The 72,089-nt window shown below is 41.4% G+C and overlaps 1 protein-coding gene across 1 annotated transcript; it reads right to left on the bottom strand.

The window, feature by feature from the left end:
• Nucleotides 1–29,091: 29,091 nt before the first annotated feature.
• On the bottom strand, nt 29,092–57,138 carry marco (macrophage receptor with collagenous structure). The gene is made up of 11 exons (XM_080902825.1): nt 56,949–57,138; nt 54,441–54,539; nt 53,624–53,778; nt 50,720–50,837; nt 47,951–48,013; nt 43,266–43,337; nt 38,109–38,177; nt 32,155–32,190; nt 30,806–30,859; nt 30,132–30,296; nt 29,092–29,602 (listed from the first exon to the last, which is right to left on the bottom strand). Exons 1-11 carry the CDS (start codon nt 57,055–57,057, stop codon nt 29,472–29,474), a joined length of 1,071 nt encoding a protein of 356 aa, XP_080758951.1. The 5' UTR covers nt 57,058–57,138; the 3' UTR covers nt 29,092–29,471.
• Nucleotides 57,139–72,089: the final 14,951 nt, after the last annotated feature.

Here is a 72,089-nt window from a genome sequence, read left to right as displayed (position 1 = left end):
TTTCAGGACGACTTCACTATTCACAGAAGTGACCAGATAAGAGACAAAGACACTGTGAAGGTTGTTGGCATCACCCTGGTCATCCTGCCAGTTTTTGGGAGCCCCTCTGATCAACTGTCAACTGACTATGACTCATCATCCAATCCAGTTGTATCCAATGCAGACTCTGCTGCAACCACATCTTCTCAGGACACCATTATTCTCAAAAGGCAGAAGTTCACAGAAAGTTGTGAGCCCTGGCCAAAGCTGTTCCCCATTCCACAGCCTGCATACGAAACTGAAATGTACCTGGAAAGAGCCACAAAGGAGTATAAAAAGAGTTGAAATCTTCTGCCCACCTCCAAAGTACAGACATTCTCGAGAAGTTGGCTGAAACTTTATTTTCAATTAGGCCTATGGCCTATTCTTCCTATTATTTTGGGGCGAGCACTAGTGAAGAATTTCAGTGCATACAACGTAAATTAAGCAGAAAAATGTTATATTATAAATTTTGTATATGTTTTATATTCCACAATAAAAACAATTACTGCTTGAATGTTCTCTTTGTGAAATTGATTCATTTTACTCAGAAAAGAAGTTAAATTAATTTGATTTTCTCTTACTATTCAGTCATTATTTATAAAGTTTAATTGGAACATTATTGAATCCAATTTGAGTTTTACTTAAAAACAAAAAATTTTTTTCTTTGTAATGGATATTTTAGTCATTTTTAACTAAACATTTGCCAGATTGTTAGTAAATTCAAAGTAATTTTTCTCAGAGATTAATTTCAAATGAATTAATTTTTTGTTACAATTAGGCAATTTTAACCTCCAATTTGGGATTTTATCCCTAAATCCAACACATATTTACAATTGAATTTTATTAATATCTACTTTTGTTTTTTGTTGAAATTTAATTAACACTTTATATACATTTTACATAAATCACTTGAAATTAGAATCTACTTAAGTAAATTAAGTGTCACTTTGTTGCCATAGGTTTTTAAAGTAACCTCTAGTCACAGTTTTTGCAGTGCAGGGTTGCCAACCCCTGCCTTAGAATATTTACACTATTGGATAATACAAAGTGTCCAATAAAGCAATATAGTGGGAAACAAATATAATGACTGTCCATGGATAACAAAAGGTCTGCAAAATGCATGTAAAAAGAAAAATGCAATATACATAGATTTCTTAAAGAGAACTGAAGATGCTGAAATTAGATAAATATACTAAGATATAGTAAAAAGGAATACTATAAGAAGCAATTAGATAATAATAGAAAAAATATTAAAAGATTATGGGAAATACTGAACAGTGTTAAAAATGTGGGGCTGGACTAAACACTATCCCAAGCATTTCACTGATAATGACCATGAAGAATAACTACACACCGAGAGTCAGTACGGGTTCAGATCAAGCACATCAACATCACTGGCACTATTAGATTCAACACATCACAAATTCTATAGAGAAAAAGCTTTATGTAGCTGGATTATTCATAGGCTTGAGAGATCATAATATATTAATAAGAAAACTGGAACGTTATGGTGTCAGAGGGCTAACTTTAAATCGAAGCTAGCCCTCTGACACTAAGCTAGTCCAGGACAGTTTGTGAAATTAAATGTTTTTGCTCCTTATGTATGCAGATTGCTTGTGGTGTACCCCAAGGGTCAGTTTTGGGCCCCAAATTCTTCAACTTGTACATTAATGACATTTGTAAAGTGTCCAAACTATTAAAAATGGTTCTCTTTGCTGACGATGCAAAGATTTTTTGCAGCATTTATTAGATGAGATGACAAATGAAATAAGTTAAGTGAAGTTCTGGTTTGATAAAAACTAATTATCATTAAATTTGAATAAAACTAAAATGATGTTATTTGGAAATAGTAATTTAAATATTCAAATAAATGGTGCTGATATTGAAAGAGTCAGTGAAATAAATATATTTCTGGGGGTAATAAGATGAAAAACTATATATTCAGAATCAAAAAGCACTGCAGTCCTAAACAAGGCAAAGCGGGTATTAGACAGGACATCACTTCCTATTCTACTGTTCACTGGTTTCACCTTACTTAAGCTATTGTGCAGACGTGTGGGGCAATAACTATAAAATTACATTACATTCACTTTTTACTCTTCAAAAAAAAGCAGCTCGAATCATCCACAATGCAGCTTACTGACTAAACTCACTATGTTACCGAATGAAATATTAAAATTTGCCGATCTAGTGAAATTCCAAACAGCACAAATTCCTTTTTGCTTTGAGAGAAAAGAAGTTATGATTTTCTCTTCTTTCTTTGCTAAATGAACTTTGATTATTGTTTACATGATTGAAATAAATTAACAACAGTACAGTAACATTAACAGAGTACCCGTGTCAGTCTTGATACTTACATGTCCTGCATCATCCTTCAGTCAAAAACAATCTCCAAACATGTTACGTGATTCTAAATACTGATGCACCTGTCAGGCATAACATTATGATCACTGATAAATGAAGTGAAAAACTCTTCATCAGGGCACCTGCTTGTGGGTGGGATATTATCAGGATTATTAGGAAGTAGGTGAACCTTTTGTCCTCAAAGTTGATGTTTTAGAAGCAGGAAAAATGTTTATTTTAATGCTCTGTGCCATTAACCACCAGGTTAATGATTAAACTTCATCTCTTTTCCTTTTACAACAGTGTCGCATTTGACTATTATTTTCTGTTTTTAGATTTTATAATGTCTCTGTGTGTCATAGGGATCACTTTCTGCCAAAGAAGAGTCATATAAGATGCCCCTTTTAGATTGGTCAGAGTTCTGCCTTCGTGTGATTGGTTATCTTGATTGACAGCGTTAGGGTAAGTCAATCCAGATAATGGAGAGGTATCCTGGGTCTGCTGAACAAGCTTCATAGTGTAGAACAGAGCATGAAGTAGATGCAACGCTCTGGCAGCGACTCTTTTTAGTCTTAAGAAGGCTGCAGATAATGGCTGCTTGCAAAACAGGTGAGTTAATCAGCAGAACGTTTCCAGGTGTGCGTGACCAGTAGGAGGAGGAACAAACTTGCAGGGTAACAATACACACACTCTCACACTGAATGGAGAAAGAATGAGAGGGTGCAAAAAAAAGAGACAGCTAGAAAAGGCAGGTCAGCACAGGAGGACCTGGGGACCAAGTGAAGCAGAGGGCGGAGAGCATTATTAATGATCCATGACTTTTGTTCAACATCTTCCTTCATACAGGGTCTCAGGATCTTTGACCAGCCACCTAAGTGTTCATATGATGTATTTTTTGGAACAGTCCAACAGTTCCTCAAGGATACCAAAACCAAGGTCCTGGAGGGCCCGCACAGAACCCAGACCTCAATCCTATTGAGAATCTGTGGCGAGTGCTCAAAGTGACTCTTCCTGCTCAGAAACTGTGCAATTTGGACAAGCTAGAACAAGTTGCAATGGAGGAATGTCCCAAATCCCTCAGGAGACCTGTGCCAACCTGGTAAAGACCTACTCTAAGAGACTGTTGTCAGTTGTGGCTCAGAAAGGGTGAAGTATTGACTATTAATGGCCATGGGGCTAATCATTTTGGATGTCTCATTTTTGCCCTTTCTTGTTCCAACTTGGTGTATCAATAAAATATCCTAATTAAACTTAGTGGACATTGTTATTTTGGAAACAGATATTCATACTGAAATCAATTTCATAAGGGTTAAAAATTTTGGCCTCAACTGTGAGTACGACTACAGCAGACTACAAGGTAAGTGGCTTACATGGATAAAATCTAATGTTAACATCAAAAAAATAACCATGTGATAGTTGCACTGGCTAATGAATACTTAACATGGTGGTGTCCAGCTCCTTTAACAATCTAATATTAACACAATGAAAAATAAATGGGCAACATATAAGCTGCTTTCTGTATTATCTCAGAAGCTATGACAAATCAAGCTATGATGTTCTTACAGAATGAGGAAAAAAGTCACAAAACATTTCAACTGCCAAACATACAAAGAGCTGGAAACCGGAACGCTGGTGTCATATTTCTGCTTTGTTTAGCGCGGACCTTTGAATTCCTGTGACAATGGCATTCATTAAAGAGTAAATTATTTATCAAAACCCTGGTTTTAGTTGGCCTATCAATACAATATAAAAACTGGTATATAGCTTGAAGTCCACACTTTGAAGACAAGTTGAAACAGAGACTTGACACAGCTGCATGCTACGCTACATCTTAAGGCCGTGTGATTTGGACACACCGGCACGACTCCAGAGGGTTAAAGTACATGACCAAGGGTCCGTTCTTCGTACCTCGCTAAGTAAGTTAGCTGGATTTGATTGTTGACGATTTTGCGTGATCTTTGATCGTTCGGTTCTCCAAAGCTCATCCGGGACTTGCTGTCATAGCAACAGATCCGTAAGCGTAAACCTGCTGGGGAGCAGGCTTACTTTATGTAAACAGGATTAGATCGCGGCCACTCAGGTATGTCCGCTTCACTTATACGAAAGCAACAGCGATATTTTACCACTGTTTTACCATAAATAAATATTATCAATGTAACTAAAGTTAATGCAGTATTTGATCCTTTTATTGATTTCATACAGATACATACAGGTCATTTCCTAAAAAAAGGGAAATGTAGGGGAGACCGGGGATAGTTGTAACATTTTTGACATTTCTGTCTGTAAATTGGAGCTCGTTTAAGGTAGTGGATTCAAAATGTAATGCAAAGTATTTACATGTCTCTGCTATTAAATAGTGCAGCTATTTTCTCTGCAGTACAATTACCCATTGCATGGTATGGCCTCAAACACAAAGAGTGAAATGTTACAATTAACCCCATAGTCTGGGTTAGTTGTAACATATCCTGGGGTGAAATGTAACACAATGAAATAAGGGTACTAACGAAACATTAACATGTAATCTTTGTTTATTCAACACATGAATGCACTTAGAGCCATTTATGTAGCTGTGTGTGTGTGTGACAGAATGCAGACATCTAGCTTTTGAACATATTCCAACCCCCCAAAAAAGACAAATTATGGAATTTTCTGCAACTGAATATTTCATTAATTTTGGTTGGTCTTCCTTGAGTTTGGCCTCATTGGCTCAGTGGGCATTATAACCTACAGCTCTTGCACCAATTTTGAACATAACAATGAAGCTGAAAAAATGTAGTTGTTCACCAGCATCGCAATTCCATTACTTTTTATCATGGCTTACCTTGGTGTGGTTTGCAAAGTGCTTCAGAAAGATGAGGAAATCTGTTTCTTGCACCCATCCTGATTTATTTCCACTACCAATACTTCCTACTGGTCCATCTCTGACACAGTGGTCTGCATAATGTATGTGTGGGAACACAAACAGTGGAGGAATTGTGTTGCCAATGGCATTAACCGCATATACAAAAGCGACCAGTGAACCTCTCTCTGCTGATGTCGTTGCCCCAACTTGTTTAATATAAGTTAAAGTAATAGTGTGGTAAGTTGCAACATCTGCATTATTGTTACAACTAACCCAGACTGTTGCTGTTACAACTGACCCAGACTCCTATAGCCATGAACTAGCTAACATTACAGCCAACGGCTAAAGCATTAGCACTAAAGACCTGCGCAGAATATATCCCCATAGACATACAAATAACATAATTTAAATTTGATGGGTTTAACTGCAAAGCAGATAATGCTATTAAACATTGAAATAAAGTAGAAAAACTTACTTTTTGGCATACAAATTACTTTTTTTCATGTTAAATTGTCTGTGTTTGACAAAATGTGCTGATTTTTCACATGTGATAGCAGAACTGAATTGGGCATGCACAGGATGAGTCACATCATTTGAAACTTAGCCCTGATTGGAGAAATTGGAAGTGTTACAACTGACCCACGTTACAACTATCCCCGGTCTCCCCTACTATTAATCATTCTATTTCATGTATTTGATTATTTCAGATGTAATTCATATTTTAGAGTAGTAATTGTAAATTACTTCGTGTAATCAAGATGAGAGACCACGGCTATAAAAGCGAAGGTGGATTTGGGAAGTCTGTCGCAGCCATGTCCTGTCCGTATACGCGAGCCACCCATTGCGGAAGGTGCAAGATTGATAAGGAGAGTTTTCAGAATTCAGCGTATATTGCGGGACAGACAGGATCCTTTAGCTCAGCGCGACAGTGTGCTCATAGAGAGATATCGATTTTCCCGTGAGGATATTATTTACTTAACCAACTTGTTGACAAGGGGCGTGCAGGACCACCACCTGTCTTTGTTTGCTCTGCCCTTTTCTTGGTTGCTGTTATAAACAAACAGATTATTTCAGGGTCTCTTTCCAAGAGACTAAAAGCAATATAAGTGATAAATATTACCATTCTGTAGAATATTCTTATATTTCACTTTTACTTGTTCCCATGTTCTAGTGGGTCCTGTCGTGGCTCTAATGTGAAAGAGGATATAATATAATATAATATAATATAATATAATATAATATAATATAGTGTAATATAATAAATTTACCCTACCGCCTACTGGTGTTGGCCAGAGGGGCCGATGGCGCAATATGGCAGCCTCGCTTCTGTCAGTCTGCCGCAGGGCAGCTGTGGCTACAACCGTAGCTGCCTCCACCAGTGTGTGAATGTGAGAGTGAATGAATAGTGGCATTGTAAAGCGCTTTGGGTGCCTTGAAAAGCGCTATATAAATCCAATCTATTATTATTATTATTATTAAATTACTTACGAGTTTAATTTGTCAGCAACTTTCTGCCAGCCCTCTCTCCTTGCTTTTGCAGCCTTTGCAGTGTTCCCTTGCGTTTTAATTAAACTCTGAAACTCCTGAAATCCCTCAATCAAGAGTTCTTGCTCTGCTGCCAAAAAATACAGAGCGCGCTCCTTCGACATTTTCGCCGACCAATCAAAGGGTTGCCGATCAATGTTTCTACTATCGATGCGTAGCCCCTGTTGGGCCACCCAGTGATCTCACATTACTTCATCCAGCTATACTAATCGTCAACAACAGGTGTGTTCGGAGAACCGGAATAGCGAGCTCAAAGTTAGCGCGATGATTTGATCTTGGATGTGTCATTTGATCTTGGATGTAGTAAGCGAGGTACGAAGAACGGACCCCAAGTCTTCAAACAGCTGAGACCTGAGTAACTCCTGCACAAGCTCTTCGTGCCTCGTGGTTATTGCTTGATTGTTTCACAGCTCTTGATTAGCATGACCTTCTTTTCTTCCTTCTGAATGAAAATTAGAATGACAAATTTCCAACATATTCCTGTAGCATGCGCCGACCACATCTTTTTCCTCACTTTTTTGTAGTGAAATCTGTCCCCGAAGCTTTCTATTCACTCTATAGTCCCTTTATTTTCTCTCTGAGATAAACCTATTTTAAACTGTTGCCTCTTGTCAGAAAAAGTTAGCGTGCAATGGCCAATGCTCGCCAGCAGCACCATCCACCTCCCCTGTTTGTTTCTCAGTGACAAACACTGACAGCGAGCGTCTTCTTGTTTTATTAGTGCCGGTGCAGAGGGAATGGAGCATCTATGTCAGAGCCCCTGCTCAGGTGTCAATCAGACACATAAAGCACACACCTGCCTGCACCCAAGCTCTTCTGAAGCAGCCTAAATGAGAAAGGCAGAAAAGGAACAAATCGAGTGTTTTATACCAGCTACTGTGGTGCATCGTTTGTAAATTTTTGTGCATAGCTATAAAAACCTGTTGCCTCTCATTTAGCAGAAGGTCTTGTGAGACAGAAATGGGGGTGATGGGAAACCAGTATATCTTATGAAATGTGACAGCTGTCAACAGGCAGAGACCTTCTGCCACAGTGGCTCACGCAGGGTTTACTTTGGATTCAGAGCTCTGATTTGTATGAATTGTGAAACATTTACCATAAAAAGCCATTTACCTCACAGAGTGAAGTGCCTCTTAAAGGGAAAACATTTCTTATTTGTTTTCACCAGTCTTCTTTTCTAGATAGTCTGCAGCTATACAGTCACATCATTTTTAATAATATAACATACAAAGACGGTGGCACGGTGGTCAGCACTGCTGCCGCACAGCAAGAAGGTCCTGAGTTCAATTCTCCCCGCATGTTCTCTCCGTGTTTGCGTGGGTTCCCTCCGGGTACTCCGGCTTGCTCCCACCGTCCAAAGACATGCAGCTTGTGGGGATAGGTTAATTGGATAATCCAAATTGCCCATAGGTGTGAATGTGAGTGCGAATGGTTGTCTGTCCCTGTGTGTTGGCCCTGCGACAGACTGGTGATTTGTCCAGGGTGTACCCCGCCTCTCGCCCTATGACAGCTGGGATAGGCTCCAACGCCCCCCGCGACCCTGAAAAGGAGAAGCAGAAGCGAATGGATGGATGGATGGAACATACAAAGAGCAGAGTGGGCTATGATTGCTCTTCGATATGTTCTGTGAAATCTGAAATTCTATAAAAAAAGGAGATTTCTTGTTATAATAATTGACCATGAATACAAATGAGTAAAAAAAAAAAAAGAAACTGTCTAAATATCATGTCAAATAAACTGAAAGAAAAAATGTCAGTAGCTGATAAGACCTGACTGACCAACCCGTGCATCACCTGGAATGCAGAACTCTACAAGATCAAAATGACCCTATGAGCATTCATCAGAAATCAGGTGGGGATGTGGAGAACAACACTAGAGGCCAACTTCAAGCCAAAGTGCACAAGTAACCGTCAAGTGCAAGATTTACCAAAGAGATGCTCTGTCCCCACTGCTGTTCTGCATATGCATCCTCTCAGCTAGATCATCAACAAGACTGGCTACGATTAATGATTACAGAATAGAGCAAATGTCAGCCTCCTCCTGCAAATGGATGACATCAAGCTGTATGACAGGAGTGGATCAGACACTGGGACCTACACCACTGACATCAGAACTTAATTTGCAATAGAGAAGTATAGTTGGTTGGTATCTAAGAGAGGGAAGGTGGTCAGAACTGAGAGGAAGGCAGCACAGATCATTCCCTCACCTGATCTGTTCATTAACTTGACCGACCATCGACTCTATAAAACTCTGAGGAACAAACTGAAAGATAAGGTTGCAACCTAATAAAATACCTTTTAAAGGCACAATTCAAATAACTAAGCACAAGGTGTTTTATTTTATTTTGTAAAGGCCCAGGTTGTAATCTCTGTTATGAAGCGGTTACCTGTTGAAAACTAAAGTCACAGTTTACTGAAACTCCTGTGTGTTATGATTATTCGCACTCATATCCAGCTCCTGCCGAACCGAGAGTGAGGTGTACTTACCCAGGAGAGGGTTACACCTCCAACCTTGTCTACCACAGACACAGGGTTGAGGTTGGAGCTGAGAAGACGATGTTCTGGGTAGGCTGCTAACCTCTCCACAGGATCCTCAACCTGAGTCTACAATTTGGGGTGGGTGCTGGCGGGTGATGTACTTGAGGCTGAGTGATGATGGGATTGTAAAAATAAGATCGTTAGGCTGTGTCTCCTTACACAAAAGTAACTTTAACATTAGCTGGCAAACAACAGTTACTTGATGTGGTTCATGAGATTAAAGTCATCTCACTTTGGTCAAATAATGTAAATACAATATGACCAACATTAAATTTATTGGATTATTATGAAAGAAATTTCATTCAAAAATTACAGCAGTGAAATTTAACTCAGTTTCAGTAAAAAATTCAAGGAGCTCTGAGTTCGTATCACTTTCCCATCTCAAACAAAGGCAGGAAAATAACCTTGCTAACATTAACATTAGCGTAATGAATGGGAGGGCAGACCTCGAAGGATACATCTGACCCATCTATCAAATCCGGGGAAAAGGAGGCCACATTTGGAAGACGCTTCAAATTAGAACACCCTTCGGCACTTTGCTGTAACCTAACTGACCTTAAAATATGGCCTTCGAAGGATGCAGACACGGAAAATGGACCCAACGGTGAAGTCCACTTTGAATCGAATAAAAACACATTTTATTGTCACTGTGCATATACACTGAAATTGTAGGTGCTCCACAGTAACTGTGCATGGTGTAATAATATAAATAGTACGACAGCAAGAATAAGTAATAGAAAAGAGGAGTGTATACAACAGGAGAAATACATACAAAACAGGAGGAAGGCATATAATAGAAAGACACACAGAGGAAAGGTTGCAAAGTGCTTGAAAGTAGTGCAAGTATTTGTTTGGGGGGTCCTAAAGTCTACCGTCATCTCCACAGTCAGTGATCCACTGAGGTGGGCACAGTGAGCTGGGTAAGCTTCTGGTGGAGGAAGTCTAGTATTAGTGTTGAAGGGCGAGCTGAAGTCCACAAACAAGATCCTGGCATACGTTGGTCAAGGTGATGCAGGGTGTAGTGCAGTCCTGTGTTCACTGCATCCTTGGCCGACCTGTTTGCAAACTGTAAGCTGCAGACTGCAGGGGGTTCAGCAGGGGCTCTGTGATGTTCTTCAGGTGGCTCAGTACTAGTCTTTCATGACATTCAGACATGCCTGTAGTCATTTAATTATGTGATGGTGGACTTTAGGACCGGGAGGTCCTGGAGCGCTTCAAGCAGGAGGGCACTTCACACAGCTCAGAGGGAGAATCTGGCCATCTGTTCATGACCTCAAGCTGAAGTGCAGAACGGTTCTGCAGCAGGACAATGGTCCAAAACGCATCAGCATGTCCACCTCTGAATTGCTTAAGATAAAATAGGGACCTGAATCTGATTGGGATGCTGTGGCAAGACCTTAAAAAAGTGGTTCATCTTCAAATTATGGCTGAATTCTACAAAGACGCGTAAAATTACTAGTTATCGCAAACACTTGATTGCAGTTGTTGTTTGACACCACTCTATGACCTCAGATTTCACATTGCCCCCAGCAATAATAAATAATAATGAACCATAATAAAATAAATACCTTTAAAAGGAAAGGAGGGCTGAGCAACAATGGTGAAAAACCTGCAGATTAGCTTGGAGCTGATGTACTCTGGATATAAGGGAGCTAGAATATATCCCATTTTCACTCCTTGGACCAAGATGCTAGCACTGCAAGAAGAAACCCAGTCACACACTCTGCCCTGGCTCAGCATTGCATTTATGACCAATTTAGCCCAGCAGTAATTATTCAGAATGTATTCACCAGTATTTCTCAGAGTTTAAATTGATCGCCCACCCTCCAGATTCGCAATTAGAGACACAGCACCTTCAAAGATAAACACTTTAAAACAAGGCTGTAGCTCACCATCTTGAGACTTTTCCCCACATAGCACACAGGTCTGGGCCAGACCTGGTATCAAGCTGGCACTGCTGGCTGACTTCTGGCGTGATAAGACGTATGTCATCCAGATATGGGCCAGGCCTTTCATAGATGGCACTGTCTATGCGATGGCATGCCACATCTGGCCCAATTGTGGTTTGGTGTATGTGGCCCAGGCTCATAGAAAACAGGTCTTCCCTGGATCCGGCATCAAGCTGGCACTTCTGACTGACCGTTGTCATGGCAGGGTGTGTGTCAACCAGATGCGGGCCAGGTCTGGCAATAACGGCACTATTTATGTTCCTATTTTCCTATTTTAGTTAGAAGACCCAAATGCCATGTTGCAATGCTATACTGCTATGGTAGCCAACGTTTCAAATGCAGGTTTGACAGGTTTGTGAGTTTACATTATATCTAAAACCTAGTGACAGTTTATTCATACTGTAGTGGCTGTAGCTCAGGTGGTAGAGCAGGTCACCTACTGATTGGAAGATTAGTGGTTCGATCCCTCGCTCCTCCAGTTTGCATGTCAAGAGTATGAATGTAGTTAGGAAGCACTCAGTTTAGAGAAAATGGGTGTATGTGGCACTTTGAGTAACCTGGGAGAGTAGAAAAGCGCTACATAAGATTCAGTCCATTCACTGTCTGAACAGGGTTTTGTCATGTTATTTTTGCACTATCATATTCTGGCACATGATGTTATTACATGGCTTGATTAAGGTACACATTAGGCTGACATCTGGGGCCAGAGCTGAAACTGTTCTGGGCCAGCACAGGGCCAGCTGTGTGTCTGCAACTGGAGGTTCACACAGCTGCATTCTCACCTGAAAATATCTTAAAAGTTTATTTTGTGACCCAGAAAGAGTAATAAGAGTGATATTAAAGCTAAGTAGTAGTCGCCATTGTTAGAAACTGGAATTGGCTAGGCCATGCTATGAATTCTGGGCCATCGGTTCCATGAAGGACAGTGTCATCCACACCATGCAACATGCAGGGCAAATGGGCTGCATTGGAGTACATTTGCAATTGGTGAAAAACTGTCTCCATACACTTACCAAGGGGAATCTACACAAATCAACACATCTATAGCATGAGTCACTGCCATGCTGCATAAGGGGAGCTAAGAGTTCTGTGGTGCTGTGTCATCTGCACAGTTACTCCAGCTCCATCTCTAACAACATTCAAATTCATAAGCAAAGACTAGTATAGAGATACTTGAGCTTGAATAAAATGTCATCACTTTCTACTTTAGATTACAAGATATTTAACTTGCCTTCCCATCTGTGGTGACTTCTATCCTCACAGTTTGCCATAAAAAGTGGGATGTCTGTAAGAGCTGCAGTAATAGCTGCTGTTGTTAGATTGGCATGTCACAGATAAAGGCATTTTCTTCTCAAGGCACTGCAGCTGAGCCCACAACAGCCATCTGTAGACCTCAGGATAAATTTATATTTAAACACTGCAGATGCTGATAGTGTGCACCAGCTGATATCACACCATTGTCATCCTCAGTGTTACTCTTACCCACCCTCACCCAGTTTTTACAAAAGAACTTCACATATCAAAATCATATGCTCATCTACTTCCTCATTATTCAACAATCCAACACATGTCAAGAACAAAACAAAGCAATACTAAGAATACGTTTAACATTTTACACGTGTATGGTAAGCATCATCATCAAACGTAACTGTATCGTTTTAGCTAGTCCTCTTTTTTCCTCGTACCAACAACTTTCATTGAAATCAACCGGAGCAAATATCCAGCTCACTGGACTGTCTGTGCCTGCTTCAGGCTTTGGTTCCTCTCTGTCTCCCGCTCCTTTCTCTATTCTTGTGTGTCTGTATCTATGTTCATGGGTGGAACTCATCACGGGTTCCCGGCTCTGGCTGAACACACCTGCAGCAATCACCCACCTGCTCCAGATCTCATCAGCAGGCCAATGCTGAGCCAGATTATTTGAAACTGTGAACAGAAGTAAAGTTTTCTGGTCGTCAGTCCAGCTGTTTCTTTTTCAGCCTGGATCAAAGTGGTGGATGACTGACAACCAGTGTTAGATTTAAGCGTTCCAAACTAACATGTTAACAAAGTAAAACATTACTGCAATACTGTAAAATATGATATTTCACAGTATTATAATTTGGGGAATGTTTTACACGTTTATTTCTTAGAATTTCTTAGTATGTATACGCTGCTGGGCCCTCTGTAAGGGCATTGTCATTGTCTTGCCACTTGTCGTTGACTCTTGGTGAGATGGCTTGCCCCCACTTTAAGATAATCAGTTGCTGTTGGTTTAAATTCAACCAGAAGGCGACAAAATGCTCACTGTCCTCTTGTTTTGTGTTAACACATGTTTACATTCAGGCCCATGATCAGCGCATGAGCACTGCACTGTGGTGGTGATGCTGTTGTCCAGACTGTTCACTCATTCTTCAAAAAAACAAACAACAAAAAGAAAAACTTTGGTTTCCTAATCCGGTGACATGAGAGGACATTCATGTCAAAGCAGTTGCTGTGGAAGTGCCTTGTGTGGGCTGGTAGAGGCCGGTTGATGTTGAAGCTTGTTTTTCATGGTCAGAGTTGGGTGGTGGTGAAGGTGGTGTGTCTTGATGTCATCTCAATCATCCCGATAAGTATTTCTGGGGACTGATTGGGGAAACCTGCAGTCAGCTGAGATTGAAGAAGTCCCCCGGGTGAGTGACGAAACGTTTCTCCCACTGAAAAACAGAATCAGCTTTTGGTGAAGGTAGTCTTTGGCTCCTGGATATGCAGTGCTGTGCAAAAGTTTAAGGCAGGTGTGAAAAAAATGCTGTAAACAAAGAATGCTTTCAGAAATATAAATGATGGTTTATTGGCCCCAAATGTATTCTGCAGCAGGACAAAACATACAGCCAAAGTCTTTAAAAACTATCTTCAGCGTGAAGAAGAACAAGAAGTACTGGAAGTGATGGTATGGCTCCCACAGAGGCCATACCATCAACATCATTGAGTGTGTCTGGGATTAGAGACAGAAGGATGTGAGGAAGCCTACAACCACAGAAGATCTGTGATTAGTTCTCCAAGATGTTTGGAACGACCTACCAGCCGCGTTCCTTCAAATACTGTGTGCAAGCGTACGTAGAAGGATTGCTGCTGTTTTGAAGGCAAAGGGTGCCTTCATTCACTGCATTTTGTTGATTGGTGTAAATTGTAATTGTTTTGTTATGCTACTACTTGTTTGACTCTTATAAGTAATACTTACTTTGAGCTGGCTTTATGTTTAGGTATTAGAGCTCTCCATATTAGCTCCTAGTGCTATCCACTCGTCATCTCACAGAGCCAATCTCTAGATTCTCAATGATTCAGTGAATTCAGCACTTATGTAACCCACACTGCTGTTAACCCGCGTCTGCCTGTGGCCATCAGCCCAAACCCATTGTGCTTACAGAACCTTCCTCTGAATGACCCTCTTACCACACACAAAATAATTTCAAATTTCTTAAACCAAATAACTCTCATATACAGTGGGGCAAAAAAGTATTTAGTCAGCCACCGATTGTGCAAGTTCCCCCTCCTAAAATGATGACAGAGGTCAGTAATTTGCACCAGAGGTACACTTCAACTGTGAGAGACAGAATGTGAAAAAAAAAATCCATGAATCCACATGGTAGGATTTGTAAAGAATTTATTGGTAAATCAGGGTGGAAAATAAGTATTTGGTCAATAACAAAAATACAACTCAATACTTTGTAACATAACCTTTGTTGGCAATAACAGAGGTCAAACGTTTACTATAGGTCTTTACCAGGTTTGCACACACAGTAGCTGGTATTTTGGCCCATTCCTCCATGCAGATCTTCTCGAGAGCAGTGATGTTTTGGGGCTGTCGCCGAGCAACACGGACTTTCAACTCCCGCCACAGATTTTCTATGGGGTTGAGGTCTGGAGACTGGCTAGGCCACTCCAGGACTTTCAAATGCTTCTTACGGAGCCACTCCTTTGTTGCCCGGGCGGTGTGTTTTGGATCATTGTCATGTTGGAAGACCCAGCCTCGTTTCATCTTCAAAGTTCTCACTGATGGAAGGAGGTTTTGGCTCAAAATCTCACGATACATGGCCCCATTCATTCTGTCCTTAACACGGATCAGTCGTCCTGTCCCCTTGGCAGAAAAACAGCCCCATAGCATGATGTTTCCACCCCCATGCTTTACAGTAGGTATGGTGTTCTTGGGATGCAACTCAGTATTCTTCTTCCTCCAAACACGACGAGTTGAGTTTATACCAAAAAGTTCTACTTTGGTTTCATCTGACCACATGACATTCTCCCAATCCTCTGCTGTATCATCCATGTGCTCTCTGGCAAACTTCAGACGGGCCTGGACATGCACTGGCTTCAGCAGCGGAACACGTCTGGCACTGCGGGATTTGATTCCCTGCCGTTGTAGTGTGTTACTGATGGTGACCTTTGTTACTTTGGTCCCAGCTCTCTGCAGGTCATTCACCAGGTCCCCCCGTGTGGTTCTGGGATCTTTGCTCACCGTTCTCATGATCATTTTGACCCCACGGGATGAGATCTTGCGTGGAGCCCCAGATCGAGGGAGATTATCAGTGGTCTTGTATGTCTTCCATTTTCTGATGATTGCTCCCACAGTTGATTTTTTCACACCAAGCTGCTTGCCTATTGTAGATTCACTCTTCCCAGTCTGGTGCAGGTCTACAATACTTTTCCTGGTGTCCTTCGAAAGCTCTTTGGTCTTGGCCATGGCGGAGTTTGGAGTCTGACTGTTTGAGGCTGTGGACAGGTGTCTTTTATACAGATGATGAGTTCAAACAGGTGCCATTCATACAGGTAACGAGTGGGGGACAGAAAAGCTTCTTACAGAAGACGTTACAGGTCTGTGAGAGCCAGAGATTTTCCTTGTTTGAGGTGACCAAATACTTATTTTCCACCCTGATTTACCAATAAATTCTTTACAAATCCTACCATGTGGATTCATGGATTTTTTTTTTCACATTCTGTCTCTCACAGTTGAAGTGTACCTCTGGTGCAAATTACTGACCTCTGTCATCATCTTAAGTGGGGGAACTTGCACAATCGGTGGCTGACTAAATACTTTTTTGCCCCACTGTAAATACGATACAGTCAGAAGTTCAAGTTGATCTCAGCTGCTCTCCAGTCTGCATATCTGGATACTTTCAGCAGTGACTTTGTCTGCTCTCAGTTGTCAGCCGTTTGTCTCCTCAATCAGCTACTCTGAGGAAATTTATCTTTCAGACTCACTGAGTCTACCTGCAGTTTTTTCTAAATCAACATAAAAGCAGAGAAGAAATCATCCGTGTTACTAAGATTGCTGTGTAAAAATACATTGAGCATACTTTAAGTTGCTTTCCCATATGTTTCACAGCACGGCATGAACAACAGCTTCCCATTTTACTGACACACTAGCTCATCTATCTATATTCTGTTATTTAAACTTTAAGTGTACATATTGGATATTTTTCAACTTTTGTCTACCCAGACACGACCTACAATAGTTCCAGATTGTTCTCAGTCTCATTCAAGTTCACAGACACTTTCAATGACAATTATTTTCTTCCTACCTTTTAAATGAGTCAGCAGATCCCTCCGCATCATCCAGTCAGTGGTTCTGGCCTTACGAATATCCAGACCACGCTGTCTTACAGTGGTGGGGTTGAAGGCTTTGTTTTTACAGTCCCTGTGCATGTTCCTCATTTCTGAGAAAAAAGGAAAGTGCTGGGATGTAGGATCCACAGGACCAAAATGTCGGATATATCCAAAGCTAACACCACTTTAATAAAAAACAATGACACTTTTTTTTATATTTTTGCAAGAAGGAAGCTCAGGGGCAGTCCCATCAGCCATCCTGATCTCTACTGTGGGTTTCTTAGTACTTTCAAACACATGGCTTAGATACAAGGTCACATAGAGTTCAGTGATATTTTTCTCCAGAGCAGTCATGATCCTTTTGTCTTCTCTCGTGTCCTATTACACGTTGTTCCTCTTTCTTGAGAGGGTGTGATAACTGAAACAGAGACACTTAAACAATGGTTTACAAGTACACATATTTCTCAAAACCTTCTTAACATACGCTCTTCGAGTTGCTTGGAATAGTCCAGTGGACCGCCTACCGCTACGCTAATGGCTGCTGGTTGAACCTCTGCAGGATTAAGTCAGCTGCAGGCATCATCACTGACCAGAGCAAAGAGCTAGAACGGCTGGGTGAAACACTACCTAGATCAGTATGCTACCCAGAACGTGGTGGCCAATGCTTAAATCTGGGACTCTCCACCATTTGACCTTAGAACTGAAGAAGCTTCTTGGATCAGAGGTGAAATGTCTTCAAACAACTTAAAGAAGTCCAGACGCTTTTCTTTGCAAGCTCCTTTGTCTATTTCCTGCATTATTTACTTACTTATTGTACTTTCATGCTTATTTCATGCAGAGGGTCCCGGTGATGTGGAAGACATCATGCCTCGTCCCTGTACCAAAGACGCCTCGTCCCAGTGGCCCCCAGGATTACAGGCCCGTGGCACTGACCTCCCACATCATGAAGACCCTGGAAAGGCTCATCCTGGACCAGCTGCGACCCATAGTAAGACCACATCTGGATCCCCTTCAGTTCGCTTATCAGCCTCGTCTCGGAACAGAGGACGCCATCATCTACCTGCTCAATCGTGTCTACACCCATCTGGACCAGCCGGCGAGCACTGTGAGGGTCATGTTTTTTGACTTTTCCAGTGCTTTCAACACCATCAGGCCGACCCTCCTGGGTGATAAGTTAGCAGCGATGCAGGTGGATGCTTCTCTGGTGTCCTGGATTGTTGATTACCTGACAGGAAGACCACAATATGTACGTCTCCCACAGTGTGTGTCTGACAAGGTGATCAGCAACACAGGGGCACCACAGGGGACTGTCCTCTCCCCCTTCCTCTTCACCCTCTACACCACAGACTTCAGCCACTGCACAGAGACCTCCATCTTCAGAAGTTTTCTGATGACTCTGCGGTGGTTGGATGCATCAGCAGGGATGATGAGACAGAGTACCGGGCTGTGGTCGACTCCTTTGTCACGTGGTGTGAGCAGAATCATCTGCAGCTCAACGTGGCAAAGACCAAGGAACTGATCGTGGACTTCAGGAAGACCAGGAAACACTTGACCCCTGTTTCAATCCATGGGGTCAGTGTTGACATTGTGGAGGACTATAAATACCTTGGAGTACACATTGACAATAAACTGGACTGGGCTAAAAACACCACAGCACTTTACAGGAAGGGCCAGAGTCGTCTCTATTTTTTGAGGCGACTGAGGTCCTTCAACATCTGCCAGAAAATGCTGAGGATTTTCTATGAGTCTGTGGTGGCCAGTGCGATCCTCTATGCTGTTGCATGCTGGGGGAGCAGGCTGAGGGTCGCAGATGCCAACAGACTTAATGAACTGATCCGTAAGGCCAGCAATGTTGTGGGGATGGAGCTGGACTCCCTCAAGGTGGTGTCGGAGAGGCGGATGCTGTCCAAGATAAAGACAATGTTGGATAACACCTCCCACCCACTCCATGACATGCTGGTCAGTCACAGGAGCTCGTTCAGTGAGAGACTGAGATTACCGAAAAGCACCACTGAACGACACAGGAAATCATTCCTGCCTGTGGCCATCTCCCTGTACAACGCATCCACTTAACACACTGTTTGCTGCTACAACTACACATGTTTCTTTTCCAAATATTTATTTATAAGTGACTTATGTATGTATGTATGTATATATATGTATATATTGTACTATTCTTAGTTAGCGTATTGTCTGTCTTGTCTTAATGTTGGTTTAAAATGGAGCACTGTAACAAAAAATAATTTCCCCCAGGGATCAATAAAGTATTCTGATTCTGATTCTGATTACTCACCAGTCGACTGTTGTGTTCAGTGCTTTCGTCCTCCGACAAGAAAGCCTCATTTCTGCTGTTCAGTACTGAAGAAATGTAAACTTTTACAAAAGATGCCAAAATGCAAAACACTCAGCTGTGTCTGTAATCAAACCTCTGTAACTTTGCTCTGCTTCACTTCAGCAGCATCAGTAATGTTCATATGATGATTCATGGTTTTCTTCAGTTTTTGTTCTACTGCTGAATATTTTTAAGGTTATCTTTTATAAAAAGCCAGGCCAGAAAAAATCGCCTTTATGTTTTTCTGTTTGATCCTCAGTTACTCCAGTCTTTGAAGAACCAAATCCAAGTTTGTGTAGAACTGCAAGTAAAAATCTCCAGTTTACCTGGTTTCTAATGTGTTGATGGAGCAATAATCTGTTATTAGTCTGCATGTATTACTGCTGGATGTCGGCCTATGATAAAACCTGTCGGTCAGGATGTATTATGAATTGAGTGGGTTTTTTTTATCGTCTGGCAAGCTATCGATCATCATTAGCCCACTTCTTAAGCCAGGCAAAGCTGCAACTCTTCCACTCGGCTACTGCCCAGTTTCACTTACAAATGAAAGCAGAGTACATGATAAGTGTGTGACCGTTCTGAAAAAAGGAGGTGCTAATGTAGGACAAACTTCTTTGTAAAACTGCTTGGTCACCTTTTGGACCTGAGCCTTTGGTTGGGAGACGCTGTAGGGCTTTGTGAAATTCAGACATTGGAAGAGATGAATCCAGAACCACAATCTGTTCATCATTTAGTTTGGGTAAATTTATATAGTTAAAAAATATTCAATGACAGCATCAGATGGAAATCTGTGGCATGTATAAAGGTTTATAAAACTTTTTAAAATATTTATTTATTTGTTGTGGATCATGAGTAACGTTTTCAGTCGAATCCTTAATAGAATAAACAGTTGATTTTTTTTTTTAATTTTCTTTCTTTCAGATTTGTTGCCATGGTTAAAGTTCTCCAAGTGCATTCTCTGCACCAGAAATGTTGTTTTCTATTTTTAATAATAATAATAATAATAATAATAATAATAATAATAATAATAATAATAATAATAATTATTATTATTAAATATTTATTTTATTTATTTTATTTATTTTTCTCATGAGAACAATCTCCTCCTATTATAAACGTGGCATCAGAGTGAAGAATGCAGGAAAAGGAGGGGTCAAAATCACCTGATCCTTATATACGAGAAAGACTCTGACCCATATTTTAAATACTTAAATAAAGTATTATAAATCAACCTGCTGGATCTGTAGTAGTGTTGTTAGCGGTGAAATTAATTTTTCTGTTAGTTAACATGGTTACGCCTCTTTGTTTTTAGTTGGAACAGGCTGAGAACGTGTGAGTGTGTTTCGGACATCTGAGTCTCTTGTCTACCTTTGACTGTGTTGGTGTGTGGGACTGGGTCATTATAAACCAGCGTGTTTCAGGTCATTTTATAGAGTAAGAGGAAAGTAATGTTATGAGAAGTGTAATGAATAATTTTCTCCACTGACTAATTAAGTAATGCACTGCATTACATTTAATGAATGTGTTGTTCTGTGAGTAATACATTACTTTTCTTTGAGTAATGGCCCAACACTGATCACAACAAAGAGAGGAAACACATCCAAGATGCACAAACATTTGACCACACAACAAGCAGTTCATTTGTAGAACTGTAATGTCTTTGATACGCTGATTAGTGATGGTGGTAACTCTCGTGTGAAGCCGGTGTGAACACAATGAGCATCAGTAAGAGAACTGATAAGGAATTGAATCGATAAATAATATTAATAATGGAATCGACATCACTCCCATCCCGAGCTATGAAGAAACCTCAAAAGGTGATGGTGCCACCACTATGTTTTACCCTGATGCACCATAAGTCCAATATAGATTTATATGCAAATATAAAAAATAATGTCGACTGTTGGTGCTTTTTACTGCAATAACAGTTACAGCTGCAGGACCAAGATTATTAAATGATTGACTACTTTCTAGTGTCAATTCTCATGTTTTCTCATGGTTAAGGATTCAGTAGATGGCTGACTTTTATCCTACAACAGGATATGTAAAGTTGCATGTGCCAGATATGACTTATTAAATCTGAATAAAAAACCCTGCTGTATGTGTAAAAGCCAGTTGTACACTGCCTTTTAAAACTGGATAAATATCAATGTTGTGACTCATTTTTAGTCAGTGGTTGGCATTGTCTTCACTTGGTTGTTTGCTGGTCATCCAATGCTTACCTGGATACAGGATCCTTCAAGGAGCAAAGCACAAATTTCCTGGATCCATAGATCAGCTGTAGCCTCTACTTTAATGATCATCCCACATATCCTGTGGTTCACTGCCGCTCACACTAGAGTGAATAAGGGATCTGATTCAGCCGGCATATAAAAGAGGCTATTTCATTCAGTGACCATATACAATAACTTCTCTTTTATTCCCTTCCCTTCCCTGCCGACCTCCCAATGCATGTCACCATTGTAGGCCCGGGCAGACATTGTGGCTGAGTTATGTCCACGTTCCCCCGCTTCCTTTAGGTTGATTTAAAGACCAGGTCTTCTGAATCAGACATAATGCATGACAACTGTTTCTCAGATGTGTCACATCTATATTCATGGGAGCAATTTGTAATGAGACAGCAGGGGAGACCTGAGAATCTATCACATAGTATGGCTGCCCTGAGGGCTGGAAATTAAAGTGGACTGCAGACAGTCTACTGCTCATATCAGGAGTTCACCATTATTCTTCAAGAGCGGGTTGCTTACGGCACGCCGCTGCCACTAGGTGATGCCAGCTAATCACTATGCTAAATGGCTGCTGTGAGCTGCTGTCATTCACTGACACTGACAAACTACAGTATCATCACACAGCCTCCCAGCCAAGCCACTCAACATTTAAACAACACTACAGTCTATTTTAAAAGACCATAATATCCTTTAACGTGTCTCAGCCTATTTACTACTCGAAGGTTTTGCATCATTGATTTGCGTTCAACAGTAATGTAACTGTTTGAGCAGAAGAGAGGCTTACAGCTTACAGACATCAAACAGAAGAATTAAGTTTCAAAAAACTAAACTATGGGGTCACGGTCCGAGGTCCTGAGTTTCTGAACTTTTAAATGCTGGTAGATGTTAGCTCTCCTATTTACAGTTGGATTATAAGTTTTCTCCCAGTTTGAACTGATCTGAATGGTATTGAGAGGTCTGGCAGGAGAAGATATGAGGCCTTGTCCCACATGTACAGTAATGAGCAGCTATTAGACATTAGACATCTTTATCTGTCTATGTTGGTATTTTATCCACAGACAGTTTAGTGTCCCTGAAAATTCCCAAATGTTCAGTGTGGATATATACAACCCCAACTCATAAGAAGATATGTTGTATAAAATGTAATTACGAACACAACACAGTTATTTGCAAATCTCATAACCCCGTATTTTATTCACAACAGAACAGAGAAGACAAAACAAATACGATTTTACTATTTCATGAATAAAATATGTTCATTTTGAGTTTAGCTTCAGCATGTCTCAAAAATTTGGGAAGGGGCACCAAAAGGCTGGAAAAGTTAGTAGTACTAAATAAGCTGGACTATAGTAATTTGTTATTATTAGATTTTATTTTAGGTCTTATAGTTGATCCAAAATGCTGCATCTATAAAACAGCATGGCCATAAGGCCACTCTCCTACTTTATAGTAGGAGAGTCCAAAATGCTGTACTGACAAGGATTAGAAACAGAGAGCAGATTTCTCCTATACTGACTTCGCTTCATTGGCTCCTGCTTAAATCCAGAAGGGAATTTAAAATCCTGCTCCTCACATCTGAATCTGGTCTTGAATAATCAGGCGCCATCTTATTGTAATGACCTCACAGGACCGTATCACCCGTTAGATCATCAGACTGCAGGCTTAGGATCAGGTGACGCTGAATACTCACTTACCCTGCATTAAGTCTGGGCTTGTGGTTCCCATGAGTCCCACGATGCATCGAGTCCTATGTGTTTATAAACCATCTGCATTCACGTATTAGTCATTATTAACTAACTGGCTCTCTTCCACAGTATGTCTTTGTCTTTTATCCAGATTGCCGCCCCTCCCTAGCCTGGTTCTGCTGGAGGTTTCTTCCAGGTGAAAGGGAGAGCCCACTGTTGCCTAAGCGTTTGCTCAGGGGATCATGATTGTTGGAGATTTCTCTGTTTTCTTTGTAGTAATGTAGGGTCTTTACCTTGCAATAAAAAAAGTTTGCTTAAAAAAGTGCCTTGACCCAACTCTTGATGTGATTTGGTTCTGTATAAAAACATTAACTGAAGTGGTCAGCAGCTCGACTGGGTGTAAAAGATTATCTTAGAGAGGAAGAGTTTCTCTCTAAGAAAAGAAAGAGTTTTCTTTTCAGCATGTTTGAACAAGACTGCAAAAACTCAAAATCTTACCAAGTATATTTGTCTCATTTCTTGTCAAAACATGTTGCTGGTTCTGTTTATCTATCAACTGTTACCGCCCTGACCTTTATTTCTCTCTCGGACACAAAGAAGGTAAAAACAATTTTATTTATTTGGGCATTTTCTATGAGTGTATAGTGACACGATTTGTATAAATATTTGTTTCATGGAAATGAGAGTAAAAAAGGGAGATGAAAAAGGAGCAGCCCTGGTGAAGTCCAACACGCACTGAGAATGAGTTGGACTGGTTATGGTTACGCAGGGATCAAATGTCTCGTAGCAACAAGCCAGACACCCTCAGTAGTTGGCGCACAGGTGAATCACTTTGGTTCCCCTGCTTAAAGATGAGTGTCACCACCTTAGTCTGCCAGCACAGAGGCACCATCCGAGATCACCACAGAATGTTGTAGAGGCATGCCAACCATTACAGCTCTACAACATCTAGGGCAGGGGTGGGCAATTCCAGGCCTCGAGGGCCGGTGTCCTGCAGGGTTTAGATCTCACCTTGGGTCAACACACCTGAATCACATGATTAGTTCGTTACCAGGCCTCTGGAGAACTGCAGGAGCTAATTTAGCCATTTAAATCAGCTGTGTTGGTTCAAGGACACGTCTAAAACCTGCAGGGACACCGGCCCTCAAGACCTGGAGTTGCCCACCCCTGATCTAAGGCCTTCAGGAATTCAGGGCAAATCTCCTCTAACCCAGAGGCCCAACCACCAAGGAGCTGTTCAACTGCCTCAGTGACCTCGGCCCCAGTGTTGGGCTACTCTGCTTTTTCTATAGAAGACATGTCAGCTGCTTTTACCGCCTTGTTATGTCCTCCTGTCACGGTTCTGGGTCAGTTTTGGCCCAGTATTTTTAGTTCTTATGTTTTGGTTTATTTTTGCATCATGAGTTGCTTTTTGATGCTCTTGTGCTTTGTTGATTATTAAAAGGATTCTATGTTTCTGTTTATTCGTGTTTAAGGATTTGTTGCCTCATGTATAGTTTGAGTTCCATGTGTTATTTTCTGTCTGCCTCTCAGTGATGGTTTCTTGTTTCCTGTTTTATTGTGAAAGTCCGTGTCTTATGTGAGTGTTTTCAGTTTGCCTCCCTTGTCTCCGCACGTTAATTACTTCCAGCTGTGTCCCCCACCTGTGTGTAATCTCCCTGTGTTTCTCTGAGTGTATTTAAGTCTTCTGTTGTTGTAGTCGCTGGTCCATCTGTGTGTCCACCGTGCTTCGTCTGTGTGTTCTCCCTGCTGTCCGTCGTCATTTACCTCTGCCCTTCCTCCTTCATGTTTGAGTTCTGGTTCGTGTTTTGTAGTTTAGTTGTTCTCAGTTTAGACCGTCTGCAGTCCCGTTTGCCGTTTTTCTATTTTGTACTTTGTGTTCAATAAACCACCTTCACGCCTTTACAAGTGGCTGCGATTGGATCCTCCTTCATCATCTCCACACGGCTCATCTCACTCGGCCACCTCCGTTGACATCAGCAGCACTCCACCCTCGTATACACTGAGTTCATTGACTGTTGGCGAGAATCTCATTGAGGCAGACTAAAAGTCTTTTTCCACAGCCTCACCAAACTCATCTCATAGAGGAGTTTTTGCTCTGGCTACCACCCAATAAGATTACAAAATTAATTGTAATTAATCGATCTGAGTCCGAGGGCATAGTGCCAACTCCTTATGTTTGTACAATCAGTTGGTGTGGACAAATTGATATTTGCACAGCATTCCAATAAGAAAACACGGCTTGGATCCAGATCAGGCAGGCCATTTTTTCCAGTTACTGCCCTCCAGGTCTTGCTGTGCCCACGTGAGTTTTGAAGTCTCCCAGTAGGATGACTGAGTCACCAGTTGGAGCACCATGTGACTCCAAGAAGGCCAAGTACTGTAACTAGTGCATAAGTGCAAAAGACATTCAGGACCCATTTGCCCACCCAAAGGAACAGGGGAAAAAACCCTCTTGCCCGTTGGCAAAACCCCTAATGATTGTGAAGTCAAAATCAGATAAGGGAAGCATGAGAGATATTTACTTTGATTACACAAATATTATGGAGGAGTAGTAATGGCTTATAAATAACTGGATGTGAATAACTTGCAGTTATTACATATAATACTATACTACAGTGAATTTTTAACTAAGAGGGTCCTTTACTCTCACAACAATACTTATGTATTGGAGTCATTGTTTAAACCCAAACAACCATCTCCTTCATGCGGCTGCCCAAGGCTGACACTGGCTAGAAGAACAATTCTCCTTGATAACAGGACTGTGTTTGGACCATCTGCTCCTTCAAGGTCACCTACATCAGCTGGAGGAATGCTGACTTTTGCTCAACCGGGTGAAAGGACATTCTCTCTCAAGATGAACACAGGAAAACACACCCACGCAAATCTCGTGTGTACACTGACACAGACACGCACTCACCCCCCTCCCTCCTCCCAACGCCTCCCAACGCTTACACCCACCCGACGTATGCAGGCGGATGTAAGATGTGAAGATTTATGTGCTTTCTGTGCTGAGGTGTTTTTTTCTGTTCTCGACTGCTCTCCCCTAGGAGCTCAGTCTGGGAGGAGTTTTTTTTCTCCTCCTCTTTTCTCATGTAATGTGTATTTGCATAGTTTTTTCGTACCTCTCTGTCTTCCCAATGATATGTCTGTGTATTCTACGTATGGTAGGAAGGGGTGCTCATGATGGCATCGTATTCTCTGGCAGCCTTTAAAACAATTTCCCTCGAAATATCAATCAATCAATCAATTACCACACAGACAAGGGTCCTCAATCATGAGGGATGCTCTCTGCAACATCTGGACATAGCCAGTGGCTGTTTTACGGCCCCCACATAGAAAACACCTCAGGTGGGATCTGTTTGTCATGCTGGTAACGTTGGAAACCATCAGGACCATCAAGTTACATTTCATCTCATCAGAGAATAAAACTTTCTTCCACCTTTCAGTGTCCCATGTTTGGTGCTCTCTTGCAAAGTCCAAATGGTCAGTCTTGTGGCGTTCAAGGAGACGCGGCCTTTGAAGACATTTTTTTTAAGCTCTTCAGTCTCAGATGCCGTCTGATGGTTATGGGGCTGCAGTCGGTACAGGTAACAGCCTTAATTTGGGTCGAGGATTGCCCAGTATCTTGACGGACAGCCAACTGGATCCTCCGGCTCAATACTGGTAAAATTTTTTTGACCATTTCTGCTGTCACAGAGTAATTCCAGCACATATTTAAGTAGGTATGACGGTGTGCCACTTAACTTTGCCCGTCACAGTATGCTTGTAGCTCATATTCATAAAGCCAGGACGGTTTGCCACTTCATTTTACCCGTTAAAGTATGCTTGTAGGTAACATTCAAAAAGGTAGCCTGGTTTGGCACTTAATTTTACCTGTCAGAGTATGTTTCTAGCTCTTATTAACAAAGGCAGGATGATTTGCCACTTAAATTTAGCTGAAAAAGTATGCTTGTAGGTCACATTCACAAAGGTAGGATGGTTTGGCACTTAATTTTACCTGTCAGAGTATTTTCTAGCTAATATTCACAAAGGTAGGACAGTTCGCCATTTAATTTCGTGTTGTGCGCATGTGCAGAAACATCGGGTAGGATGGTTTGTCAGGTAGGATGGATTCCCAGAACACCTGGCAAGAACAGGGGACTCCCGGCAAGTCCAGACTCGCCGAGAACGCGAGTACGGACTCGCGTACTGATGCAAGTGCTGCAAAGTTAAAAACAGTCCCTCTGTCCAATGACACTGTTGCCAGACGTATAAAGGACATTGCTAACATTAGATAAACTCAAAGACAAACGTTTTGCCTTACAATTTGATGACGCAATTGACAGCAACAAAGACTGTTTGTTTATTACTTATGTACGATTTGACATGACTAACCCTGTGTCAGGACCTGCTTTTTTGTAAAAAGGTCAGAGACAGAGCCACAGCTGAAGGATGATTCAAAATGCTGGACTGCTTCCTGGCTGAGAATGGGCTAAAGTGGGAGAACTGCATTGGTATTTGCAGTGATGGTGCACAAAACATGGCAGGGGTGAGAAAAGGACTCACCTAAAACTGAGTGGACACACTGTATTATACACACAGAAGCACTGGCATCAACCTCTGAATTAAGTGAAGTTATGACTGAAATTATAGGTGTAGACAATTTTATAAAGACCAGACCAATAAAAACAAGCGTGTTCTCTGCTGTCTGTGAGGAGATGGGAGCCGAACATCAAGCTGTGCTGTTTCACAGTGAAGCAAGGCAGCTGTCACCAGGAAAAGTCTTGTCCCGACTTTTTGAGCTCAGAGAGCAGATAAGAATGTTTTTGGAGCAGGAGCACAAGTGCAAAGTTGCAGAAAAATTTAGTGATGAGACCTTCTTGGCAAAACTGGCTGGCCTGAGTGGAAAGTTAAATGAACTAAATCTACAGCTTCAAGGGAAAGATAAAAACCTCCAAGGGACAAGATCAACTCTTTCACTCGAAAGCTTGCAACGCGAGGCAGGCGAGTTGATGAAGGAAACACAGATTCATTGAGAACCTGCATGAATTTGTTGAAACTACTGACTATGATGCCGCCTCAGTCACTCCATATATTAAGCAGCATATTCCATCATTGATGGGATACTTTAAAGAGTACTTCCATGAAAACAGTTCCCAGTATGACTGGGCGAGAGATCCTTTCAAAGCACCAGCTTCAACTGGTTTCAGCTTTGCAGAGGAGAACCAGTTCATTGACATGACATCTGACTCCACACTGAGACTGCAGTTCACATCACAGACACTGAGTGAATTCTGGTAGAGAAGCAGTATCCACTCTGAGGGCAGAAGGCTGTGGGCGTTCTTCTTACTTTTGCAACGTCTTTGTGAGACTGGCTTCTCTGCTGTTGCTGCACTGAAGACAGGTCCCAGCTAAACACTGAGCAGGAGGTGAGAGCTGCAGGATCCTGCTTCAAACCCGCTTAGAAAAGATGTGCACTGCAAAACCTGCTCATTGTAGCCATTAATCCTGACTTTTGTTTTATTCATTTTTGTTTTTTGTAGGTTAAAGTGTTTAATATATTGTGCTCCTGATTTAATGTTGCTGATCAGTTTGAATTCATTATTATTATTATTATTTATTGAGTTTGATCAATTTTATTTTTCAAGTCGGTCAAAAAATGTTCAAAGTTTAAGTAAGGATTTAATTTCTTTTTTTATTTCAGGCAAATTGTTGCAATTTTTTCTCTTACAGACTAAAAAACAATGTTAATAAAGTTATTTTTTGTTGTAAGTTGATCTACAGTGTATTTCTTTCTTTTTTGTGTCTTTAATGTAAATAAGGATAAAGTGTTAAAGCGAGGTGTACATATAACAATTTTATAGACAAATGATACTATTTATAGTTGTGGGGGGCGCAAAATGTTTTTTTCTTCCCGGGGGGGCATAAGAGAAGTCAGTAAGAAGCATTGGTTTAAGCTAATATGTTAAATATTGACATTAAAATGAAATGAATAAAATATATTGTGTGAATATATAATTAGACTGAGATGTGAACACCATTAGTCTCAGTACTGCTCCCAGGTCAGTGAGCTGTGTATCGATGTGTTTGACAGTGGTGTGAGTATCCAGAGCCACCTCACAGTACAAAGTGCAGTATTTAGTGGGGTGTAGCTGCAAGGTCACAGATTGCAAGCAATTACAAACACCAGTCTGAGTTAATTTATCAGGAATATTTTATAGTGATCTACAAGGAAAATTACTGTTACGTCATTAATGTGCAGGCTTTTGTATAGTACTGAATCACAAGCTCATAACAGGTTTTTAAAGCTCAATCATTAAAGTCAGTTTTGAGCAAAACAGTGAAGTAAAATGTGTAATATTTCCTGTGATATATACTGAACACTGAGTTTCTGAAAACATTTTGTTGCTCTTGATTCCACGAGAGCAGCGATTCCGTCTTCAGTCTACAGACAGTGTAACCCAGCGTCTTCATTGTGGTTGCAGTCATTAACACCGATTTTACCTTGAGGGCAATCAAAGATATTGTCCTCGGCTCCTGTGCACCGCAGCTCGTCCAGCCAGATCTCGCCAGACCCTACAGAAGGAAAGAAGTGTTAGAGCAGACTGGTGTTGTGCTGTTTTTCTCTGACCCAGTGTTTTAGGCTTATGAACTATGAGTTTTTGTGAGTGGGCTCTTTTTTATTTGACAGATTTTTATCAGCCAAAATAAAGGCTTACTTTCGTTTTCTTCACTTTGTCTCTGTGCATCTTCATAAAGGTTCTTTATCTTGTGATACTATGACATAAACCACCTGCTTGCATTGACAGTCCCTATGTTTACTTTTTTAATATACTTTTAGTTCCTATAAATTCTGTGCTACACTTACAACCTGTGCACACATTTTACATTCACCTGGAATTAGATGTGGCTTTATGAATTTATGTTATATTTTATGAGATTTCCTACTATTTGACCATAAAAAGTCAACATCTTATTATTTAATTTCTTTGAAATTTGGGAATAGCATTTTAAATAAATTACATAAATAAATAAATAAATAAAATAAGGTTCTAGCAGTAAGATTGAGATTCATTGAAAACAGATGACAGAGTGGGCTTGGTACCTGGGGCGGCAATAAAGGTGGAATGGACAGTCTGGAAGCCCAGCATCTTACAGATCACCAAGCCATCCACACGGTCAAATCTGTCATCACACACAGTGCCCCAGATATTGTTGTGCTTCACTTCCACTCGTCCTTGGTTTTTTCCTGGCACAAGACGCACAGTCACTGTGGTGGACAAAGTTGAGGTGACAAGATTAACAGTGGGTTTTTGTTGTTACTGGAATCATTGTTGTTATGAAAGAGATCAGGATGGTTAACAATGGTAAAAATGTCCCTGTGAGACATTTAGTTGGTTTGCATTTCATAAATGACAAATCTGGAAATGCTAACTGACAAACACGCTGCATTTTCTGTGACTACTTCACAAAAAGCCAACTTGTGTTCTGGCGATTAAATATTTCTGCTGTGAGATTTACTTACCTGGATGACTGAGCATGCATCAAGATATTTCTGCTGTGATATAGCAGCCATACTTGTTGAATCACTATGTGCTGCATGCTATTTTCATCAGTACAAATCTAATAACAAAACACTCTAAGGCTTTTATTTTCTCTCTGTCAAAAATGGTTAATGTCCCTTTAGACATTAGAATACCTTTAATACATTTTTTAATGTTTAACATCTGAGGTTTCTGAAGCTATCGCTGCTCTCAGGTCAGCATGAAGTGCACTTACACTCTGTTCCCATCTCTCCCTTCTCTCCTTTGGTACCTGGTGGCCCAGGAAGACCTGTGGAGAAAAGATTAAAGCTGACATATGAAATTACAGTAGGCCCATCATTTATTAGACAAAGACATATTTCTCCCAGTTTTGCTTTTGTACACCACTACAATAGATTTTATATCACGATGAATATTTGACTGCAGTGCAGACTTGCAACTTAAATTCAAAAGGTTTTACAAATCTTTGCATTATACACTGTCCCCTACAGAAAACAGCTGAAGTGCATGATGACAGAAAACAAACATCTACAACATCTAAGTCAACAAGGTGTCAGTCATGGACCCAAATGTATCTATCACAAACAGACTGAAGCTTATACATAATTTTATTAAGGAAGATCTACAATCAAACATCTGTCTGCTTCCTGGGCGCTTGGCGCCTAATTTGTGCTTTCATCACTTCCACTTTCCCACACTTTCAAGCTCATTGCTGACATCACAGCTCTAGTTCAGTCATATTTCTGCCTGCCTTCTTCAAGCCAATCAGCCTCCAATCTGCTTACTGGTCATCTGTCATTATGTTCAATTCATTATAAAGATCTTTGTTTACTGAACTGGCTCTCACATTAAACTTCCCTGTATGAGATATCTCTTATAGATGTTGCCTAGTGGAACTTTTCTAACAAAACCAGCTCTTTTTGTGGAATATGTAACCCCCAGAAAAAGTAAGGAAAAACTAAGCTTCCAGTGTGTGAGAGAAACAAGACTCCAAGTCATATTTTCTCCATCTTTTATGGAAGCCCGTTTCCACTACAAAAAAAAATAATAACACGTATCCATAACTCAAAATTTTGAGCTACTTTCTTTAAATTTCGACTTATTAACTTGAAATTTCAAGAAACATAGCTCGAAATTTCAAGTTACTTTTCTCAAAACTTTGAGTTAGCTCTGCCAATCAGTAATCAACGTGAATGAGGTCACTTTCTTGTTACCCGGAAGCATATGGTGCAGACTAACGCGCAAAACCGGATCGCAACAAATTGGCGCTTTAGCGAGTGCGTTTGCTGATAGTAACACCATGTGATTCAGCCAATAACACAAGGATTTTATCATTTTTGAAGCCAAGCTGAAAATACTCAGCAATCTGTGCATTCATGACTGGATGTAATACCGGTAGCTTACCTGAGGGCTTCAGCTTCCGGGTAACAAGGAAATGACGTCATTCACGTAGATTACTGATTGGCAGCGCTAACTCGAAATTTTGAGTTAACAAGTCGAAATTTTGAGAAAATAAGTCGAAGTTTTGAGTTATGGATCCTTTTTTTAGTCGTGGAAACGGGCTTGTTGATTAAATGTGCTTACCTTGTGTTCCATTGTAACCACTTGGCCCTCTAGGACCTGTCGTGAAAATGACAAAATGAAATCTCATGAAAGAGAAAAACACAAACAGCACAAACATATAAGAATATGGATTGGTATGGGTTTAACAAATACTGTTTTAAAACACTGTTTCACATTAGTCACACTGTACACACACGGTATTCACAGCACTTCACTTGTTCCACATTGTGTCATGTCAGAGACTTTTTCCAAAATAGCGTGAATTCATTTTTCGCCTGATCATTCTTCACAGTTTCCCACAATGACAAAGTTTTAAAAAAGTCTGAAAGTTTCAAATTCTCACAAATTTATTAAAAATAAAGACATAACAAAACATATGTATTAACGCTGAAAACTGACCTCAGGTGCATCCTGTTTCCCCTGATAATTTGTCAGCTGTTACAACTTGAAAGTTTTAAATTTAGTTGGTTGGACATGATTGGGAAAAGTACATGTCTGTCTAAGGTCCCACAGTTGACAGTGCAGGTTAGAGTGCAAACCAAGCCATGAAGTCCAAGCACTTGTCTGTAGACCTCTGAGACAGGATTGTGTCGAGGCACAGATCTGGGAACGAGTACGGAAGAATTTCTGCACCACGGAAGGTCCCAGTGAGAACAGTGGTCTCGATCATCCATAAAGACTTTTGCAACCACCATGACTCTTCTCAGAGCTGGAATCCTGATCAGTCTGAGTAATTGGGATTGGTGGGCCTTAGTCAGGGACAACACAATGGCCAAGAAGCCAATGATCACTTTACCAAACATCATGTGATGGTATTTCTGCAGCAGGAACTGGGACACTAGTCATGGTCAAGGGAAAGATGAATGCAGTGATGGACACATTCATGATGAAAACCAGCTTCAGTGCACTCTGGACCTTGACTTAGTCAAAGGTCTCCCAACAAAACAACGGCCTCCACACGGCCAAGATAACAAAGGAGTGGCTTCAGGACCACCTGTGAACGTCCTTGAGTGACTCAGCCAGAGCCCAGACTTGAACCCACTGAATATCTCTGGAGAGATCTGATAATAGCTGTGCACTAACACTTCCCATCATGCCCAGTAGAGCCCGAGAGGATCTACTAAGAAGACTGGGAGAAACTGCCCAAAAAAGTGTGCCAAGCATGAAGCATTATACTTAAAAGACTTGCGACAGTTCTGCCAAAGTTACACCAGAAAATGTATTCAGCAAAGGCTGTGAATGTTTATGCACGTGTTATATTTTTGTTTTTTATTTTTAATAAATTTGCAAGAATTGCAAGAAAACTTTTGTCACTTTGTCTTATTGGGTATTGAGTGTAGAACTTTGAGGTGAAAATGAATTTAATTCATTATGGAATAAGGCAATAACTTGTCAAAATACAGCACAAGTGACACGCTGTGATTATTTTTTTGATACTTTGATTAGTTGATTAGAATGGTTTATTTGAAGAGTTTCAGTCAGGTTTCAGAGCTCATCACAGCACAGAAACAGCTTTAGTGAAGGTTACAAATGATCTTCTTATGGCCTCTGACAGTGGACTCATCTCTGTGCTTGTCCTGCTAGACCTCAGTGCAGCGTTCGATACTGTCGACCATAATATCCTATTAGAGCGATTAGAACATGCTGTAGGTATTACAGGTACTGCACTGCAGTGGTTTGTATCATATCTATCTAATAGACTCCAGTTTGTAAGATAAGATAAGATAAGATAAGATAAGATAAGATAAGATAACCTTTATTAGTCCCACACGTGGGAAATTTGTTTTGTCACAGCAGGAAGTGGACAGTGCAAAAGTTATGAGGCAAAAATTAGAATACAATAAGAATAAATACAGTACACAACTGTACAGAATAGAATAAAATAAAATACTATATACAGTAGAATAAAATAAAATAAATATACAATAAGATAAAATAGAATACAAATACAAATACTATATACAACTGAGTAAAAATACAACGATGACAGAAAGGATTATTGCACTTAGTATTATTGCATATGCATGGATGTGTGTGCTTGATCAGTTAAAGTCTTTATTATGGAGTCTGACAGCAGTGGGGAGGAAAGACCTGCGAAATCTCTCCGTCCCACACCGTGGGTGCCGCAGTCTCCCACTGAAGGAGCTGCTCAGTGCTGTCACAGTCTGCTGCATGGGGTGGGAGATGTTGTCCAACAGGGATGACAGCTTAGCCGCCGTTCTCCTGTCACTCACCACCTCCACTGGGTCCAGAGGGCATCCTAGAACAGAGCTGGCCCTTCGGATCACCCTGTTCAGTCTCTTCCTGTCCCCAGCAGAGATGCTGCCGCCCCAGCAGACCACGCCATAAAAGATAGCAGAAGCCACAACAGAGTCATAGAATTTCTTCAGGAGTGGGCCCTCCACTCCAAACGACCTGAGTCTCCGCAGCAGGTACAGCCTGCTCTGCCCTTTCCTGTAGAGGGCGTCTGAGTTATGAGTCCAGTCCAGTCTATTGTTCAGATGAACACCAAGGTACCTGTAGCTGTCCACAGCCTCAATGTCCATACCTTGGATGTTCAGTGGTTGCAGTGGAGAATGCTTGTGCCTGCGGAAGTCTACCACCAGTTCCTTGGTTTTACTGGTGTTGATCTGGAGGTAGTTCAGCTGGCACCAGTCCACAAAGTCTTGGGTCAGACCTCTGTACTCCTTGTCGTCCCCATCAGTGATGAGGCCGACTATTGCAGAGTCATCAGAGAACTTCTGCAGGAAGCACTGGGTGGAATTGTGGGAGAAGTCTGCAGTGTAGATGGTGAAGAGGAACGGAGCCAGAACCGTTCCCTGTGGGGCCCCCGTACTGCAGACGACCCTGTCCGACACACAGCCCTGAGTCCTCACATACTGTGGTCGGTCGGTGAGGTAGTCCAGGATCCAGGTAGTGAGGTGATGGTCCACTCCAGAGTTCTCCAGCTTGTCCTTCAGAACCGAGGGAAGAATGGTGTTGAAGGCACTGGAGAAATCAAAGAACATGATTCTCACAGTGCTTCCAGCGGTCTCCAGGTGTGCATGTAAATGGAGAGTCCTCTTCACACACTGAGGTTAATTATGGAGTTCCACAGGGTTCAGTGCTAGGACCAATTCTGTTTACATTATACATGCTTCCCTTAGGCAGCATCATTAGAAGACATAACATACATTTACACTGCTGTGCAGATGACACCCAGCTCTATCTGTCCATGAAGCCAGATAACACACACCAATTAGTTAAACTGCAGGAACGTCTTAAAGACATAAAGACCTGGATGGCCGCTAACTTTCTGCTTCTTAATTCAGATCAAACTGAGGTTATTGTACTCGGCCCTGAAAATCTTAGAAATATGGTATCTAACCAGATTCTTCCTCTGGATGGCATTACCTTGGCCTCCAGTAACACTGTGAGGAACCTTGGAGTCATTTTTGACCAGGACATGTCCTTCAAAGCACATATTAAACAAATATGTAAGACTGCTTTCTTCCATTTGCGCAACATCTCTAAAATTAGAAATATCCTGTCTCAGAGTGACGCTGAAAAACTAGTTCATGCATTTATTACTTCCAGGCTGGACGACTGTAATTCATTATTATCAGGAAGTCCTAGAAACTCCCTGAAAAGCCTTCAGCTGATCCAAAATGCTGCAGCAAGAGTCCTGACAGGGACTAGAAAGGGAGAGCATATTTCCCCTGTTTTGGCTTCCTGTTAAATCCAGAATTGAATTCAAAATCCTGCTGCTCACATACAAGGTCTTAAATAATCAGGCCCCATCTTATCTTAATGACCTTGTAGTACCATATCACCCTATTAGAGCACTTCGCTCTCGCTCTGCAGGCCTACTTGTTGTTCCTAGAGTATTTAAAAGTAGAATGGGAGGGAGAGCCTTCAGTTTTCAGGCCCCTCTTCTGTGGAACCAGCTTCCAGTTTGGATTCGGGAGACAGACACTATCTCTACTTTCAAGATTAGGCTTCAAACTTTCCTTTTTGCTAAAGCATATAGTTAGGGCTGGACCAGGTGATCCTGAATCCTCCCTTAGTTATGCTGCAATAGACGTAGGCTGCCGGGGGATTCCCATGATGCATTGAGTTTTTCCTTTCCAGCCACCTTTCTCACTCACTATGTGTTAACAGACCTCTCTGCATTGAATCATATCTGTTATTAACCTCTGTCTCTCTTCCACAGCATGTCTTTATCCTGTCTTCCTTCTCTCACCCGAACCGGTCGCAGCAGATGGCCCCGCCCCTCCCTGAGCCTGGTTCTGCCGGAGGTTTCTTCCTGTTAAAAGGGAGTTTTTCCTTCCCACTGTCGCCAAAGTGCTTGCTCATTGGGGGTCATATGATTGTTGGGTTTTTCTCTGTATCTATGAAGCGCCTTGAGGCGACTTTTGTTGCGATTTGGCGCTATATAAATAAAATTGAATTGAATTGAATTGAATAGTCAGTAAGACTAAAACAATGACGTATACAGTAAATGCAAAGTATTTCCATTTTCAAATAAGGTTTGCTGTGACCTACAAAGAAAAGAAGAGGGATGAAGTCCAAATTGCCCTCAGTGTATCCACCAGTGTTCTGAGTGCTCAGTTAGGCTAGAAAAGCCTTAAATAATTTTCAGTCCGTTTATTTCTGGATTTGTGTACACATTCAGTTTTGTGTACACATTCAGTTTTGTGTATACATTCAGTTTTGTGTACACATTCAGTTTTGTGTACACATTCAGTTTTGTGTACACATTCAGTTTTGTGTATACGTTCAAGACAATATATTTCTGAAGGTGGTATTGACATAAAATTCTCACCAGAGAATCAGTAACAACAGTAACAACCCATCCTATCCATACATGCACAGAAATCAAACCATATGTGTCCATAAATTATGTGTAATAATGAGAATTGACACAGGGAGAAAGTATTGAACGGATTAACAAAGGGAGGTGCATAAAGGCATGTAAAGTCATAACGGACATCTTGCAAAACTGCAGGATTGATCACTCTGCGAGCCAAATTCACCAAATCAGCTCCATCTCTGTGTGCTTCAGGACCAGTTTCCCATCAAAAATCTCTATTATCTGCCTTATTTACTTGTTTATTACGCACCAGTTGTGTACAGTGCTGCTGGCTGCTGTTTTTCTGTTTTCCTAAAATGACTTCTGACAAGAAAGCCTCATTCCTGCTATTCACTACAAAAAAATTTAACCTTTTATTGGTAGTGAATTATGCCAAATTGCTAAACGCATAGCTATGTTTCTAATAAAACCTCTGTAACTTTGTGAAAAACAAGGTTTCTGATTTTCACTTTCTAATATAAATATTTATTTTGTTTCTTTTTCTTTATCATGTAGAAAAACTGTTAAATATGAAACTTCTTTACACTGACAGAAAGGGGAGATTCACCGGTCCGACCGCTTAGATGGGTCGTACGTGGCCTGCAATGTAAAATGAGTTCGACAGCCCTGGCCTAGGCGGTGGCACCATAACTGCCATTAGTGATTGGGATGAAAACCAGGGATCCATTGTCAGCCCCTACGCTGGTGCAGTCGGTCACCCAGGACCGGAATATATCTAGGGACAATGCTGGAATATCTAGGAAGCATATCCTCGGCTTGTGGCCTTCATCAGGACCCTGATGAAGGCCACAAGCCGAAACATCTATTATTAAAGTTGTTCATCTTCCCTCAAGTGTTGCTGGAGTTTCTGCTTTGTGAATTCTTTTATCCTCTCCATGCACCTTGGAAGCAGGTGAAGTTGTGCCAGAAAATTCTTTTTGCCTTAAAGAAAACTTTGACATATTTAAACGATGCCTTCTCTGTGCGGTTAATGAATGGTGAAATAAAAAATGTCATATAGTCTTTTACAAGTCAACAAGTGCAGAGAAAGAGGATGATTGGTCGCCCTAGTGTATAATCTGCTTCAGTTTGAGTTTGAGTGAATCCTCAACACGGCTGCAATGAATTTAACCAAAAACCTTACCTGGACTGCCAGGGTCACCTTTCTCTCCCTTTGCACCTGGTCCTTGATCCCCAGGTGGACCCCTAGGACCTGCATTTGTAAAGACAACAATGGTGATTTTAAAATGTCTGTTTAACTTTTATGGGAGCAAATTTTAACTCGTAAATGTAAATTAACAAAAGACAGACATCCCAACCAGTTTCCTCTTATCTAAGGGTGACATTTGTAGTCACCTTTCAGAAGAACACCAAAGCCGTGAAACATCCAAATAACACAAACTTACATACATTGTTTCAGCTGACGATCTTAGCAGCTGCTCACAATGAATAGCCTTTCTGCAGGACAGGTTTATGGCCAGATGAGACAAAAACTGAACCATCTGGCCTCTGTTACATGCAATGGGGATGTGCAGGTGAGGTGCTGTTTCTCTTCCTCTGCTGCTCATTTTTCCCAGCCTGCACCTGGACTCACTGAGCAGTTAGCCATAAAACATTATAAAGTCTGTTTGAGGTCCACTTGCAATTTTCTCTGCTCTCTAGAGTCTGAGATTCTGCTGAGCAGAATGGAAAGACACAGTCGTTTTGACAGTTTCGGGAACAGTGTAGATGTTTTTTTGCTGCTACTAGTGAAGGCTGGCCGGCCACAGAAGTGCGTCTGGTTGTTGGTTGTGTTGTTTTTTCCTTTAGACAGGTTAGTTTGTGTTGTGACTTTTCTCTTTCTGTTCTCTTATTGATATAATGATCTTGTCTGCATTCAGGGTCCAATCCCGCCCTGACTGTTCATGACAGTTAGGGCTTTTAAAATGAAGCATATTATTTATACCTTGATGATGGTGATAACATCTGGCTCTGGAGCTGTTTGGCTGCCAGTGGTACCGGTACATTGCACAAAGTTGTTAGAATAATGAAGAACGACAATGATTTCCAAATTCTTCAACATAACCTCCAATCTAAGCTAGACGGTTAAAACTTGTTGTGTTTTCCGGCACATTTGCATAATGACTGAAGCTGGTACCACTGACTAACAATGGATGTCAGTTTCAAGTACCTTGGTGTCACAGAGGGAAACCAAACTGCTCGGAAAGTCTCAACCACAAAATACCTGCAGAGCGTAAGAAACATCCTGAGGAGTCAGCTGAATCGGAAGAACAAGTAGAGGAAGAAGGCTGTAGGGATCGATGTAGTGATACCAAGTGGTAGCAACACCAGGAAGAAGGAATGTGAGAAGCTCGAGGAATACCGAGAGCTCACAGAGGAGCCAGAGAAGAAGTGGAAGGTGAAGGCTGCCTTCCAGTCGAGAAAGGTTGGACTGAGAGAATGAAGCCCTCCCTGCTCGCCTCTTATTAAGTCTGAGAGGGTAAAAAGACATCTGGCCTTTTAAGTTTAAAGTGATACAGAGTGCTAAACAAAGTTCATGTGTGCAAATTGAAGCTATAGTCAAAGATATAAGGAAGAGGAAGGAAGGCTCTTTTTATTATAAATTGTTTGAAGTGAGTTTGACTCTGGCCGTCGTTTTAGAGAACCTGTGAGGAAGAACAAGAGACTCCAGGTTTCTTTTATCCCAACTGCAACCCGTCTCCTTAATGGCAAATAACTGTCTTGTGGCTTTTTATCATTGTTTTGTTTATTCTTATTGCTTCCCCTTGTGGGACAATAAAGTATTGAATTGAATATGTCTAATTAACATGCTGAATGAGATATGCAGTTTGAGTAATAAAAATAATTCTAATGTCTAGACTTTGTGTGTGTGTAGACATGCTGTTGCTCTCCTTGTGTCTCATCGTTTGCCTCCCTGTGTCATGGTCCTGGGTCATTTTGACCCAGTGTTCTTAGTTTTCCTGTGGTTTTGTATTTTGTTCCTTATGTTCATTGGATTGTTTGGTTTGGTATTTGGATCCCCCCTGTGTCCATGCTGTTATTGTGGTGTTTGTTCTGGTACCGTGTTCCCGTCCTTTGTGTTCTGTGTTCTCCTCATCCCCTCGTGTATTCATCCTTGTTCTCTGCCTCTCTCTCTGTGCCCATCTCTGTGTACTGTGTTGTGTTCAAGGTCCACATCTTGGTGTCAGTATTTTCAGGTTCGTGTCCTCCCCGCTCTGTCACGAGTAATTGTCCTCAGCTGCGTTCCCCGTGTGTTCCCACTTCCCTCATTACCTTCTGTGTATTTATGTCAAAGTGTCCCTTTGTTCCGTGTTGCGTCGTCCCTCTAGGTTGTGTGCATTTACCGTGTCTTCCCAGCGCCTCAGCTTTAGTTGCTCCCAGTATAGTTGACTTCTTATGTTCCTGTTAATAAACACCTGCCTTTGAGTTCATCCCCGTGTGTCTAGAGCCGTGCATTTTGGGTCCTCTCTTGCCTTCACACAGCCGCCGCATGACACCCTGCTTGTTTATCTCCATTGCTGTATCCGGCTGTACAGTGGGCCAAAAAAGTATTTAGTCAGCCACCGATTGTGCAAGTTCCCCCACTTAAAATGATGACAGAGGTCAGTAATTTGCACCAGAGGTACACTTCAACTGTGAGAGACAGAATGTGAAAAAAAAATCCATGAATTCACATGGTAGGATTTGTAAAGAATTTATTCGTAAATTAGGGTGGAAAATAAGTATTTGGTCACCTCAAACCAGGAAAATCTCTGGCTCTCACAGACCTGTAACGTCTTCTGTAAGAAGCTTTTCTGTCCCCCACTCGTTACCTGTATGGATGGCACCTGTTTGAACTCATCATCTGTATAAAAGACACCTGTCCACAGCCTCAAACAGTCAGACTCCAAACTCTGCCATGGCCAAGACCAAAGAGCTTTCGAAGGACACCAGGAAAAGTATTGTAGACCTGCACCAGACTGGGAAGAGTGAATCTACAATAGGCAAGCAGCTTGGTGTGAAAAAATCAACTGTGGGAGCAATCATCAGAAAATGGAAGACATACAAGACCACTGATAATCTCCCTCGATCTGGGGCTCCACGCAAGATCTCATCCCGTGGGGTCAAAATGATCATGAGAACGGTGAGCAAAGATCCCAGAACCACACGGGGGGACCTGGTGAATGACCTGCAGAGAGCTGGGACCAAAGTAACAAAGGTCACCATCAGTAACACACTACAACGGCAGGGAATCAAATCCCGCAGTGCCAGACGTGTTCCGCTGCTGAAGCCAGTGCATGTCCAGGCCCGTCTGAAGTTTGCCAGAGAGCACATGGATGATACAGCAGAGGATTGGGAGAATGTCATGTGGTCAGATGAAACCAAAGTAGAACTTTTTGGTATAAACTCAACTCGTCGTGTTTGGAGGAAGAAGAATACTGAGTTGCATCCCAAGAACACCATACCTACTGTGAAGCATGGGGGTGGAAACATCATGCTATGGGGCTGTTTTTCTGCCAAGGGGACAGGACGACTGATCCGTGTTAAGGACAGAATGAATGGGGCCATGTATCGTGAGATTTTGAGCCAAAACCTCCTTCCATCAGTGAGAACTTTGAAGATGAAACGAGGCTGGGTCTTCCAACATGACAATGATCCAAAACACACCGCCCGGGCAACAAAGGAGTGGCTCCGTAAGAAGCATTTGAAAGTCCTGGAGTGGCCTAGCCAGTCTCCAGACCTCAACCCCATAGAAAATCTGTGGCGGGAGTTTAAAGTCCGTGTTGCTCGGCGACAGCCCCAAAACATCACTGCTCTCGAGAAGATCTGCATGGAGGAATGGGCCAAAATACCAGCTACTGTGTGTGCAAACCTGGTAAAGACCTATAGTAAACGTTTGACCTCTGTTATTGCCAACAAAGGTTATGTTACAAAGTATTGAGTTGTATTTTTGTTATTGACCAAATACTTATTTTCCACCCTGATTTACCAATAAATTCTTTACAAATCCTACCATGTGGATTCATGGATTTTTTTTTCCACATTCTGTCTCTCACAGTTGAAGTGTACCTCTGGTGCAAATTACTGACCTCTGTCATCATTTTAGGTGGGGGAACTTGCACAATCGGTGGCTGACTAAATACTTTTTTGCCCCACTGTATGTCTTAAGTCTCAGTGTTTCCTGTTCATTCTCTCGTCCTGTGTTCAGTGTGCTAAGTTTTGCTTCCCCTGTCTCATCACATCTTGTTCACTCCAGCTGTTTCCACTTCCCTCGTCATCCCTCAGCGTATTTATTGTCTCTCCCTCAGTCTGTAAATCTTCTGTCCTCCCTCGTGTCTCCATGTCCTCTCATTCTTTCCATGTGTTTCAGGTATTTTGTATTTAGTTTTTTTATGGTTGGCTCTTCGTTTAATTTTGTTTCTCTGTTTTGTTCTTGTTCATTATCAGCCACAATAAACGGCTCGTTTTTTTCCAGAAGCTCAAACATACATTTGTGCTTCTGAACTGGCTAAATACAAGACTGTGCATGAGGATTATGTATATGAAACTACTTTTTGAAAGACTCCCTCAGACTATTCATTTATTCATGACCTGCATTCTCTGAGACTGTTTTTGTGTTCAAAGATGAATTCTCATGCTTCTCATTCAGAAAGGGTTTATGAAGCAGCACAGCCTGAAACGATCATTGGTGTAAGTCAGTCAGTTAAGGCAGAGATGGGTTGTGCACCCACACCTGCTCCTAGGGTGGCCAAGGTCCCCCCATTCCCTGCAGCTGTACTAGTTTCTCGGGGGACACTGGCTAGGACCCAGCTGGCACCAGCTCCTGCTTCGAGGGCAGCTGGGCTCCTGCCTACCCCTGCACCCATACCAGTGCCTCAGGTTTGGGAGGCTGGGGCTCAGCCAATCGCGTTTCCTGGTCTCAAATCAGTTAGGGCCCTGCTGGTTTCCGCTCCAGTACCTGGTTCTCAGGTAGAGACAGCGGGTGCCAGATCATTGCTGATGCCACTCCAAGGTAAGGGCAGCCATGACCCAGCCTGCTCCTGCATCCGTTCCTACTCCTTGAGTGGGAGTGTCTGGTCTGCCCCGGCACCCATTCTCGTTCCCAAGGTGCTAAAATATTGTCGCCAACAGTACTGAATGTTGCACTGGGGTCGTGCTTTGATCTGTGAGATGATATCTCCAGTCTCCCCAGTACAGAAGCTGGTTGTAAAGGATGCACTGAAGCAACTTTGATAAGATTTCAGAGAATGTGAGCAGCTCTTACTATAGCTGCCACAGGGTGGACTGTATAGGCATATTAAACTCTACCATTTTCCAGTACCTGGCTCTCCTTGTTCTCCTTTGTCTCCCCTTTCACCCTTTGGTCCTGGAAGGCCGTTATCTCCATGGTCTCCTGGAAAGAAACATACCGGTATGTGATGGATTATAATATCTGATGACGCAAGCATGCAGAAAAAAAGCACACACGGCCAGTGCAGTTAGAAGATGACCACAAGACAAACCAATTTTATTACCGACTTTTACTCCACATCATATTTTTATAAAATGCATAAAATTTTGATTATAAAAAAGAAAGTGAAAATGTAAAGAACATTGCAGTTCTACACAGGACTTGTATTGTTGTTGTAGAAGTTGTGATCAGTTGGAATATCTTGTTAATTCTTTCTATTGTGAACTATTTTTAGTGTTGTTTTTCTATATTATTTATTATATTTACATACCAATATGCTATAAGCTATTCTATAAAAAAAAAACTATAAAATTCCGTTTTTTGAAAAATAAAAATACAAACTTGTTCCCTAAAAAAGTAATTTCATTTAAAGGCGATTTTCTAATTTTGGCACATTTTATATCAACGTAAAAGTAGAAAAATCTATTTCCTAGATAATCAAGTTGTTTCCACAACATATGATGATAGTTTGCAAAATCCATGAACTGCCAAAGTTAATGACTGAATAATCTTTCAAATACTTAATAAATTTAACGTCTATTTTTATTTTTGTTGACTGTATTACGGAAGAAACTTGTGCTGTAGAAGCTATGCAGATGCTACACATCAGGAAAACAAAGTCACCTCACCATGGTTTTCTGTTGAACCGATTTAAAATAGTAAGTTTGTGCTTGATATTAGTAACATGGTTTATTCAGCAAAATATACACTGTACCTAGACATTAGTGTTTAGATCAGTTATATTAACCCTGTAGTGTCACCACAGAAGTAAAAGAGCTGATATATTTTTTTAAGTTTACATCGATCACAAAATCGAGTGGGAGTTAGCGACTTCCACTTGGTCAAACAGCTGAACTCTCGTCTTGTCTCTCTATTCAGGAGATTCAACTTCACCGTAACTTATTGGTTGGGTATTAGAAATTGAAAAACGAATGCTCTGTCTGTGCAACTTTCTACCTCAGAAACAGCATGTCGAGAAAGGTGGGATCGACAGAGTCTGAATTTGCCGGCTTAGCTCATATTAAATTGGAGAGAGGTGATACCATCCAGCCTTTTATGTTTACAGTGATGCAAAGTGCTATGATAGTTTATCTGTATGTGCTTTTGCTAATAGTAAATCATTTTTATTCTTAATGAAAGATGTAATCAAAGTATAAGTCTAATTATCATGAAGAACTGCAGTTTGAGCAATAATGATTCCTGATATTCTGGTCTTTTCCTGTAATTTGATGCGCATGCTTGTATGTACACAACCCTCCACAACCCTCCACACCTAGCCCTGGAAAAAGAGCCATGTGTCTGTGTTGTCTTACAGTTTGGTTTTGTGTTTTTCTCATTTTTGCTATGTTAGATTACAAAATCAAGAGGATTTGGATTTCCACTGATTTCTGCAGGAAGACAACTTCCAAGGACTTGGCTGGATTACATCAACACAGAACAGAAATACTTTTCTTCAGCCTGAATTCTGCCCATTCTCTCCTCAACCTCTCTCCTCTCAAAATCAGCATTAGCTGAGTTGTGGACATTCTATTTTTCACCTTGTGAAACTGTAAAGGTAAAAGCCTGTTTATTATTGACATCAAATCACTCAGATGTCATAATAGCATTAAAAATGAACTCTGTAGTTTTTCAGGCTTAATCAGAGGCCAACCTGGCAACCAAATCTTCAGAGGATGCATGATCGACATCTGGAGGACTGCGAAGCTGTTAGCGCTTGATCACAAGAGATTTCAAACCACAGGAAAGTCACTGGGGTTATTAGAGGCAAGTAAACACACAGCACGTACATGCTATTGCTGTTTACTGTGGCTTAACCTGTCAAGGACAAAAATGTAAAAAAAATTCAAGCCTTGAAATCATAGCTTTCCTACTTTTTCTACAGTATGGAGTGACAGGTTGGTGAGTAGCACTGTTGCCTCAGAGCAAGAGTTCGAATCCACCAATTGGGCTTTCTGTGCATGTTTGCATGTTGTCCCTGCGTTTGTGGCCCTTTAGGTACATGCAGTTAGTAGGGTTAGGGTAAGGATGCTAAATGGTCCATAGGTGTGAATGGTTGTCTGTGGTCTCCTTGCTATAATAAAGCAATTGAATCACGTGGAAATTCATTGCATGATCATTTTTTTATGTTCATTCAAAGGTTGTTTTTTTTCTTTTCTTGAGTATAGGATCAGAGACTCCGACCTTTTAAACCGAGAGCAGGTTCCAGACCTTCCTGACACAGGGGTGCCTGATTGAGATCCACAAAAGCACATCAGCTAATGGGGCCAAAATGTCAGTAACGATGTACTTTGTATGTTATTATCACAACTTTCTTTCTCCAGATTTGACCAATCTCAGAAATGAACATGGAGGAAGATTTCATCAAGATGTAAAAGTAATAGAAACCAATATATGAGCACAGGGCTGGAGACAATTACATTTTGATATAGGTCCCGGTAGGTTTAGATATCTTTTTTCCCAATAAATGAAATTGCAATTTAAAACCTGCATTTCCTGTTCACTCAGGTTATCTTTGTCTAAAATGATGTGATGATTTGAAACATCGGAAACAAGTGAGTGCAACAGAAATACAAAAAGGTAAGAAATCAGGGAGCTGTCAAATACTTTGTCACCGCACAGAACGTGACTATTTTACACTAGCATCCCCAGGCTTCTACCTTTCTACCTATAAAACCCGAGAGCAGCCAAATGGCTGGTAGGCTTTTAGCTAAGCTTTAGCTTCAGCCAAGTGGAAGCTAAATTGGCTGTATCAAGCATGCACCGGGACGAAGGAAAGACGGGTGGACTTCCTGGTGGCGCTTGCAACAGAGTTGGCTCGCTCTCATGTAGCTGAGAAGAAGGCAAGAAAAGAACAGTTGCTTCGGACACAACCCTCCACACCTAGCCCTGGAAAAAGAGCCACGTGTCAGGTCAAACACAACTGCAAGAACAATCATGCCACTGTGCGATGTGTTCACTGCTACAGATACACATGTGGTAAATGCAGACTACAGATACCATGGCAGTGCCAGGATTGTGAGTGATTGCTGAAAATGTTGAATTGTACTCACTCACTTTTTATTATTATTTGTAAATATGTGTACAAATGGTTGTTTTTTTGTACTGTTTTTATCAATAAATCTCAGCAACAAAGGACATACACCCATGTGTGTTGATTTCTCCCTAAGATGGCAAACTGAAACACTCCAAGTTGGTGACTTTTGGAGATTTATTTCCCTGGATGATTGAGAATGCATCAAGATGAAACACAAAAGGAAGTGCACAGCTTTTAGCAGCTCCCCCACGCCCTCAATCACACACCCCCACTCCCCTCCCTCCAGAATTCCCAGGTAATAACCTAATATACATATGAATGACTAGCCAATTTAGCTTCCACTTGGCTGAAGCTAAAGCTTAGCTAAAAGCCATTTGGCTGCTCTCTGGGTTTTAAAGGTAGAGAAAAGCCAAATGGCAGTCCGTGGGGGTTTAAGTGTTTAGGTGACGGAACTTGTTTTTCATTCATCTCTGTGGACGTCTGAAGCACTTCAATAACAGGTAAATCTTGGGTATAAGTGCACTACACTTAAAACACTTCTTTTTACAGCACTCGCTTTACATCCTTTTTAATCATCCTTAATAAGATTCACTAATTAAAATTTTCAGTGCAGTAAAAAAGAAACATATTGACGCTTTAACCCCACAACTGGTCACAGCAGCTGCCTGAGAAGGCTTCATCTTCTCTCTGTACACCGATGCAAACTGTTTCTTCATCTTTTATCTTTCTCTAATATTCTACAGTCTTTACATAATGAAATGCACTGAGATAACGGCAATGAATTAAGAAAAAAAATGAATTAAATTGATGATTAACTGAGAATTATTATGTGAGGACTCGGGAAAATGAAGATGTTAGTGAATCAACAATCTGTCCTTAGTGTCCTTGTCTAGAGCCGAGTGGTTCACAGACAAATCAACCAACAAATAACCACAAAAAACCAACTAAATGTAATTATCATAAAATATAAGTTTGATCAAAGACTTTTTTTAGCAGAGAGCTTGAGGGCACGCAGAGTTTTATCTATTGGGAAATATATGCATTAGAGCTGGTTAATTTGTCAGTGTGAGTAAAAGTCCAGCCCTGATAGAGATTTCATGCAGCAAATGTCAGTGCACTACATTGTGAAGCTATGTGAAATAACGGCTGCAGCTCATCCATCAACCAGGTCTCATCATCCATCTGACAGGAGATGATGCGTCATCAATGCTGGGATCATTGCCAGAGCAGCAGCTGAAAGCTAATGTATTCTGCTGCACACGACCCCACAGCATCTTCTAATGAATGAAGTTTTTACAGTTGAAACTTTTCTTGTTCTTTACCAAAGCAGGTTTTAGACTAAACACTGTAAAAATAAATACAGATGTGACGCTGCTTTTCTGAATGATTCTGTCATCAGCTCGTTCCATTTGGCCTTGGCTGCTGCTTTAAACTTACTGAATATGACATTTCACATTGGCAGATTTATGTCACATTGTTAATATAAATACATCAATTACAGCTTCTGTAACTTTGACCTCACCTTTGCTGCCTTTTTCTCCTCGGTTACCTGGATGTCCATTGGTGCCTGGAGGACCTGGGGGTCCTGAGAACACATACGTAAATACATTGCTATGCTTGATAAACTTTAGAAAGTATTTTATTACACTATGTGTTATGATGCATCTGATTACACCTGAGGTATTGTTGTTCCGGGACAATCAGTCACATTGATTAGTTTCAAGCTTGTTCTGTTGTCAAAGCTTTGCAACTTAGGAAACATTCATCCTATTTTTTCATTCCTCCTTTGCAAAGTGTACTATAAATGCTCTATAGGCCAGCATCAACACCACATATGAGCTGGTGGAGGGAGGCATGGGGTCTGGGACTGGCGTTCCAGCCAGGGCTGGTGGGCTGCTCTGCTGCTGCATGGACCAGGGCTGTGTGGTGGTCTCTACCCCATCTCATGGGTCTGTGAGTGGATTGCCCCTCTGGAGGCATTGGTGTCTGGACTTGGGAGTATAGTGTGTGTATGGGGAGTGTGAGTGTGTGTGTACTGCATTCATCTCTGAGTGTCTCCATGTTGGACAAGTGTGAGAGTGTTTATATGTGTGCATGAGGATGGGCATGTATGCTTGTGTGTGCCTGTTTTCCTTACTAATCCAACTCTTTTAGAACATCTCAGGCTCCCCCAGGTGTGGGGGCCTATTTCTCCACGCCACAGTCCCTGCCAGTGGCTGGTGTCCCCACCTGGCAGAGCAATGATGGTTCTGGATGTCAGAGGCTGAGTATTCAGTTGTGTACTGGTTCCCTTTCAGCGGCTGCTTGGCAGGACCTGGCCCCCCTGACTCTGTCGGGCCCCTGCTGGAGTGTGGGGGGCCCTTGGGTCTCGGTGGAGGATGAGGCGAGAGAGAGACCTCACAGCCCAGAGAGTGTCTGTCTCACTCATCCAAACTGGCAGCTGGTCCATAATACAGGGGTCTGATAGCTGAAGGCTCTGCCTTCTATTCTACTTTTAGAAACTTACTATAAATTCTTATGGCGTGGCCTCGTTATTCATTTTGCATGTGAAGATGAAGACTTTAAATTCAAGTCCAAATTAAAGAGAGAAATATTGTCTCTCTTTCTAGTTCCAGTTAATACTCTTGCTGTAGCATTCAGGATCAACTGAAGGCTTTTCAGGAGCTTTTAGAGTGACCCGATAATTATTTATCACAATAGAAGCACTAGCTGTGTGGCATCACTCTGAGTCCGGATGTTTCTAATTTTACCAAACAAATGAAGGCAACCCTATATATTTGTTTAATGTGCATGCTAAAGGATAAATCTTGGTTACGGTCTACGGTTAGACACTAACCGTAGACAGAGTGTCAGAGTGGGTAAGAACACCTCTTCCACCCTTGTGGTCAACACCGGTGCCCCTCAGGGGTGTGTTCTGAGCCCTCTGCTATACACTCTCTTCACCCATGACTGTATTTCCTCCTGCGCGTCCAATCTCATTGTTAAGTTTGCAGATGACACTACAGTGCTCGGACTTATATCCAACAATGATGAGACAAACTATAGGACAGAGGTGCAACAACTAGAGTCATGGTGCCACGACAATAACTTGGTCTTAAACACCAAAAAGACCAAGGAGATCATTGTAGATTTCCGGAAGAGGGGTCATAACAACCATCTGCCTCTCTTCATTGGCAGTGAGGCGGTGGAGAGGGTGAGCAGTTTTAAATTCTTGGGGGTAACTGTGACCGAGGACCTGTCCTGGGGCAACCATATCACCTCAGTTGTACGGAAGGCCCAACAGCGCCTCTACTACCTGAGGAGACTGCGGAGCGCACACATTCCCAGATCTCTGATGTTGAACTTCTACAACTGTGCCATCAGCAGCGTTCTGACGTATGGATTTCTAGTGTGGTTCCCCAGCTGCACCAAGGCCGATCAGCAAGCACTCCAGCGGGTGGTGAAAGAAGCTGGCAGAATTATTGGAACAAGTCTGCCAGAGATCAGTAATATCTTCCCCACTCGCTGTCTGAGGAGGGTGCACAGTATCCTGCGGGACCAACATCACCCTGCGCGCCACCTTTTCCATCTGCTGCCCTCAGGGAGAAGGTACAGGTCTATACAGGCCAGAACATCCAGACTGGCCAACAGCCTGTATCCACAGGCTGTGAGGCTCCTGAACTCTCTGCCCCCCTCTCACGGACAATAACCATATCCAACTTCTTAATAGCAATGAACTGGTCTGCATTGGTGCATCATATCTTTATTCTCTTCCCCCTCCTGCCCCCCCCCCCTCTTTCTTAAATAGATAACTATCATATCTGATATCATATCTCACAGTACAATAATATTGAATGGGTGCATTGTTGTATTTTGTCATGTTTCTCAGGTCTTTGTCTGAATTTCTACGAACATTATTGCTAAGGATTGTCTTATTGCATTGGAGTCACACTGGGTTAAATATGTACACTTGGGTTTTAAGGGGTATTTATTATTTTCTTCTTTTTTTTTGGGTTGTATGGAAGCCCCAAACGCAATTTCATTGTTCTTGACAATGACAATAAATAAATAAATACTAAATACTAAATACTAGAAATTCCTCATTAAATTCCTCACAGTCTTAGCTACGTAGTGCAATCTAAAGTAAATTCTTGGTTAAACACCACATTTCTAAAACTTGTAGGACAGAGTACAATAACCTCAGTGTTGTCTAAACAACAATGATGTGGATCTAAAGCTTGAAATCAGACAATGCCCTGTGTGATAGTTGTTGCTTTACCCTGTTGTTGTGTACATAAACACATGCACAGACCTGGCTTCAAGCTGATGACTGTTAGTTTGCCTTCCAGGTTATGGGTGGTGGTATTGAGCAGGCTCAGGTCGGTCTTCAGTTTGTCCAGCTGACCTTCCTCGCCACACAGGCCTTTAATCTGGTAAAATATGTGACTGTGATGTTAAACTGTAAAAACATGGAAACACTTTTTTAAAGGAATTATTATAGATGAATAAGCTTTGTGTATAAGGTACTCCTGCTCAGATTAGTGCTCAGGGATTTTAGAAGGCTGACATGTATTGTTGTTGAATTTGTGTTCAATTCATGCACAAACACAAAGCGATTGGAGTACACTTATTTACAAATGCATTCATCCAAATCTATAGAAATACAAATCAGTACTCAGCTCCCGATTGGGGAAAACTATGGTTGCACATCCACATATTATATTTTAACTAATCTCTGTATGATCTGAATATTGATATAGTCCAGGTAATGTGGAATAACACTGAGATTAATGTTAGCTTTATTTTGATGAGCACACCATCCATCAATCACCTGCAAAGACAGACTGTGAAAGAAGGAATGGGGGGCAAACGTTCCAAAGACAGAAGTGTAAGACACCAAGTGTAGTGGTACAGGCCAGCTACACAGAAAGTACACCTGTAGTGTGTAAATGCAAGAAAGTAAAAAACTGCTTTTTGGAGGATGTTTTTGTGTAAAGCTGACTAAGCCTTGTGCAATGTTAAGGCAATATTAAAATATTAGTAGATAGAGATATTTTTTATTTTCCTGTATTCCTGTTTTCTGTTGCCTACGTTGTGGGATTCAACAGATGGGGGAACCCTAAAGACAGCTGGAATGGCTCAGTGTGGAGAAACGAATCACAACTCACAAGAATTTCTAGAATACATCTGCGGGTCCAGTAGATTTTCTTGATGTACAAGCTGTGATAAGCTGATCTGGGCTACTGCTTTTAGGTTTACTGCTCTTTGTGGATTTACACAACTCAATTCACCAAGATGTCAGCAGATGTTTGATGATTTGCCACGACTGATCACAGTTTTAAAAATGTGCTCCACTTTCTTTCCCACCTTAACTATATTGACCATATTATGTGTTGTCATCCATGTATAAATTTTGCCATGATGGAGGGTCCTCTACACTCCTGTGCAGAGAATAACACATATGTATTCATATGTGTTATTGTTTTAAACTTAATTATTAACATTTTGTGTTTAAGTGTTTCCAGTTCATTACAGACTTCCTGGTGCTTCTTTTAATCAGGTATCATGACCATAGTGTTAAATTCCTGCTTATTACACAGAAACCGCCACAGGTGTTTCCAGGTCGTCATTACGATTCTTTAAGTGTGCTTTAAAAGGTTATTACATAGTTATAAATGTGTTATTAGATAGAAACAAGTGGTTTTGCATCTGTTTCCTTCTTATTACATGGAAACTACCTGAGATATTTCCAGGTAATAACCACACTTCTTTAAGTTAGCTTTAACGGGTTATTAATGTGTTATTAAATGGAAACAGGCGGTTTGGCATTTTGTTTCCTGCTTTTTATATAGAAACTACCACTGGTAATTGAGTGGTAATAACTTAGAAATTACCACATTATTACACTCTTATTTTGTCCTTGTTACCCTTCTATTACTGCTTTATTACCTAGCTCTATTTCCACATTATTACACCCAATTTTTGGGTTTCTTATTATCCTATTACATAAATTTCAGGGTAATAATACTCAACTGTAACCATTGTTGCTACCTCGATATTACTTGGACATTACATGGTTATTACTTTGGATATTAAAACTTAGAAATACTACATTATTACCCTCTTGTTTCCCCCTTGTTACCCTACTGTTACCCCTTTATTACCGAGCTGTATTATAATATAAATATAATCTAAGCTTTGGAAGCGCTCATCTCAGAGAAGAGAAAGGAACAAACAACTTATTACCTGATGTCCAGCCATATCTTACCATCTATCTATGTGGCTTTTCCACATACGTGATTCAAAAGAAATGTTGTTTCTTGAATCATGACATCATTATATTTTCTCATTCATTGTATTGGTTATATTCTCATCAGTATTAAGCATAATTAAACTGTCATTAAAATCACATCTGACTTATGGTTCTCTGTTCAACCCTTAGTACCATTTCTCTTTTCCAGAATCTTTCAGAACATAATTTTGGGCTGGCAGCACATTTCTTATCTTTCACATCTCTGCAGCCACACACAGATACTCATCTACTGAGGCTGCAGCTGGATCATGTCTATGCACACAAAAATCCAGACATCTGAATAATTTTCATTACCCAGCTCATGTCTCAGCTAACATATTAATCAGACTTATACTTTGATTTATATCTTTGATTAAGAATAAAGATGATTCACTATAAGCAAAGCACATAGATAAGCTCTGTTATAGAGTTGTTATGACTATGATACTTGTCGTTGGCTCGCTGTGTGTGTGAGACAGGCGTGTGGAGAGGGGCACGGCTGCCCATCATCATGCATGATTTTGGCTTCTGTCTGGACAAACTGCCATACAGGCCATTTTGGAATACTTTCCGGATGCGCTGTATATTCAGTGATGGACTGCTTCTTAAATAGTACCTTTCTACATAAGCTCAGCACTTAAAACGCTTTCCACTGTAAGTCTCATTCACCAAATAACACACATTCCCATTGCACCTTTATGTATGCCCAAACTCTTTGTGTCACATTCACACGCTCACATGCCAGTGAGTACATCAACGGCAATTTAGGGATCAACATATTGCCCAAGAACATGGGGCAGTGATTGATCCGCTCTACCAGAGCAACACAGGAAAGATCAAGTCAGCCATGGGTCAATCCTACAATCTTCAATATCCATTGTGTCATTGGCCCCGTGTCACATTATATGTACACGAGAAGAGTACCTGGCTCTCCAGCGTCCATAGGTGGTGTCTCAGGTTCTTGGTTTCTTGACTGTTGTTTTGTATGAGAGTTTGGAAGCTTTCATAACCATGAGAAACATCATTGGACGTTTGCCCCTCTGATCTGGGCCGAGCCAGTGAAGCCTCCAGTGTGAAAACTGGAACCAAGAGAAAATGAACAAATATGTTTCACTATACTTTCTTCCCATGTATGTTAATGGGTAACACATCATAATAATGTCACCCTAAACTTACTAACCTGCTTTACTAAGGTATTAGTAAGTGCTTCATCACTTATAAACCATTACTCCTCATTAAATACAAATATAAAAATTCTTGATTAAGATGCTTATTTATAATTATTTATTTATAACATGGTCATTGTGTCATTTATAAAGTCTAAATAACTGATTAACAAAGTATTTAGATGTCTGCTGTCCAGAGAGATGGAGCAGGGATCGAGAATGAAAAATGATTTGAATAATAAAATTTATTCTAATGTTTGGATTCTGTGTGCATTGAAGTGATGGCAGATTAGTATCTGTGTGTTTCTATCTGTTGTTTTGTAGTGTGCAGATAGAAAAAGGAGATTTTGTGTCAGGAGTAACTGTGCTGGAAGTGTTTGTAGGGTCTACAGTATCGAGTGCTTTGAGGCAACTGTTGTTGCGATTTGTTGCTGTATAAATTAAACTAAATTGAACCTTGTCGCCATGGTGTTTGTTGATATGGTAGCATCACTGAACTTTTAAATAATGTAGTTTATTTCTGTCTTTGCTCATAAGTTATTTCATTCTACAGATGAGATGGTATGCAGCTGTACCTTTATAAAGAAGAAAAGCATTAAGGACTGTCTGCAGGATGAGGTAAATAACTATGACATGAAAACACCGTAGTTTCCTGGGCCTGGATGACTTCAGATCTGAAACACAAACAGGGTTATGTGATCAATCTCTTGGACCAAGATTACTTCTTCAAATTGTCACTTCCGGACACACAAATTCAGCTATTTATTCAGCTATTACAAATATTTGTCTACATTTACCAAGCAAAAAGCAAGAAACCATATATATATATATGCATATATATACATATATATACAAGTGAATCACTAACATTTAACCAAATGTTTTCAAGTTGTTCTGCAAATAAATCAGTCAAGCAATAAATAAATAAACAAAATAATGCCAGTATATACATTGCACAAACCAAATACAGGAACTTATCACTTTGCTTTCAGTGCTTCCAAGGATAATACACAGTTTCTATTTCTAGGCTGTCATCAAAGCAGGAGGTTGTATTCAGGCATTTAGTACTCAAATTACTACTACTGAGTACAAATGTTGAGTTTGAGAAAAGCAGGAGAAAGAGAGAAAGAAAGAGATAATTTAGTATTTAGTATTTATTTATTTATTGTCATTGTCAGAGAACAATGAAATTGCATTTGGGGCTTCCGTACAACCCGTAAATAAAATAATGAAGAAAATAATAAATACCCCTTAAAACCCAAGTGTACCCAATACCACCAAAAGTGCAAAAATGTAGGAGCCCCGGGCCGCTGCGTCTGTGCGCGCCGCCATCTTGGTAGTCCTGATGCGAGTTTCCTGCTGCTTGCTTTTTTTATGCATGTTTAAAACATCAGTATTTTAAAAGCTCTGTTGATTGTACCATAAGATGCTTTTCCATAGTTGGCATATGAGGAGCTGTTTTGAGTGAATTTTCATTCATGTCATTTTCTTTATTTCGTTTTTTAAATTTGAATCGAGGAAAACCTCTTAATGAGCAAACCTGCTGTCACTGAAAGAAAATATGAAACACTGCCACCACCTGCTGGTAAAGGTTGCCATTTCACTCTGTCCCAGGTTTAAGAATGACAGCCACTGTAGTACTGACAGTACTTTAAATCAGCGGGTACTGGGCTGTGAGTCATTTGTCACCAGGCTGCGAGAGTTGAGTGAAATTTATGGTTTTTGGGGTTTTAATCATTAACTCGGTTTCCCTGGGTCTTTTCCCGTGTTGTAGTTGTGTGTCTTATTTTGAAAGAAATATTTCCACGTTACCATAGCGACCAGAGGGCATTAAGGGGCAGAGAGGAGGATGTTACTCTCAATGTTGTTTTCAGGAGGACGCTGCTAATAAAATTACACAATTACACAATTTGCGTTTATTATTATATTTACAAAATACCACAGTTTTTGTCTCGGTCCTATCATAACATTAGATAATGACATTAGACTGATTTTTGATTTAGAGTGGGTGTAAAATGGGTTTTGTTGCAGTTTTCAAACTGTAAATTGTAAATTTTAACTGTTATTGATCCTTTTATCTTTGTCTTAAAGTGTATATTTATTTCTCTTCTTATATTTATTGTTTGTCTTTTGCACTGAGTGGAACCGGAGCCTCGCCTCGTTTCTCTATATCCTGTACTGTATATAGTAGAGATGACAATAAAGTTTACTTACTAGCACTAGAAGCAACAGAATCGTACATTTGTCACTGCAGTCCCCAGAATTCATTCAAATTGAATCAAATCATTTTCCTCTTGCCAGTATTCAGGTTACTTCTGTGTTTTTCAGAGTCCCACAGTTGTTTTTTAGATGATTTGTTTGCTCTTGTACTTTCCTGTAAGTTATTCTTTGAACTGCTCTATATTCAGTTAAGCCATTATGTCGTTCCTTTTTGTTTCAGGAGTCTTAATAAACTCTCTTCCAAGACAAAAAACTCAATATTGTTTTGTCTGTTGTCAACAGCAGCTTTTGTTTGTTTGCTTTTTTACCCGCTCAGGCAGCTGGCGTAAAAAACTTAAGGAAGCTGATTTTTTTGTTTTTGTCATCAAGTCTAATAAAGCCTGTGCCACTTAACTCCACTGTTCATGTTTTTATTCAGTCCAAACTTTTCTTTGGTCGCATCGAGGCTGAAATTGGTTTTCACGATGGTTCAGTGTTTCTTACTTTACGAGAAATTTTTGGTTACTATAGCAAATTGAAAAATTATTTTTTGTTAAATGATACTATAATGTTTCCAGTGAGGTTTTTTTCAGGAGCAGCTTGTATATGGATTATTCAAAAGTTACAACCTACCAGGAAGAAAATAATATCTCTTAATTGGCATTTCCAGCTTTAGAGACTGTTGATGGCCAGTTAAGGATTATGGATAAGTTTAGGCACATTTTCAGAAACAACAGCACCAAAGGTTTGGAATTAAAAAGTAAAACAATCAGGGATTTAGGCCTTCACGTTCATTCTAACATGATAAATGTTACAGATAACTATTTTCCAAATCTCAACACAGTTTCTATGAAAGAAGTAACACTCACTGTCTTAGCACTTACCATCAGGCTGAAGGCTGTAGAGATCACTCCTGCTGAGTGACATGTCAAACAGTGGGTTACTCTGAGTGTATGTGACCTCATTCCTTGTCCTGTTCATTGCCGTCTCCATTCTTCCTAAAGCCCCAAATCACCTTCACGTCCTACTTGGGAGCCTCTTTTAACATATGCAGTAGGTAAAAGATGACACTTCTTCCCCAGATTGCAACAGAAGCTCTGTACCAAAGTGCTCACATGAGAACCGACTAAAAGAGAGGAAGTAAAAGTTTCTGATTTGTTGCTGAGTTGACTAAAATATTGCAGCTGACATTTATTTAGTGTTACTGCTAAACCAAAATGAGGAAGCTGGTTAGGTCTTACAAAACCATAACGGAAGTTGCAATTTTCTTGTCCAAGTTCTTTTACCACTTTTACTCTTTTACAATGCAAAAAAGCTCGGAAAGTTATGAAAATATTGGTTTGCAATAACGTACATACCCTACAGCAACAAGGTCTTAATACCCAGCCAATCACATAAAGTTTTATTTTGTCCTCTGGCTTTGAGTTCCTGTGTACAATGTTTACATTACCCTGAGTAATTTACCCACTCAGACTCTACACGATGTACAGTTCATACATGAAATACAAAAATTGAAAAGTTGTGATAAATAGAACAAAATAATATTTGCAAATATATTAATGTGTGTGTGTTTGTGTGTGTGCGCACGCGTGTGTGTGTTTGTGTGTTTACAAAGATCTGGACGTACAACACCACAGCACTGGCCAAGAAATCACAGCAGCGTCTCTTCTTTCTCCGCAAACTAAGAAGAGCAGGAGCACCAGCCCCCATCATGCACACTTTCTACAGAGGCACCATCGAGAGCATCCTGTCGAGCTGCATCACTGTGTGGTTTGGAGCCTGCAACGCGTCCTGTCATAGAACCCTCCAACGCATAGTGAGAGCTGCAGAGAGGATCATTGGTGTCTCTCTCCCCTCCCTCCAGGACATTTACAGCACCCGTCTCACTAAAAAAGCCCTTTGCATAGCGGCTGATCCCACGCACCCAATGCAAAGCTTCTTCAAGCTGCTGCCGTCGGGGAGGAGACTGCGGAGTCTCCAGGCCAGGACCAGCAGACTGAAGGACAGCTTCATCCATCAGGCTGTCAGGAAGCTTAACTCCCTCCCGGTTCTGCCCCCTCTCCCCTCTCTCCTCCACGGTCTCACTGAACTCTGTCACACACACACACACACACACACACACACACACACACACACACACACACACACACACACACACTCTCTGACTCACTCACTGGCCTGCACCAGTTACCAGTCACTTTGTGGAGCATTGGACTGCCATTACCTCATAAGACTTTGTGTTACACTATCTCATACCGTACATTACCAAATCTCCATTTGCACTATTTGCCTATTTGCACTACTCTGCCTGGTTTGCACTCAATGTCATTTACCCTTATATTGTATATTGTATAGCTTTCTTGTTATATGTAAAATTGTATTATATTTATTTAATTTTTTTTACTTTAAAATATTTTACTTGCATTTTTAATCACTCTTATATTTAAATGTTCATTTTCTATTTTATCTAGGGATTGAGAGTAACGAAGTTTCTATTCTCTGTATGTCCTGTACATGTGGCAGAATTGACAATAAAGTTGACTTTGACTTGACTTGACTTTGATCTGTCTGTCAGTCTCTTTCTGCCTTCTCATCTTACTCTTGAACAAGATCCCATGAAACTTAGACTTCTCCTGGAGCAGCCAATCATCCCACAGTAGGCACTTGTGGCAGAGGTGTGGTCCCTGGCTCAGCTGCAGGGGAGAGATGGTGCAGTGAGTTTGAGGGGGCGGTGCCAGCTGAGGCCACAGGTCGTGATGATCTGTGAAGTGAAGCCAGAGACCGGAGCGAGAGGAGGGTGTGTGCTGAGGCCCGTCTGCAAAGTTGGTGAATTGGGTGTTGAACAGAGAGACACTGCATGTGTGAAACCACAATAAACACTTCCAAACGTGAACACAACAACAGTGTGTTGGGTCCGTCTGTAGAAGTTTTGGGGATATCTTTGTTATGACCATTGCTGGAGTTGTTACTCAAAAAGGTCATTATTACTCTTATTACACAGAACACTTTTCTTAAAAGTATTGCAGTACGTTACTTAATTACTACTCATTACATTGCTTTCATGTTACTCTGTAAAATAGCTGAAACACTCTGTCTCATAATCGCTATTTAACAAAATTAATTTGGGGCTACAACTGGCACACCAACACAAAACCCTGATGAGGACACACATTTCTAAGATCTTTCTCTTAGTAGAATACAAAACTAACCGCACAAAGCAAAGATGAAAACCAGCACAAAAAAGCGATCACCACAGTGATCCTGCTTTAGAAACATGAACAGGTAAGAAGGGAGGCTGCAGCCTGACTGCTCATCTGCTTGTTACCTGTTGAAATTAAGGGTTTGGCTGCTCACTCAGCTTTCACACTGGGTTCTTGGCTAGCTTAGCGTTAGCATGCTGTCTTGGCAGATGCTTGCAAAGAAGTTATGTTAGTGGCATAATGCGGTTGCCTCTGTCCCAGCTGCAGTTTTCCGCTTGTGTTTTTGTTACACAAAACGACGAGATAAATGGTGATGTCTGGACTGCATAGCTATTCCCTGTAAACTGAAAACAAACTGAAATCAGCTGATTGTAGGGCGAGTGTATAAATGGATAAGCAGGATTGATAGGCAGGCAGACTAAGAATTCCAAGACTGCTGGGAACTGGTTTTCTACAAGGAACAGTTTTTGATTCCCTAGCGATACTGAGTGATAGCAACATCAGGAAGAAATATACCAAGGGCTGAAAGAAGAACTCGAGAAGATGTGGCGGGTAAAGACAACAGCAGTTCTCGTGGTAATTGGAGCATTCAAGGGTTAGGGTTAGGAGGGCCAGTACGTTACTGCAGTCTACAGACCCAAACACAGAGACAGCTGAATGAATTTCTCACAAGCTTTATTTAAAACTATAAACAAAGGTTTAAACACAAGAAGGGATTTGTGATGTGGCGATCTAATGTGTAGTGAGAGCAACAGCTTTAAACATGGAGACGGACTCGTGCCGTGATGACCTTAGCGTGCTGTGAACTGTGAACAGAGGAGAAGGTAATTACCATACCATAGAGTATTTATATAGCACTTTAAAAACAACACATGGCCGACCAAAGTGCTGTACAGCAGAAATATTAAAAAAATACATTTATAAGAAATACAATAAATAATAATTAGCGGGTACATGAAAAGCAGCCAGGAAGGAATGGAGGTTAAGGGGTTGGCTTACTTGGCAGGTTGAGCTGTTAAAGCTTGGAGGACAAGGTGAAGGTCCGGGTGGTGTGGACAGGAGAGTGCAGTGATGACGGGCTGACCTGAGTTGCAGGAGGGCAGGCAGGTGTGTGGTGAAGAGATCTTTCCAGAGAGACAGACTGTGGAGTGGATCCAGTTAGTGATGACCAGCATCCAAGAGAAGGACGAGCAGATCAGTGGCACGATGAGGAAACTCTAGCACAAAGAGGAGGTAAGTACTCCATCTTGGTCATGGAACATGGAAAAGAGAAAAACTGTTACCAACATGGGTAATTTGGTGAATTGTCCCAGAAGAGACAGCTCATAAATACCCTCCCACAGATTGCCAGGGATTAGTCTCAGGTGAGTCGAGAATAGTTCAGACAATGATGGCTCTACCAGGGGTGGACACGGGAAAACATGGCCGCCTGGGGCGCTCCTCAGCCCTTTTCTAGGTGGGTGGCGGGATTGCCCCAGCAGTGGTCCTCCTTGAGCTCTCATGCTCTGGGGGGCCTCTGGATGTCTGAGGCCAGGATCTCCTTCATGTCCTGGGAGGGCAGGGCTATAGCTCCCCACTACTATTAGACGCTTACAAGGAGAAACTTTATGAATACAAGTCCGCCCACACACACAGGTGTACACACGAGCGTTCACACAGGTGTAAAAACAGGTACTCACAGACACACTTTCTTGGTTGGCTGCTGCCTCTATACATATCCTTAGTCCTGTATGCTGCTCAGTAACCTTCAATATCTATTATTTACTGTTTCTTAAGCTTATCAATCAATCAATCAATCAATCAATCAATCAATCAATCAATCAATCAATCAATCAATCTTTATTTATAAAGCACTTTTCATACAGAAATGTAGCACATGGTTAAAAGCAGCCCACCCCACATCGCCCTCCAACTCACTCCCCACACTCTCATTAACATAAATGATCATGGATACATCCCCCCCCCCGCACACACACACACACACACACTTAAAGAGTAAAATTGGGCTGGGCACACATGAGCCAGGTGAGGAAACACTATCACAGGGAGCCGTCTGCACCGGGAGCCGGTCACAGACCGCAGCCACCAGGCTGGGCACACAGCCGGAGGGAGGCAAAGAAGCCCCCCAGCCAGGCTGAGAGGACCCCCAGAGCCCCAGCAGCCACGGTCGGTCACAGCCCCGGTGCAGAGAGCGCCCTCCGAGGAAACACTGGAGATATGACCTAATAAGAATATATACAGGATAAAAAGATAAAGTAAATAAGAATGGGATACAGTATAAATCTAAATAGAGTAAGAAGACAAAAAATGAATAAGAATAAAATAAATAAATATTAGGTAAAACCTAAATTGATAATATAAATAGAATAACAGGATAGAATAAATAAGCATAAAATAAATAAACGTTAAATAAAAGCTAAATTAAAAAGGTGGGTCTTGAGCCTGTTCTTAAAAACATGTACGTTCTCTGCGGCCCTGAGCTCCTCCGGCAGGCTGTTCCACAGACGAGGACCATACCACTGAAAAGCTGCCTCTCCGTGAGTATGTGTCCTGACTTTAGGGACAATCAAAAGGCCAGTACCAGAGGACCTCAGGGTCCGCGAGGGTTCATATGGTAAAAGCAGATCTGAGAGATAAGAAGGCCTAAGACCATTAAGACATTTAAAAACCAATAAAAGAACTTTAAAATCGATCCTGAAACACACGGGGAGCCAGTGCAGCGATTCTAAAACCGGTGTAATGTGGGCCCGCCCTCTGGTCTTCGTCAGCACACGAGCTGCCGAGTTTTGTAAATGTTGTAAAGTTGAAATATTCTTCTTAGGAAGACCAGAGAGCAGGGCATTACAGTAATCAATGCGACTGGTAATAAAAGCATGCATCAACATCTCTGTGTTGGCCCGAGAGAGAATAGGGCGGAGTCTGGCTATATTTTTTAGATGATAAAATCCAATTTTGGTTACATGTTTAATATGTGGGATAAAACCAAGCTCAGAGTCAAAAATAACACCCAGGTTTTTCACTTGTAGCGAAGGACATAGTGAAAATGCCTCTAATTTAAACAAGAGTTTCTCTCTCTGAGCCTCAGGACCGACGATTAAAACTTCAGTTTTGTCCTGGTTAAGCTGTAAAAGGTTTTCTGCCATCCAAGATCTTATATCCAAGATACAGTTAAAAAGGGCATCCATTGGTCTGGTGTCATCAGGAGACACGGACAGCTGAGTGTCATCAGCGTAACTGTGGAAGTTCACTCCATGCCTCCTGATGACACCGCCGAGAGGGAGCATATACAAATTAAAAAGTACAGGGCCTAGAACCGACCCTTGGGACACACCTCATGTCCTTCTATGGATCTTAGAGGAGCATGTATCCATACTCACCATAAAAGTTCTGTCAGAGAGACAGGAAGTGAACCAGTTGTGTACAGCACCAGAGAGGCCCACCATGTGTTTCAGTCTTTTTAAAAGAATAGCGTGGTCTACTGTATCAAAGGCTGCGCTTAGATCCAGTAGCACCAGGACTGAGAGCTTTTGGGAGTCCCAGTTACATCTAAGATCATTTAAAACCTTTAGGAGAGCCGTCTCTGTGCTGTGGTTCACCCTAAATCCAGACTGGAATATCTCCAGGATCTGTCTATCATTCAGAAAATCATTTATCTGAGTAAAAACAAGTTTTTCTAAGATTTTACTTAAAAATGGTGAGTTGGAGTCTGTAGTTATTAAAATCATTACAATCCAAATTGCTCTTCTTCAGAAGGGGCCTCACCACCGCCGTTTTAAAGGCAGCAGGGAAGACACCCAACTGAAGAGAGCAATTCATCATGTTTAAAAGCTCAGCTTCAAAAAATCCATAAAGTGTTTTAAAGAGTGAAGAGGGGATTGGATCTAAAAGACATGTGGTGGTTCTCAGCATTAACCAGGACAAAGCTGTCCAGTGTCTCCTCAGGTACAATCGAGCCCTCAGATGTGTTTAATCATATCACGAGAAGATAAAATATCAGCTCTGATGGCGCTGACTTTTCCCCTGAAGTGGTCTGCAAACTGCTCACAGAGCGAGTCTGTGGGCTTCTTTGGGAGCTGTTACAATCAGGGTTAAATAAATGATCTATGGTGGAAAAGGTGGGAAAAGAGGACCTTGTCGGTTGTTGCTGTGGTTTCTCTAGTGTCTTATTTGGTTTTTGCTTGTTTTTTTTCGGCAGGTGATCAAGCAGATTTTCACTGTCTTTTCTCTTTCTATCCCTCTTCTCCTCTATTTTATTTCTTTAACTCTCCTTCTGTTAACTCTCTGTCCAACTTCTCTTTTCTTCTTCTTTCTCTTTCCTGTCCCCTGGTCCTGTCTGTTGTGATTGCAATAACTTAAAATATATAATATATATAATAATAACAAAGATAAACTATGACAGTCAAGTGGACCAGCATACAAAAAGGCATAATGGTTTACATGGGAAAATAAACCTGTTGGGCATTTTTCTTGGCTTTCAGACAATAATTCTGATTGCTACAGTGATGGAGGGCAAAATAAAATGTTTGGACACACCTTCTCATTTAACCCTTGTGTGGTGTTCATATTTTTGTTACTCAGCCAGTGTTCATGGGTCTGGTGGACCCGCTAGAGTTTTGGCCTTCCAAATTAACACTATCAAACAATTTTATGTTAAATTACTCAACAGATATTTACTTCATCCCAATTACAAGCCATATGAACAGCAAAAATGGTTAATTTTTTCCCTTTACCTTTGTTAGATCACATTTATGAATTAATGTGCTTCTCGGTTTTTTTGTTTTTTTTTTATAAAATGTTATAAAAAATGAATAAGTTATAATCAAGTGGAGTGAGTGGAAATACACAACATATTTACACGTGAAGCAATATGTTTTACAACTAAATGGGATCAGCTGCTCATCAATGGTGACATTAGGCCCAGGGTTGTAAAACGGGGAGGTGGTGCACACACTTATTCCACACTGTCCTGATGGCAGCTAGCTTGTCTCTCTGCCGTCGAGCTGGTCTGTCGTCTCGGTTATCAAAACGGATAATCCTGGAAATTTTGTGGAAGTTTTCCAGACACACTGATGCACGGAAAGGTTAGTGCCGGTTTCTGCATCCCACAGGGATTCTTTGGATTCCCCTTTGGACCTGAAAACTCCTGCAAGGATAAAAACCCCAAAGTAGGCCTTTGGGGTTCTTAGATGAATTTGGTCCATCTACTTCCACCTCTCTCCAAAAACACGCCTTCCTTCTAGATTACTGCAATCCAGAATAATTTTCTGGATGGAATCTGGGATGAAAAGCTCAAATGAAGACTTGATGTCCTGCACATGAGTAACTGTCAGCCGTGTTGGCCCTGGCTTATCACAGTAGCAGCTCTGCAGGGTGGCTCATTTCTTGGGCAAGAAGACCATTCAATTTCACCAGTTATTGACATCCATATTTCTTCACTTGCTGTCTGGTGGGCTTGTTCTGGTCCTGGAGCTGGCAGCAGATGGGGTACTCGTCTTCGTTTTGTTACTAAATGGTGCTCAACCTCATCCTCTTCTTCAAAGTCACTGTCAGACTCTGAATTTTCAGAAATGTGAAATGTTCTGAAACCTCTTTGTCAACATCATCATCAGAAGCTCCTCTCTCTTCCAAAATCAATTGGATGGCCCTCGCAGCAGATAATCTTTTGCCATCTTGATCAGTTGTGATAAGGAACCACACTGGCAAAGTCTTATTTATAGTATTATGCCCCTAATTTGCAGGTGGGACAGGGTATGAGAAAATAAAATTTGGATCCCTCAAGAAAGAGGGTAAAATGTGCGGGAATGTCAGAGCAGACGGTGTTGATAGTTGAATTTTCAACAATGTTGCAACTTTGTGCGGAGCAGGAGGGGAAGAAAACACTATCAGCAGCACCAGAAAGGAGGAAGACAGAGTGTGGGAACACAGGACCTACACTTTCAACACTTTTATTAGACCTGGGTCCAGTGGACCCGAACACCTTGTATGTAATGTAAATGCGTGGGGGGAGGTACAGTATGAGGTCATTGAAAATTAGTTCAGATTTATGTTCTTCAGAGAAAATAAGCCAAAGCCAATGAATTTCAGGTTGAAAAAATAATTAATTGTTTAATTTTTCTTTTGAGAAAAACTGAAAACGGGTCTCACAGACCCGAACACCATACAAGGGTTAATAGTTTTTCTTTATTTTTACTACTTTCTACATCGTAAATGCAAACTGACGATATCAAATATATGAAGCAAGATATATTTAATTATGTAGCAAAGAAAAAAAAGATAAATAACTCTAAATATGTTTTATACTTCAGATTCCTGAGATTAGCCGCCCTTTGCTATGTTTTTTTTTTTTTTTTGCCTGTCCCGTTTGGCTCTTTTGCCATCAGAATTGTTGTCTAAAGGCTAAGAAAGATGCCCAACGGATTTACTTTACCAAATTGACCATCCCAGCCTTGCCGTAATGGTCCATTTGATTCATCTTTTATTGTTTATTTTATTTTCACTTACTGAATACGGGACAGACTTGACTGGAGGAAAGAAGGGGAGAAAGAAAGAGGGAAAGAGAAACAGCTGAGAAGAGGGACGGGGGAGAAGGGCAAAAAACAAAAACCAACAGAACGGGCAGAGAAAAAAAAATGCATATATCAATCACCTGGGTCACCTGCTGAGAAAGAAAAAAGAAAGCAAGCAGAAGAGAACAAGAGTAATAGAATAAACAACATCACAATGATATATGGGAATATGACAGTAAATACTAAATGTTAAACATTATTGTGCAGCACATAAGATCAACAGAACACAGTGTGCTTTGAGGTAGGAGCCAAAAAGGGTGTAGTTTGTGGGTGTGATCACCCGTGTGTACACCTGTGAGCATGGACGCTCTTGTTTTTTTAAAAGGTTCCTTCATGTAATGATCTGCTAGAGGGTGTGGGGGGGCCACAGCCCCGTCCTCCAGGGCACGAAGCAGGTATGGAGGAGATCGAAACTCCAGACATCCAGAGGCCCCCAGAACACAAGAGACCAAGGAAGACCAACAGAGGGGCAACCGCGCCACTGTCCCAGAAAGAGCTGAGGAGAGTCCCAGATGAGGGCTCACTCAGCAGCCGCGGAGCAGAAGCCAGGGGGAGTTGCAGTGACGCGCCCGTGAGCTCCGCCAGCAGCCAGCCGTGCCTGAGTGACCGAGCCCCAGGCTGAGAGGCCGGGGGCACCCCACCTCAGAAGTGGCCCGAGCGAGCCCCAGGCTCCAGGCCCCGATAAGCGGCCGCCAAGGAGTGAGCCGGTGTGTACCTGGACGCCCATCCCCAGACACAAAGAACCACCAACGCACCGATGTCTGAGGGAGTCCGCCACTGGCAGGGGAAGTGGTGGTAGGGGGAGATAGGCCTCCAAACCTTGGAGGGCCTGAGATGTCCCCAGAGAGGTGGCGTCTGATACCCAACCTGACATATAGACACAGACATACAGGCACACACAGACACAAACATCCATTCCCACCCTCATGCTCTCATATGCACTTACTCCACACTCAACCAACGTGGAGACAGACATAAAGAGACGCTGTACACACGATCACACTCCCCAAGCGTACTTTACAAACCGGGTCTAGGTACCCTTGCCCCTGGAGGGGGGAACTGCACCCAGACCCAGGTGGTGTTACCCTTTTCCCTGCGGTGGGGGGAGGCAGACCGCCCCGACTCCGCAGCAGCAGGGAGGCCCCACACTCCAGACCGCAGTCGGACAGCCAACTCCTCCTCCTAGCCCCCCCGCTCCAGCAGGCCGCAGAGAACGGGGGTGAGAGAAGACTCCAAACCTCCCTCCACCCGCTCATTGTAGTGTTGATGCATGTGTGTTCTAAGGTGCATTTAAAACCCAGGAGGGCATGGAGCTACCTGCCAGAGAGCAGCAGGTAAGCGCATAGCCCCTCCTGCTAGCCCTCTGGGGGTAGCCTCCTCTGCACCCTGGTGACATACCCCTACTCCAAGGTCCTGCATGTGTGGGTGGTTGTGGTGGAGCGGGAAGAGGGAGGCAGCTGGAGATGGGGAGGGAAGGAAGGGAGGGGCAAGTGACCCCACCCTGGGGCCAGCTCCCCCACTGACCCCAGTAGGCACCCCCATACTCCGCGACCCGCCAGGGAAAGGGGGCCCAGGCCCATCCAGACCGGGGCCCAGTGGAGCAGCGCCTCCCGGGCCCTGTGGGGCCGGGAGGCGCTGCTGCACAGTCCACAGTGCACAGTCCACAGTGCACAGTCCACCCTGCTGCACAGTCCACCCAACCCCACCACAGAGAAAACTGCACCCACCCCACCATCCACTCATCTTCCAGACTACATAAGACAATAAACACCCAGGCTGAGATCTTCCTCCACCTCTCCTGTATCTCCCCCTCCTGCAGAGGGAGCTCCCGAAGAGAGGAAAGCTCCTGCAAGATGTGACAATCTCCGCCACCAGTTGAAGAGACCCCCAGGTGGCTCGATGCACCGGCGGCACCCTGCTCCAGGGCTGGGCCCCCATGCACCCACCCGCCCACCCACAACCCCGGCAACACACCAACCAGGACCCAAGCCCCCGAGGCCCGGCCCGGGCCCCAGCCCAGAGACGGTGCCCCCCCCAGAACCTCACGCCCACCCAGGGGCAGACAGGCTACCAGGTCAGTAACCCATGTCCGTCAGCACAGACCCTCCCCTAGCCCTAACCGAACATGACCGCTACCCCGGGTTGAGCCCCCCAAGGAAGATGCCTCCGGGGAACCCCCCGATGCTCTAAGCCTGTCCCTACCCCCACACCAATCACAACAGTGAAGGCGGGACCAAACTATGACCCCCCACCCCCACTAGGTGATGGAGCTGATCAAAGGAGCCCAGAGCAATTGATCTGATGTGGTGGCAGAGGCTGTATCAAGACTAATGTAATCTAATAGATAATTTCTATATTGGTTAGAATTAAGATTATTTTTATTTTTCCAGTTCATGAGGACTGTTTTCTTGGCTATGCATAGGGCAGTGAAAACCATATGGGCGATATTCTTTTCTGAAGTGACATTATCTAAGCTGCCCAACAAACACACTAAGGGGGAAGTTGGAATGTTACATTTCAGACACTTCGATAAGTCTTCACATATCTCGCGCCAAAACTTCTGAACTGGTGGACAGAACCAAAGAGCGTGGATATAATTGTCCGGTGAATTGGTTTGGCAGTGTGAGCAGTTGTTGGTAGACGTAAAGCCCATCTTGAACATCCGATGACCTGTATAGTGCACTCTATGTAATATTTTGTATTGAATTAATTGAAGACTGGGATTTCTAATTAGATGAAAGGTTTTTAAGCAAATCTGAGACCAGAAGTTTAGGTCTAAGTTAACTGATAAATCCGCTTCCCATTTTGCAATAGGAAGTGATATTGATTCATCTGTTTTAGAAAGCATTCTGTATATTTTGGATAGTAATTTGGGGGTTTTAAGAGTAAGAAATTGAACCACACTTGGTGGTGTTTGTAGTTCAACTTGACCCGGTTTAAATTTCTTTTTTACTATGGATTTAATTTGTTGATATTCTAAAAATCTTTTCTTGTTGATCCCATATTGTGTAACTAGTCCGTCGAATGAAATAAATTCTGTTCCTTCTAGTATATGTTCTAAATATTTGATTCCTTTATCACTCCAATCTGGAAAGTTTATCATATTATTGTTTTGTAATATGTCAGGGTTGTTCCAGATAGGTGTACGTTTGCATGGGATTAATGAAGACGCCGTCAATTTTAGAAACTCCCACCATGCTGTCAGAGAAGAGCTGATGTTGATGCTTTTAAAGCATTCATGTCGTTGGATGTTTGAGCTGATAAATGGTAGGTCTGAGATCTCTAGATTATTGCAAAGGGCTTGTTCTACATCTAGCCAAGGTTCATCTAAGAGGGTGTGTTTTAGCCATCCTGAGATAAACTGAAGCCTGTTGGCTAAGAAGTAGTGCTGAAAGTTAGGCAGTTCTAGTCCTCCTTTATCCTTGGTCTTTTGTAGTGTTTTTAAGCTTATACGTGGGGATTTATTTTTCCAAAGGAATTTGGACATACATGAATCTAGAGATCTGAACCAATCTTGTGGCGGTTTAGTTGGGATCATTGAGAATAAATAATTTATTTTTGGTAAGACCATCATTTTTATAGCGGCAACCCTTCCCATGAGTGATATGGGTAGACATTTCCATCTAGCCAGATCATCTTCTACCTTCTTTAAAAGTGGGATATGGTTTAATTTAGTTAGATCTGCAAGCTTGGGAGAAACATTAATACCTAAATATTTTATATTTCCCGATTGCAGTGGTGTAGAAGAGGAATTATGGAAGGAGCAATTAATCGGTAGGACTGTAGATTTTGACCAGTTAATTGAGTAATCTGATATTCTTGCAAAAGAGTTTATCAATTCAATCACCCCAGAGATATTGGTTTGTGAATTTTGGAGAAAGAGTAACACATCATCCGCATAAAGGCTGATTTTATGTTCCACGTTCTTGCATTTTATGCCCTTAATTACTGAATTCTGTCTAATTGCTGCTGCTAGTGGTTCAATAAAAATTGCAAACAGTGAAGGGGAGAGTGGGCATCCCTGCCTGGTGCCCCTCAAGAGACAGAAGCTGGAGGATGTCTGGTCATTTGTTCTAACACAAGCTGTTGGGGAATTATATAATATTTTTAACCAGTTTATGAAAGAGGATCCAAAACCACATTTGTGTAAAGTTGCAAATAGAAATTTCCAGTTAACTCTGTCGAATGCTTTTTCTGCGTCTAAAGAGAATATTGTAGTTTCTAGGTTTTTACTGTATGAGTAGTCTATCAAATTAAGTAATCTACGTGTATTTGTTGATGAGTGCCTACTGTTAAGGTTCAAAATATTGGGGATGGACACCAGAGGAAAAACCCACAATAACAACACTGGTCCGGTCGGGTTGAGTCAAACGATGATTTAATGATCACACACGTGGGAGATGGACACTGTATGCAGACAGTCTCAGATCTCGTCTCAAAAAACACATCACCATAGTTTTATGAAATCAGGGTATTAGAACGCCCCTTCATGCGTAGTGACAGGTGCAATACAATCAATGTTGACAATTTTATTTAACACAAAGAATAACATTGTCTCCTTCCCGAGGGCAGACGCTGACTGCCCCCGTCTCCTGGAACCGTCTGTACCCTGCTAAGACACAACATGGCAGCTACAAGGACTCTTTCATTTACTCAGACCATCAGTGTGTATTGCTCTAAATCAAGTATATAATATTAAATGAATATTGCTGGATCAGCTACTTCTACTTAAAACATATTAAAACATGACTAAGCACAAAATCACCAAGAATAACATCTTATAAGTGCTGTGTAAGCGCGTGCGGCCTTCCAAGCTCAAAGCCTTTGCCCTCCATAGATCAGCCAGACTCGCGCTGGCTGTAGCTTTTAACCGTTAATTAACTTGAGCACAACTCTAAAATAAGCAACAAACTGCAATGTGTATGGAATGATCAGGGTTACATCTGCAATGGAAAATCATGTTATTATTCTGGTACCTGCAAGGAAAAAGATCAAACTGAAATTATAGCCATCACTGTAAATGCAAAAGATAATGTAAGGTCAAAAACTTCAATTTATGTTTAATGCAAAGCTGGTTATATACTTCTAATGAACTAATAATGCCATATTAAAATAATGAATGAAAATGAGAAAAACATCCCCTCCTTATTTTACACTACCTTTCATGAAACCAGTTTGGTCAGGATGAATTAAGAGGGGGGTTATTTTCTCCAGTCTCTTTGAGAGAGCTTTGCAGATTATTTTAAGGTCTACATTTATAAGGGATATTGGACGATAGCTTGAGGGATATACAGGGTCTTTGCCTGGTTTTAGCAGGAGATTAATGTTTGCAGAATTCATATTTGATGGAAGTCTGCCCTTTTCTTTAATTTCCAACAACGTTCTGTAGAAAACTGGTGCTAGAATCGACCAGAATTCTTTGTAGAATTCTGCAGGAAAGCCGTCTGGACCTGGAGCCTTATTATTGTGCATACTTATCAGGGCTTCCTGGAGTTCACCTGGTGTCAGTGGCGAATCCAGTGCCATTGCTTGAGTGTCCAATAATTTTGGAAGAGTTATGTTGTCCAAAAACTGATCAATTTCTTTTTTAGATGGGTTTATTTGTGGTGAATACAACGTTTTATAGAAATCCCTGAAAATGTTGTTTATTTGTATCGGTTCATATAATGTGTTCCCAGATGAATCTTGAGCAGCACATATAGTTGTTTTTTATTTTTTTATTTTTTGCTGGTTTGCTAGAAATTGACCGGATTTATTACCATGTTCATAATTTTGTAGGCGTAGTCTTTGTACTAAGAATTTTGTTTTTTTATCAATTATCTCATTTAATTCTAGTTTTGTTTTGCGTATTTTGTTCAATGTTTCCTGATCTTGGTGGGACGCGTAGGCTTCTTCTAGTGATTTGATGTTTTTATCTAATTCCTGAATATTTTTGTTTTCTTTTTTCTTTTTATGTGATGAGAAAGAAATTATTTTACCTCTCATCACAGCTTTCCCTGCTTCCCATAGAACAGAAGCTGATGTTTCGGGAGTGTCATTAAAGTTCAAATATGAAGTCCACTCTTTTTTAAAATATTTAATAAAGTCTTCATCTTTAAGTAGTGATATATTAAATCTCCAGTTTTTTCTTGGCGTAGTATTATTCTTGTGCATTAGTGTTAAAGATACAGGAGCATGATCGCTGACAGCTATAGGATGAATCTCAGTGTCTGAAATGTCGTTCAGCAGTGAGCTGCTGACCAAAAAATAATCCAGACGA

Source organism: Rhamphochromis sp. 'chilingali' (genome assembly GCF_963969265.1).
Source record: "Rhamphochromis sp. 'chilingali' genome assembly, chromosome: 14".
Taxonomy (NCBI): domain Eukaryota; kingdom Metazoa; phylum Chordata; class Actinopteri; order Cichliformes; family Cichlidae; genus Rhamphochromis; species Rhamphochromis sp. 'chilingali'.
Note: the sequence above shows the minus strand (reverse complement) of the source record. Positions and strands in the feature narration are given on the sequence as shown.

Coding starts and splice junctions, on each gene's coding strand:
- marco (XM_080902825.1), bottom strand. CDS start 57,057: ATGGAGACGGCAATGAACAGGACAAGGAATGAGGTCACATACACTCAG. Junction 53,779..54,440: donor TGCTTTTCTTCTTTATAAAG/GTACAGCTGCAT, acceptor TCTTGGTTCCAG/TTTTCACACTGGAGGCTTCA. Junction 38,178..43,265: donor AGGAGAACAAGGAGAGCCAG/GTACTGGAAAAT, acceptor TTACAAATGCAG/GTCCTAGGGGTCCACCTGGG.